Here is a 71478-nt window from a genome sequence, read left to right as displayed (position 1 = left end):
TGACGTGATTTTATGAGATTCAACACTGGATTTCGATTGGGCTGGACTCTAATAGACTTAACAGGGCTTCTATGGGCAATTTCCTCGATCCAATTGGGCTGGAATAGCCGGGAGAAGAGATCAAAGTCCAAACAGGATACCGCTTCTCTGTTTAGGGTTCAAGAATTTTTTGAGAGATTTATGGGATATTCTTACGTGAGATACACGTCAAATCAGTTTAGTCCAAGTCATAGAAGAGATTTGTGGCGAGAGAATAGCTAACAAAACAGTGGAACGCAACAAAAGGGAATTATTCTCCCAACTTCCCGTAAAGAATAATGGGAATTTTCAACGATTTCGATCGAGTTTCTAGTGGATTTAAAGCCTATAAATAGTTGGGTTTATGTCATAGAAGGGTGAGAAAAGTTTTGGAGAGAGTTTAGAGGTCAGGAGAGACGAGAGAACCGAGTTACAGAGAGATATTGTTGCTGCTGCTGCCGCCATTGAAGACCTTCAAGAACACGAAGAACAGACAAGCTAAGGCAGTCATTTTTCAACAGTCTTAAAAGAGAAACAGAGTGTCTTTGTTTTACAGCAACAAAAATATATCGTTTACAGCTATACTTATCTTTGTAACAGTGACGTTGTAACACCATTACAGCGTTGCAAACTTCTTTTTACACTATTTCATCAATAAAAACACCTATTAAGTCATGAACACATCTTTTGATTATGTTTTTGGGATGAGCGGCTAAAATACCTGGTGACTGAGGCGACGGAGGAGCTATTAACTCATGTTTGATTGGTAAATTCTTTTTATAATTTCTTAATTATTTATTTTATTTAATTCACCTGGATCAATAAAAAAAAGAGATAAAAATGGTTTTCTTAATTAGTTGTGAATCAGTTTGATGTTTTATGCTTAGAATTAATTCTTTGATAAATCATGCTTAAGGATTACAATTTAATATTTGGACACCTTATAGATTAGTAAGTGATTTAATGGAAAAAGAGCTAGATAATAATTATGAAATATTTTTGTAACCAATCAACTTGAAGTAATAGTGAATCCGGAGCCTTAGTCCATTTTAAATCTTGACATCACTCTTTGAAAATTAATTTGCTTTATTTTTATTAAATCTAGAAATTATTTCCTTCATAAGTCTGAAACGAATCTTTTTACCACTATCACTACAACAACTTTTGGAAAAACAGCAGAGCTCCAAATACTCATTAATGGAGTCTCCATGTAATCAAGATGTAATTAGAAATAATCATAGTACAATCTAACCCCGTGGATGCAGATCAAATTGATCGAACCACGTAAACCTTGTGTCTCTTTACAATTTTAGCATTCTTATCATCATTTTTATGTTTAGATCTACAAATTATTACAAGGGGTGTATTGTAGGATTTCCTGCAACTACATTTTTGGCGCTAGAAACAGGGAGGAGTAAAGGATTTATCCCTCCTGTAGCTTGTTGGTTCAAAAAATTTCCATGAAGATTAGCTATTGTTCATATATTTCTAGATCTGCAAAGTTTAGGTTCAAAAATGGAAATTTTATGGAAGAAATCACACTTTCAGGGAGTAAACATCATCAACAATTTAAAGACATGAAAAGAGTGAGAGAAAAAATTAGTTGTGGTGGTGAAATTTAAGGAAAAAAATGGAAGTTTCAGTGGAAGATTTTCATGTTCAGGAGATGAAGGCAAATGTGAAGGAAGGACGAAGAAAAGATAAGAGGCAGATGCTGCAATTTCTATCACAAAGAGATTTTCGCACAGATGGTTCAAGGATGAGTGAACAATAAATAGGTCATGGGTTCGAATTCGCAGAGACACATATTTTTCATTTTATTCTCATTTGCATGGGAGAATAAAAGAATAAGGAAGAAAGTTATGCGTTAATTTCGCAGAGAGGTTCTTGCACAATTGGTCCAGAGAGAAGTATGTGCGTTCGTGGTCACAAGTTCGAATTTTCCTGCGAACATAGTTTTCTTCTTTTTTACAGAGAGCGAAAAAATAATAATTTCGCAATATTGCTTCATTATTTCGCAAATAAGAGGCAGCATTATTGGTCATCTGCGAAGTTAATGAGTTCATGGTCGTGTGATCAAGTCCCAACACATGCGTATTTTTTCGCACATATATTTCTTTGATTATTTTGCACAGAAGAGAGTTGATGATAATTTCGCAGAGATATTTCGCAAAGAAGAAGCTTGCATAGTTGGTCAGGAGGCATGAATGCAAGAAGCAGGTCGCGGGATCAATTCTTGCTTCTCGCATGTTTATTTTTGTTAAGTGAAATTTATACAGAATTGCCTCTCACACAGTTGGAATTTGATTACTTCGCAAGACCTTTGATTATTTTGCAAGAGAGGCTTAGCACCGTTGGTATGGTGCGAGAAAATCCAAGAAGCAGGTCAAGGGTTCAAGTCTCACTTCTCACACTTCTTTTTGCTGCGCGAAATTCATACATTTCAAGACATTTATTCACTTCTTTGACAAAAACAGCGACTCACATGAAAGATAAGTATCACTTACTTGAACATTTTACTTTATACTAAGAACGAATAAAAAGATTTTAGATTTGATTTGCAAAAAGCGATTCAATCGCACGATAACAAAAATTTCAAGCTTTCAAAAATTACTAAGATCTCAAAATTACAAAAAAAAAAAAAAAATCGATTTATATATATTTCTAGAATATTTCTTTTACAAAAAATAAAAGATTTTTGATTTTATTTACAAAAGAAGAGTAGTTCAATATTTCCATATATATTTCTAGAATATTTCAATTTATATATTTCTCTTGAAAATTTGTTTTGTTTCAAATGAGAATGATATCTAACATGGAGAGTAGTAGGAGGCAAAATAAGACCTTCCATCAACAGGCTAGTAAGACCTTCCATCAACAGGATGCATAAGACCTCATTAGGACCATTTCCATGAAAGATGTTTATCGGATGAGACGAAACAAGTTATACAAAGGAAATCAAAACAAAGAAAAACTATTTGAACTTGCAATTAAATGAAAATTTTTGATAAAAGAAATGTATTACAAAGATTTCACAACTACAAAGATTTCAGAATTACAATGCATTAGAATTTCTCTTGAATATTTATTTTGCTTCAAATGATATAATATTATGAGAATGAAAGAATGAATGAAAGAGATGACATAAATGAAAAGATGAATGAGAGAATAAAGAAACGCGAACATTTCGCAGAAACGCGAATAAAATTTCCCAGATAGAGGTGAACCTTTATGGCGTACACCCTAGTTCGCGAATAAAATTTCGCAAGAGGAAAATGTAAGACCTAAAGTACGTCATAGAAGGGGGTACCTGTTGCATGACTCAGCGAAAAGGTTACACCGCCCCTGGAACCTGAGCCATGGAGATTTGGGGTCAATAAAGCCCATCCAGGAGAGGTACCTTGGATTTTCAACCTAAGCTTTTGCTTTAGGTTGGACGACTAGGGGTCTCTCCTAAGGAGTGCGATCAAGGCTCCGAGTTACACGGTTGAGTCAAGAGTGCGGGGGGCGTTGGAGCCTCTTTACCACTCTTGACAAGTCTTGGAAAATGATGCACTCGGCCCGAAGAAAACCCCACTTAGGGTGCAGTCTCGTAACCATAAGCCTTATAGGTAAAAGGGACAAGAGGCTGCGAAAACAACTGGTTGTTGTTAAGACCGGATGGGAGGAGCTAACCTTGTATGGTAGAAATACGCCTCCTTGAAGGGGCAACCAGGGGGGAGATAAGGGCGGCACCCTCCATTAGGGAGCTGATAAGTGTCTTAAGACGCAAATGTCATGAGGCTTTTTACTCGCAAGGGTATTAGGGCTTGTCATATTTGTGCGACAATCCTGAAGAGTCAATAATACTAGAGAAAAAGATAAGACGAGGTCAATGGGTCATTACATGAAAGTGTGAAGACGTCCTGCGATTTCCTCGCAAGACGGCAATGTCATGGGGCTTTATTTTCGCAAGAATATTTAGGCCTGTCATATTGTCGCAACAATCCTGAAGAGGCAATAATACACAAGAAAAAGTTAAGGAAAGATCAATGGGTTTTTGCATGAAAGTGCAAAGACGTCCTGCGATTTTGTCGCAACGACAAGAGGTGGCAAAATAAGACCTTTAACTAGGAAGGCAAAATAAGACCACATAAGAAAATGAGTAAGCAAGTAAGCTTGCGAGAATGATTATATGTAAGCAAACAAGCTTGCGAATATGTACATGGAAATGAAACTGAGGCAGTGAAAATGCCGCAGACTTGATATTATGATCATACTGTTTTGAGATACTAATAGTGTAGGAAAGAGGGAAGATGAAAAAACAAGTAAGAACTTGTGAGGAAAAATAACTACACGAAGAGGAATGCATACACTAAATAAAAAGCCAGAGAAATGGAGAATGGAGGCAATTTAAAGCTACATCAATTTTAGCGTGCAAAATGAGCTAAGTAACACAAACATTAGCTATACATTGCAATAGATAAGCATTCTCATCATACAAGCATCATACTCGCATCATAAAAGCATTGCATTAGCATTTCATAGCATAAACATCGCATACACATTTCATAACATAATCATCACATAAGCATTATATTCGCACAAGTACTTTACAAAACTGTACGGAATAATACTGCAGAATTTCGCAATAATATTGCAGAATTTAGCAGAATTATTCAGGATTATTCAGAATTTCACAGGATTATTCAGAATTTCGCAAGATTATTCAGAACTTCACAGAATGATTCAGAATTTCGCAGAATGATTCAAAATTTTGCATAATGTGTCAGAATTTTGCAGCAAGTGATTATTTCGCAGGATGTAATTATTTCGCTCAATTATTTCGCACAATTATAAGCAACTTGAAGAGATTATACTATCGCATGAGCACAAAACATGAGACAGATGCAAGATAAGAATAAAGAAACAACTCGAGCATTCAACATTTTCTCAAAGATTCTACCCTCATAGATAAAGAACAGAGGCAACTATGGATTACCAAGAAATTTTTTTATGTTCTTTATTTCCTCGGAAAGAATCATTTCCAAAATGGACGTTCGCTAATGAACAACAAGATTCCTCACCAAAAATGGAGTAATAATTTCGCATGAATAGAGGCAATACTTGTTCAAGGGTTAATACTTCTTATTTACTTCGCAAAATTCTTCTTATATATTTCAAGGATTAAGTACTTCTTATACTTCTCAAAGGATACTTCATACTTCTTATATATTTCGAGGATTGAGTGCTTATTATACTTCTTCAAGGATACTTCATACTTCGCATACTTCAAGAGATGATAATTCTTATTTACTTCGCAACGCTCCGGTACTTCACAAAAGAATAGAGGCAAGTACGTACTTTTAAAGTCCAGTATTCTTTCGCTCGTTCCTTCATCAACAAAGATCAAAGAATACTCCAACAACACGTATCTCGCTCCAACAATTACAACAACGGATTTTTTCCTGAAGATCGCTCTTCAAGCAATATTCAAGAAAAAAGAGGCAAGATGTAGGATCAGAATCTCGCACAGAAGAATATGCTTGCGAAATTATGAACAACACATCGTGAAGACATTGCAGGATGATTTCAGAAGCGACATAACAGATGACATCAACTCAAACATGAGAAAAGTGTGATGATCTTGCGAAAATTAGGAATGTTGCGAATGTTACATTTGTAAGATTGCGAAAATACCGCAAGCCAGATCCGAAATTAGGGGAAATGTTAGATGTACATTAGCTGTCATCCACTATGTAAACACCTATATAAAGAGAAAGGCAATAGAGAGAAAGGAGATAGATAATCAGAAAGAGGGACACACTTTAGGAGAGGATACATTTTGTAGAGAGAGAAAGTAGAATTGGTTGTATTATTATTATCTCCTTCTTCTTCCTCTTTCAAAAACCTAGAGCTCCAAATACTCATTAATGGAGTCTCCATGTAATCAAGATGTAATTACAAATAATCATAGTAAAATCTAACCCCGTGGATGTAGATCAAATTGATCGAACCACGTAAACCTTGTGTCTCTTTACAATTTTAGCATTCTTATCATCATTTTTATGTTTAGATCTACAAATTATTACAAGGGGTGTGTTGTAGGATTTCCTGCAACTACAAGTTTGTCAACAAACCCTCTAGCTTCGTTCCTTATTCAGAGTCATTTGACTATCCATTGTAACCCTCATATAATACATAGTGAAAAACCAACCCCGTGGACGTAGGCCTTAGTGTCGAACCACGTAAATCATTGTCTCATTTACATTTACGCACTTATTATTTTCATACGTTAATGCTTTATATCATCTATATCATCATAGGAATCCCTATGATAAGAAACGAGGATGAGCCCGAAGACTCAGAGTTTCCCTTTCTGTTACTATGCGATACATTTCATACGTTTCTATCTTTTTATTAGTTTTACTAATACTGCCAACTTTGTTTGTGAATACGATGATACCATCGTTATTCTTGTGTTCACATGTATGAAAGAATAAGTCATTATGACAAATTGATTGATTCCTGCACAAAATAAAATAAAATCATCATATTAGAGATACCCGTAGGGTTTTACATTAGTTAGGGTTTACTAGAAATTTGTGTTTATCATGACCGTTCATTAGATCTAACGGTTTGTAATTACAGATGAAGTTGTTCATGATGGGATATACCAAGACTATCCGGAGGGATTCCATTTGAGCGAACTCCAATGCGAAATTTACCTCCTCCAAGTGTGCTTCAAAAATTAATGGAAATGGAACTCTGGAAGCTTAAGAAGCCGTATTTGGTGGAACTATAAGATTGAATATTCGAGATAAATTAAGAAAAAGAAATGAAAATATTGGCAATCAAATCTATGTATATGACACACAGACATTGCACCCCGGCCACTTACGATTATGTGCGTCTTTGTACATTGAGAGTTTGTTTGTATTTCTGCACCCCCAAATTGCAGATGCTAGAGGGTCGACTTTTCGATTAAAAAAAGTCGGAACCACCAAAATGATTCTTGAAATACACTCAATTCAAATTGAGCCATTTTTCATCACAAGTAATTCAGCTGTGAAACACATTATATGGTTGTTTGCATGTTGCCTTCTACACAACAAATAAGCTTAAAAATTGCAAACAATGAACACAGTGATTATCTTTGTAAGTAAAAATCTGTCTACTTTTCATAGGTAAAAGAAAGATATACAAATTCAAGAAAGTGAAAACAGTTCGTCCAAGAAGAAAACTTGCTTCTTCTTATGCTCCCAATGCAGCTGAACCAAGGCAACAAGAACTCAAGAAGCATGAAAAGGAAAAAAATACATTGCAGATGTCATGATCCGCCATGGTAACCGTAATCATATATCACGCCATTTTCAAACAGTAGTGGATGTCATGGTACAACTAATCAGCGATGCTTCAAAAAAGAAAAAACTAATCAGCGGCATTTGAGAAGAAAAGTCCAGCAGTTGCTTAGATCTAACGGTCTGTAATTACATATCAAGTTCAAAATAACATTTACGCACAAAAATGACCCGCTCCACTAAGGGCTGGGCCTGGGACTGGGACCAGAGTTTTCGGGACGAGTACCAAACCGTATGATATGATCCAAATGAATTTTAGACCGTTGGATTATCAAAATGGTACCACCAACACGTTTGATCAAAATGCACAAATATTTGCTTCACAAAATTGGTCAATTAAACCTAAAAAAAATAATTCCTGGGTCAAATAGACAAGCAAAAAAAGATATTGTTCTAGTACCGGTGTTTTAAAAAGATACTGTTATGATAACTAACTTGGGTATTCTGCCCAGAAATAATAAAATAGTATAGTTAAAATTGACTAGTATGCCCATAAACATAGTTATATTCCATATTCTATTACAGAAAGGGAAAATGAACTTTGTCTTTCATTTTGATATACAATACTGAAACAAGATTCAATTTTTCGATCCAACCGACACTCTATTTACTATCAAACTCTTATCTAATCTTTGGTTCGAGAGTTAAGCCTGTTTGAAATTATTCTGATACGTAGTATGATTTCCAGTTTTGTTTGATCCAACTAAAAATGATTTTTCCAATTTGATTTTGTTTGATTTTAAGTTTGATACTAATTTCAATGCGGTTAATTTTTTGATTCATCTGTTATTTGAAGTTTTATTGGCTATTCATGATTTCGATTTTGGGTATTTTTGCTCTTGATTTGTGTATGAATTTGCTTTGGTTTTGGACAAGAAACCAGTTCAACGAAGAACTATCGCTGCCATGAAGATATAGATGAATTGGAAGAGAGGAAATGGACCAAGCGCTGCTTGATTCAATGTAAGATATGTTGTTGATGTGAGCTAATGGGTATTGTGGCTGATGTCGTCAATGGGAGAAGATAGAATGAAATTGATTATGACTAAATGGGTTGGTGATTGTGAATGTTTGTGTTAGAATTGAATTGAAATAATTGCAGAGAAGGTGTTGTGTTGAGCCTAAAAATCAGCAGAGAAGTTGTCTCACCATTGCTAGAGTAACACCCTGCAAGTGTTTAAGAAAACACCTGAATTAATAAGGAAACTATAGTTGAGTCCACCATATGTTGCGGCTAATTGTGTCTATGGTGTTTGAACAACTGAAAAGGTTGACAGCAAAATAAGTTGAGTATGTAAGGTTTTGGTCGAAGTCAAGAAGCAAAACAACATGAACAGTTGCAGCTTCTCGACTGCACCATAACCATGGTTCGATGGTTATGTATGAAGTGTATCCGGAAGTCGTAAGGGACTTTTTTTTGAAGTTTATGAGTACATTAATTTGTATGTCATTATTGCAACTAGTATTTATTTTGACACATTCAAAAAAGTTTATCTTAATGACTTTTGTTAGTTGCTTAAATATAGATGCCTTTCAATTTTCTGGTAAAAGCTTGAATGAATTCAGGGTATAACAAAGATTAGACTCGGATAAAACCAGTTTCATCCTATATATTTTGAAAAAATAGATTTTGGTCAGGGTGAAACTGGTTTCATCCTGCATATTCTGAAGAAAAAAAAACATATACATCCTGCACAAACTCAAAAAAACATGTTTTTTCCAGGATGAAACCAGTTTCATCATGTACATTCTGCAAAAAAAAAAATAAAAAAATAAAAAAAAACATCTTCTAGGATGTATCTGGTTTCATCCTGAATATTCTAAGACAAGATTACTGAACTTACTGACGACTCAAAGTATAGGCTAGTTTAAGTAAAAACATTTCATATTTATTTGACTTGCAATTAAGATATATGCATTCATATATCTATCTATGCAAAGAAAGTTTTATAAACAAAAAACTTAAGATTAAACTACATCAATAGGCTTTTGTAGCGACCTATTTGCTAAACAACCTAATGGCATCAACGGTTTTAGTTATCATTCAATTTCCAGCAACTGCATATATGTTATAAACTTCGTTTAGTTTCTTTTTTCTCCAACTTTTTTCATCCATTTTTCCAACCACGTTCACATCATGCATACTCCTTGTACTTGATTCACCATCAACGTTCCATCATGTCTACTCTTGGCTCTTAATTCAACACTCCTCTTGTTATTGTGTCCCGCAACAATTTATATAGAAACTAGTTACATCCTTTTATTTCAATCTATATGAAAACAAGTTACAACCTATATTAAAGCTAGATGAAAACCAGTTTTTGCATGTCATCTTTGGAGACACTATAGGAATCACACTACCGATTAAATAATGCAAAAGAAAATAAGCACATAAAATAGGTTTAAGCCCTTGCATCTACATACACTATAATATTTCGTCACATTCTAAGGCCATAGAAACTCAGTAACATTCCAAGTACAAGAAAAGTTGCTACTTCCTAGGCTTAGTGATATATGCATAACCTAATTGTAAAGATGCTATATGAATCACATTTAGCTAACTAGGTAATGCTATATGGATTACATTAAGCTGTAGAGATGTTATATATATCATATGCCATACAAACTCACTCAGGCATTCTTCTAAACATGCTATAAAAAGTTTTATTATCAATAGATTTTTGGCCAGGGTGAAACCAGTTTCATCCTGCGTATTCTGAAAAAAAACAGATTTTTTGGCCAGGGTGAAACTGGTTTCATCCTTCATGTTATGACAAAAAATAGATTTTTGTCCAGGGTGAAACTGATTTCATTCTTCATATTTATGAAAAAAAAAACATATCCAACCTGCACACTCTGACGAAAATAATTTCGGACAGGTTGAAACCAGTTTCATCTTCTACCTATTTTAACATCCTTACAAACACCTGCTGAGTATGGGTTTATAATGGAAAATTAACCTTTGCTTGTGATTTCTTAGCCCATACAATACATATAACTAGATGCAAATTAACCAGTTTCATTCAACATATATAACTATTAAGTTCATTACTTGTCCATCCCGATGCAATGAAGATGAAACCGGTTTCAGTAGCATAACCAACATTAATCAAATTCATTACAATCAATTAATTTCAACCTAGATTCAGCAAGTAAGGTTAAATTTAAATCACCAGACACCAATTTGTGCTAAAATGAAGTCAATCAATCCATTCATTTCTGAAATTAAAATAAAAAACGAAATTAGGGTTTCCAAACCTGCGTGTTTTAGTATAATCATGAGTGATTTTCTGAAATTGGTTGATTCAAACCCTAATTAGGCATCTGGTAAAGTTGATGTTGGTGTTTTGTGGATATTGATGTGGCTAATGGTGAACAAAGTTAATGTTGATATCGTTGATGGTGGAGACGGTGTAGAAACATGGTGGCGGTAGTTACTGTGTTGATGATGAAGAAAGGTGACGATGAATAACGAGAGATGGTGGTGATTTTTCTAGATCTGATTTTTGTTTAATGATTTTGGAGATGACGGAAGAAACGAGAAGATATGTTAGTATAATAGAAAAGGTATTTGAGTCACTTTTGATCTTAATTAGTTCCTATCCATTTCACCCATTGCAACAATTTACTCGTCCATCTGAACCAGATATTAAACCTTTCTAGGCAAAAAGCCCATTTTCTGTATTTGCTTCACATATTGATTAAACAAAACTTTAGTTGATGTTATACAATTGATACAGCGAAATATCAAGATCCATTTGCATTTGTCATTATCATTTCAACTAATACTTCGAAATTCCATACCCAAGTTGTTCTTATATGTACAATATATTATATGGTTGTTTGTTGCCTTCTACACACAATATAAGCTTCAAACTGCAAACAATGAAGTAAATCTGTCTTCATTTCACACCATGAAATTACCAACGACAGAGGATAAGTCATTATGACAAATTGATTGAGGATAAAATATATTTCAAGTGGCTTAGAAATCGGAAAACACCATGAAATGTAAAGTAAAAACTTAGACAAAATTTTAATGATACCAGGGTAACTCTATATATGTATGACATACACTCTTGCATCTTGCAGGGACCATCGGATTCTTACACATTCAAAAAAGTGAAAACAGTTCTTCCAAGAAGAAAACTTAAACTTGGTTCTTCTTATTACTTCCATTGCAGCTGCCAGAGCCCCATCTACCACACTTGACATTTGATAAGGTTACTGACTATCCAACCATGGTAAGACAAAAGAAAAGGCATGGTTGGGGATGCCAGCCGCAAGCATATATCACTGCGTCTTCGTCAATAGTAGAGGTCATAGAGCTGATGAACACAATTTGAGAGGAAAATCCATTATGACAGATTGATGATTCCTACTGAAAAATAAAATCATTGAATTAGAAATCAAGTTTTTAAAACTCTTTTTTTTTTAGAAGAAAAGGTTATAATTTTGTTAATAAAAAGGAAAATAGATTGCATAAGTACCTCATTCAGTTACAAAACAGTTATACTTTCCCTTCCATTATGACATTCCAGTGTGTTATGAGTTGACTGAATTGTATGAATTTGAACCAGTTTGATGTTGATGTCCATAGGTATATGGTGCTTTTGACTTCGTCAATGGACACTTTGGCTTCTCTTCCTCTTTTCCTAGCCATTACCCTTTGGTTTATTTCATTCCATATCACCCATATGATAACATATATTAATAAGGGTCATATCTTCCTTCCTCTGCTTCTCCCTCTTCTTTGTTTCCATGCCAGCATTTGATGTTCCACGTCTTTGTTCTGGACCCATGTCTGATTTAAGCCTTTAATGAAGTAGTTCCAGATATCTGAAGCATATGAGCAGTGTAAGAAGATGTGAGCAGTTGTTTCCTCCTCCATTCTACAAAATCTGCACCTTGAGTTTTGGATGTCACATCTCCTTTTAAGTAAGTTATCTGCAGTAGCAATGGCATTTTGTAGCACCATCCACATAAATTTGATCCAGATGCTTTTATAAGAAACCTGAGATACCTAAATCAAATGTGTTGAGGGGTCTTGCGAACTTAGAGCTTCATAACACTCTTTGGCACAAAATTTGTCTCCAAATTTGCATGTAACTTCATCTGGATTGGTGTTTAATACTGGAGGGGTTCCTATGTGCATTACTAAGTTCAAAATATCCTGCATTTGCTCCACAAATGCATTTCTATTTAATTTCACATTCCATCTTCCATTGTGAATCATTTGTTGAATGTATCCATCTTTATGAGTAGCTTTTTTATAAGCAGCAAGAAATAGTGTCTTCAGGTTGTTAGATCCTCTCCAGATGTCTAGCCAAAATCTGATTGATGCTCCATTATTGATTTGGAGAGTTGTATGTTGTTCCACAATTTCTCTCGACTGTTATATACCCTTCCAGAATCCTCTGACATGAGGAGTAGTCAAAGTTTTAGCCCACAAGTCATTGTCTTCACCTTGTACTTTCTCCCTTATCACTTTTCTCCACAATGCTTGTTTCTCCTTCTTGTATTTCCAGGTCCATCTTGCCAGTAGAACTTTGTTCGTTAATCTGAGATTTCTTACTCCCAATCCCCCTTTTTTCTTTGAGATGCACACCTTTCTCCAAGCTATCCAGTTTATTTTCTTTTTTTCCGCTGATGAATCCCAAAGAAAATTCCTCATGATTTTAGAGAGTTTCGTTTTCTCCAAGTTTTCAAAACTCAAAAACACTAAATGTAATTTTTTTTTTAAAGACAAAAATTGAACGAAATTAACCTGTTCTGAGAATGCTAACTGACAATCCATCACCAAATATTTCATATCCATTCATCATCTGTTAATAAGAACCCTTTGATTACAACTACAAGAAGCACAAAAACACTAGAGTAGTGAGGAGAGTTTATGAAGATTGATCAGTGGAGGCGCTTCTGGTTCCATCGTCACATTTATATAGCACTAGGGTTTACATTATTTAGGGTTCTCTACAGATCCAACTCAATCTTTGTTTTTTAAATCATGACCGTTCATCAGATCTAACGGTCTCTGGTCACAGATTGAGATCACACAAAAATGATATGTCACCGAAATTTTGCTTGTGACTTTAGATGTACCACTGTGACTTAAAATTGTGTCATGTAACTTAAATTTCTTAATTTTACTTTTGTGAGTCTTGTTCTTAATTTTCATAAGGTTATTTAGTAAGAAGAAAAAAAAATCAGGTAATGGAGAGACTTAAGAAGTGCATATGAATGAAAATATAACTCTCTACATTTTGAGACAAGAAAAACATAGAGAAGACTCCAACAACGGGCCTATGTAATTCTTGCTTTAATTCTTTAACCTCATTTTTTTCTTGTTAAAATTGATTCTTAAATCGACAATTGATCATGAGAAATCCCAAATTCCGTGGCCATATATTTTCATTTGGTACCGACATATTCCATACTGTTTTCCTGAAAAGCAAAGTCTATTACCTTCTGCAACATAAAAATATAACACAAAAATGGACAAAGTGCTGAAACAACAACTAGAGTTACTAAAAGAATGGGCAGACCCATCATATAGTACATTAAATGGGTTTCCAGTGGTTGATAGATGGAAAAGTTGGGAACATTTTAAGAAGTTAAGCAGTTTGATTGCAACAGCTGAAGAAACGGATATGATCAGATTGCTTATAACAGTTGAGGACATTGGTGCTGGAATTCCTCAAGATGCACAAAGTCGAATCATCATGCCTTTCATGCAGGCTGATAGCTCCACTTCTCGCGTTCATGGAGTTATTGGAATGTTTGTAAGTAGTAAATTTTTATTTATATCTCCTCCTGTAGATGATTGTCATTTTCATCAGTAGAGTGTTTGGATAAAAAAATCAAAAAAATATTAAATTTGAAAATTAGATTCGATTTATGTGCACAAGGTCTCAAAAATTGCGACCATATGTTGATTTAAGGAAAAGGATAAACCAAAATTTAACTGATGTTGTTCAGTTAATACTGAGAAATTTCAAGTTAGATGGTAATATTGTCTTTTCAATTTATACCGAGAATTTCCAATACACAAGTTTACAAGTAAATCTATCTTGATTTCATAGCAAAAAGTTTTTCATTATGACAGAATCATAATTCCTGCACAAAATTTTAAGAAAAAAATCATATTAGATATCAGATTTTCAAAAAAAACTATTATTGGGGCTGTTGGGGGCTGGGTTTTTGGGGGCTTAAAATGATAAATAAAACCAAAACTTGGATAGGGGAACCTAATATATGTAAAAGTTCAAAAATACCCTCAATTATTTTAATTTATTATCCTTTTACCTTTTCATTAACTAATTAATCTCGTAAAATAAAAAAATAAAAACGGAAAATTATTAAACCTTCTTCTCTATTCTTCATCTTCTTTTCTTCTTCTGTTCTTTTTCCTCTCTTTCTTTTCTTCTACTTCTCTTCTTCGTCTGAGACGATTAATCATCGGTTTAAGAAAAAATCATTGTCGATTAAATTGAATTGATTATATAAAACAATGGTGAGGACAAAGGAAAAGGCAGGATCGTCGAAACAACCTCCTCATGAACCAGATAAATCAAGTTCCGAAAGTGAAAATGAAATTGAAAATCAAGAAGAAGTGAATGAAGGAGATGAACCAGCCGTCGAGACTCCTTATATGACTGCAATAAGGTATGAATTGAAAAACTCACTCGTTATTTAAGTGTTTGAATGATTATTCAGTTAGTTTCGAAAATTTTAGGTCTGAAAAAACCGTTTCTCAAACTGCTTACGGCTAGGAGTTCTTGTTTTCCTAGCCGTAAATAAGGATTACGTTTGGGAACACTAAGAACTCCCAGGCGTAACATAGGCGATGCGGACGAGAGTCGAGAAATCCTAACCACAACAGTTTGTTTACGGCTAGGTTATTCCTAGCCGTAACTTCTTTTGTGTTTGAAATTTAATTCAGCGGAAGTGTGTACGTCTAGGTTTTTCCTATCCGTAACTTTAGTTCCTAACCGTAAATATTTTTTCCTAGCCGTTTTGTGTGTTACGGCTTGATCGATAACTCAAAGTCCCGTCTGTATATTTCACGGCTAGGTACTGTACTGAAAAGTAATCCAACGGTAGTGTTTACGTCTAGGTTGTTCCTATCCGTAATTTGAATAACTAAGCCGCAAATTATTACTTCTTGGTTGATTACGGAATATCCCATCCGTAAAAGTCGTTGACATAAAGATATTTTTATTTCTTCTCGAAACCTTGAAAACCCATACACAGATCTAAAGCATGAGATGGGTATCTATATAATCAACAGTGACTTTACAATGTGTCTCTTTACCCATAGATGATACACCATGTCTAGTGGTGACTTTCTACAACGCCTATTCACTAAGTGTCTTATGGATGAAAAAGCATGATCCATAACACACCTCTTAGGAGTTTAAATTTGAAAAAAAAATTCACTCAATCAAAAAATTTGACTCAAAATTTCCTACAACAGTATTTTGGCAAAAGCTACTATGACAAAGAAAGTTGCATAGCCTGAAAGAATTGAGGAGTGGGCCTCATTGAGGTTCATTCTTAAAACCCGTCTCATATAGCAACTTAACAAACCTATTTTGAGGCATACTCATTTTTTTAGACATACGCATCCATTATATTATCTAGAGTGGGTTTATAAGAGGTGTCTACAGGTAGTGTAATTACGTATATATCCCTAAATAATTTTAATTTGTCATAGTTTCCTTATCCTCAAAATCCTAAAATTAAAAATCAAAATAAACTTTAAACTTAAACATCTAGGACTCCAATTCAATAAAGAAATTAATCAAACAAAGAAAACACGAATCGAAGTGAGCGATGTTGGAATGCGAAATCCAAATCTCAATTGCTCTTAGATGTATTTTAGAATGTATGCGTAACAAACCCATCTTGTTTTTTATTGATTTTATTTTGTTTGATCGGTAGAATATGATTTCAAAGATGAAATTTGGGTTTTCAGAAGATCAGTTCGGCTGATCTTGCAGTATCAATTTTGAGCCGAACTTAGTGTATGATTTAGAGAAACACTATGTTCGGCTAATGCGACTTTACAATATTTCCAGCCGAACCTCAATTTTCCAGCCGAACCTCAATTTTCCAGCCGAACCTCAATTTTTCAAGCCGAACCTAGTGGATGATTCAGTTTCTGAGTGAAGTTCGGCTCAAAAGTTATCAGCCGAACTGTTCATCTGGTCAGCAGATCTGGGTTTTAAAAATTCAATTTTTTTGGCAGATTCAACTTATAAAAGGAAATTAAACCTCGATAGAAGTTTACCTCTGATTTGAATCACACATTTTGGTCACTTCTAATCATTAAAATCTCAAAAGTCAAAACCCAAGCTTTTTTTCTTCGCTTCTTCTTCTTCCTCACAAAAATCCCAACTCACTCACATAAATTTGATTTTTCAACTAATTCACCACTAATAATTTAATGTTTAAGCAATCCTTGAAATTCATAATTAATCAATTCTAATCATAATCATTTACACTAATTATATAAGAGTAGTTATGTCATTATCAAAAATGATGGATGAGGGATGATGTTGTTTTTTATTTAGTGACCCTATTTTGACATTATCTTGTATGCCTCAAAATAAGTTTCCAACTTAAAGCAGTCAAATTTGGCAAATGATGAACTTCACTGCAAAATTTACCTCCTCCCAGTGTGCTTCAAAAAAAATAAATAGAAATGCGACTCTGGAAGCTTAATAAGCCGTATTTGGCGGGACTGTAGGACTACCAAGCACGTTAGGTGATTCCATTAAATCGAGATAAGAAAATGAAATCAAAAAGTTGACAACGAAATATATACTACGATTTTCATTTTCATACACGTAACACCGTCCATAGAAGTGCACACGCAATTGAATTTGCTTATTTGGATGGGGTCTGTCGTGACAGCGACAAGTTTATGTAATTTAAGTTTTTAGAAGTCTCAAAGAGCACAAAAGGGTAACCAAAATTTAACCGATGTTATTCAATTGATACCGAGAAACTTCAAGTTCCATGGTCATGTCTTTTCAACTGATACCAAGAAATTCCATTTACAAGTTCACTGGAAATTTGGAAAACTAAAATCCATGGCAAGACGAATTCCTAACTAGGCAGAGAATCTAGATATCTGTGTAGGACTCATTCCACAAATTCAGTCCCAACTTCCATAACATCCTCACATGGTATCATGCCCCTTTTAAGTTATTAAAACATGCAACTGTCTAGAATAGTATAGACAATCTGTTAAAGGACTGCCCAATTCAGTTCTCAGTTCTGACGTTTCGAGTTGACATTTTTGAGATATAAGATGTTGGCCTTTAATGGTACGTAAGAGTTGAATTTGAGTTTCCATTTATGATTATCTCCTGATTCTACTCCCCACCGTGTACATACTTAATTGGGTTTTCCTTTTCGAGACCACATGCCATGGGTTCTCCTTCCACCGCCATACTTTCCGTGATGAGATAGATATTTAGAGCGCAACATGGCTTTGATTATCCAAATACAATTCCGGAATTTTACGGGCATCAAGGTTCCCTTAGTTTAAGACATCCCCTGATCCCTACGTCTAGGTTCCCTCCTAATACTGCAGAGACGTACGAGCATGGTAGATAGTGTTGCTCGTAGAGATCTCTCATGTATAGTAGTGAAGCAAGACTTACTAATCACTCAACTTCTAATTAACCTTTCTTGCTCAAGTTAGAAATGAACATATCACTGCTTATTTATATTTTCTATACAGTGACTACATGAACCGTCGTTATGAGCACTATATGATTCTATTATCTCCATATTTCACATTACAACCGGCCATACTAATAGAGGTTGTTGGTCAAATTATTTTTATTTTTTTCTTGCCTGGCCCTTCATCAATTCTAAAGTCCTAAACGTGCATGGCACCGAAATATGATTGATGTGGTGCTGCCCTGTTTATTAATCACAACTACTGTTCGACAGCTTATTAACAGTTGATTAAGAGGGAAACCGTGTTTGACAGTCAATGATGATAATACATTTTGTAACGATTCCGCAATCACGCTGACTTTGTAATAAACTAGTAACTACTAGCTGTCTCAAATGCTTACGTTTCATTTTGTATCAATATCATATTGATTCAGCAACTGCAATGAAGCTTCTTATTTGTACTATATTTAAGGTGGATCTTACTCAGATTGTAAAGTTAACCAAGTCTTAATACTAAATCTCTTTCTGTAACTCACGGAAAGAGATTTTTCGTAGTAGAAATATGATGAGAGGACTACAATTAATACAATTAATTCTGGTCTGTTTGAGTATATTTGTGAAAGCAGAAGATCCTTACAAATTCTTTACATGGACCGTTACTTATGGAAAACTTGCTCCCCTTGGTGTTTCTCAACAGGTTTGTTCATTAATTTCTATAAAACTAGCTTCCAATTCTGATTTAATGATTATATTTTTTGGTTTTAAGAACGTATCCGTTTTCGTGTTTATATATTAGGTGATTCTTATCAATGGACAATTTCCTGGTCCAACACTAGATGTTGTCACCAATGATAACTTGATCATCAATGTTATTAACAAGCTAGATGAGCCCTTTCTCTTAACCTGGTGAGTCTCTACTTAAATATGATTTCTATCTAGAAATTTATGTTCGGGACTTGAAATGATAATACTGATTAACACTGGGATCACAGGAATGGTATTAAGCAAAGAAAGAACTCATGGCAAGATGGAGTTTTGGGTACAAATTGCCCAATTCTTCCAAAATCAAACTACACATACAAAATGCAAACCAAAGATCAAATCGGGACTTACTCATATTTCCCATCTACTGCATTTCATAAAGCGGCCGGTGGTTTTGGAGGCATTAACGTTTATGCCAGACCAAGAATTCCTGTTCCATATGCTTTGCCTACTGCAGATTTCACTCTACTTATCGGTGACTGGTACCGCACCAACCATAAGGTGCGTGATTCCCATTTTCATTGTGTTTCATACAAAGTTGTTTGATGGATTTAACTGATTTTTTTTAATTGATGATCTCGTTGCAGGTGCTAAGAAAATGGATGGACTCGGGTAAAGCACTTGCTTCACCAGATGGTCTTCTCTTAAATGGACGACAGACCAATTCATTCTTCAGCGGTGATCGAGGTATTTTAATCTCTTCTAATACATTATGCCAATGTAATTATAGTTCTATGCAGTGAATAAGTTGGGATTGAACTGAGAGTTGACTATATCTGTTTCAGGAAAAACTTACATGTTTAGGATCACAAATATTGGGCTATCAACCTCCATCAATTTCCGAATTCAGAGTCATAAAATGAAGTTGGTTGAATGTGAAGGAGCTCATACAATTCAGAGCTTTTATGATTCCCTAGACATACATGTTGGTCAATCTGTTTCTGTTCTAGTAACCTTCGATCAACCACCCAAAGACTACCATATCGTTGCTTCCACCCGATTCGCGCCAGTCAATTTTACCACAACTTCGGTGTTGCGTTATAAAAATTCTAAACCTGGTGTTTCTGGGCCATTGCCAAGGGCTCCTGCTTTACTAACACACTGGTCCATGAAGCAAGCTAGAACATTCAGGTACTGAGAGCTACGCCACAGTACATATATATATCCGGTCGATGCGAAAATATTTATGACACCATTTACATGTTCCTTGAAGTATTAATCTCCGTAGATGATTTTTGTTTTTTGTATTTTTCGTGTTTCCTTCATGGCAGGCGGAACTTAACAGCAAATGCAGCAAGGCCAAATCCTCAAGGGTCATATCATTACGGACAGATAAAAATTTCAAGAAGAATCATTTTAAGCAACTCAGCTCCCATGATAAATAGGAAGCAGCGCTATGCAGTTAACGGGTTTTCGTACATTAACCCCCAAACCCCTTTGAAGCTTGCTGATTATTTCAACATCACTGGAGTTTTCACTACAGGCGCCATCGAAAAGGGAACCAAGCGTCCTACCTTAGCCACTTCTGTCTTGAAAGGTTCCCTCCATGAATTTGTTGAAATTGTTTTCCAAAATAATGAAAATGAAATTCAGTCTTGGCATGTCGACGGAAGTGATTACTGGGTTGTCGGGTATGTTAGATTCACCAAGAAGTGCAAACTTTTATGCTCAACAAGTTACCCAAATGATTTAGCTTGCTGCTTTAATTGATAACTAATCCTATAGTGTACTACCTGATGAATATGCAGTTTCGGTACTATGCCATGGAATGCGGGCAAACCAAAAACCTACAATCTAGTCGATGCTGTCACCAGGCACACCGTTCAGGTAAGCAGTCGATCATCACCCAATAACTTTAGCAAGGTTTTGCTCGATCAAATGATTCAAATAATTCTACATCTGAGATATGTATTTTTGTTGTAGGTATACCCAAAGTCATGGACTGCCATATTGATGTCAGTGGAGAACCAAGGCATGTGGAATATAAGATCTGCAAACTGGGCAAGGCAGTATTTAGGTCAGCAATTTTATTTCCGTGTCTGGACAGAGGTACAAAGCTTCAGAAACGAATATGACATTCCTCAAAATGCTCTGCTATGTGGTAAAGCCGCTGGACGGAAAATTAAACCTCGTCAAGCATAGTCCGGTAATCAGATAATTTCATGTAGGGAATTCTTTTGTATTTTCGGCCACGAGGGTGTGACCAATGATAATGAAGTTCAATTGTTCAAAGATAATAAGCTAAAGAGTCTTTCTCAATTCGAGAAAATGCTTTTTTTTTTTCCTTTTCTTCCGTAAACGCAATATTGATTATGAAATGGAGTTTGGGGCATAATGAATTTTGGGACAAGGATTGGAGCAAACATGGCAATATGCTCAGACCTTTCTTCGAGGATTAATACATGCCGGAGATTGTTTTCAGCACTTTAAAATTCTGAGTTCCATGACTATATTTTTTCAATTGATATGGGGAAAAACAAAATCCATACAGAAGTGATAAAACAAAGCGTTACAAAGATGGATTACATGGTTGTGATGAAAAAGTACAACCAATAAAAACAGTAATTATCTTCAAATGTTGATCTTCGTTGAGAAGATCTTGAGATTAACAGTGCATATACTAGTATGGGTCATATCTTACACCCATTGAATAGATTCATATCATTACAAAATTTCTTGTTGAGAGGATAAGTCATTACGAGGATTGATTCCGGCGAACAATCAAAAATGAATCATATTAGAGATGAGATTTTCCGAAAATAGCATGTACCATCGAAAAATACAAAGGGAATTTACTTAAAAGTGTGACTGAAATGTGCATTTCTTCCAAAAGTGTGACCAATTTGAAAATTCTTCCAAAAGTGTGACCATGACCGGTCAACGGACATGTATGCCCTAATCTTTTACGGAAATATCTGGTATTTTGTCCTCAGATGTGTACATATCCACAATAAATGGGTACACATCGGGTAAGGATGTGTACATATAGACACATTGATACCCCACCATTTTTTTTTACTGATGTGTAGATATTATATGTAGACATCCAAAATCTAGGCGTAATCATATGTTGGATAAGTGTGCACATCCATATTTCGAAATCTCGACATCGGACATTATTCATAAAATATGTGGACATCACGCTATAAATATGTGGACACACCGGACAGAAACATAAAAATTAAAACCGGCAATAACGTGACTTTTGGTGGGACAAAAGGAGCACTTGCAAGAGCAAGTCTTTTTACGACACATGAAGAAGAAGAACTTCACAAACTTTGCTGACTTCTGAACACATCACAATTTCCTGTTCTGTACATCTCCATACCTAATCTCACGTGGACCCCACATAAATATTTTCTTATCAACGGTGATTCTGGGTCCCACATTCTCTTTACAAAGCAAGCGAAAACTCTTTTCCTCCACAGAGGGAGAGAGTCTTTATTATTGTTTGAATATGTGGACATCAAGCTATCCATGTGTAGACATCGAGTTATAAAGGTACCTTGGATAGTAGGTAAAGTCAATTATCCATTTGGGGGTCCGAATAGCAAGTGTCTTCCTGGGGTGCCCCGTGCAATTTTTCGAGCCGATTTCGCCGCAAAAGCTTATTTCTCCAAAAACACCTACAAAGACACAAAAGGCCATAATAAATACAAATTCGAGCACTAACAATACATACAATTGAGATCATATTAGACACATAAATGTGTCCATCAAATACCCCCAAACTTATTATTTACTCGTCCTCGAGTAAATTAAATAAAATAAAATCCTAACTCACTGACGCAGGTATCGTCGATTGCATTTAGCGTATGCAATAAGCCTTTAAACCCCTAAGTGTCTCTAGTGGCGGAGTGTTGTCTCCGGAGGGCTTACAAGAGGTATACCCACAAAACCTTTACTCCAGACCTTAGCTATCTACACAGAACCTTGGAAGGCACTAAAGAATCTCCTTGGTTGGCATACTTATTGACTACAGGAGGAAGTACCCTGATGCGAAATTCCAATTGATGTACATGAGTTTGCACTCAAGCATACTAAAATTCATATAAAGTGACAGATCTCTACTCAGATAGTCAATATCCGGAGTCAAAAACTAATCACATGGATAGATTAAGAAGATGGATATAGAAAAACATAGATGGTTTTGATGTTTACTAAGTGAAGGGCGTTTCCCATATCTGTCTGAAGGCCTCCGCCAAAATGACACTATCCTAATGGATTGAGATACTGGTCTGACTAATATCAACACAACTGGCATATACAAGGGAACCAGTGATCGATAATCGTAATTCTAGTTCAACACAACTGGCATATACAAGGGTACCAGTGGTCGACTTTATTCACTTTTTTTTTGATCCGTTTGGTCTAATTGGTCTGGTCTCTTTTTTCTTTTTCTTTGTAACTCAATCACTCTAATTCACCCTAGCATTGGTAACAACTTGAATCGTGGGCCCCACCTATCACTTAGAGAAACATATTTTAAAAACAAAATAAAAATAAAAATAAAAGTGAAAATGACTCAACGAGATATGGTGAAACTATCATGTTATTTCTAACACCTGAGCTCTATGCTTTTATGAATAGACTCTTCTGGATGTTGCCATCTAATCAGATTGGTTCCTGAACTCCTACGATCAAAATGCTTCCATCCACTTAGATTAGTTAGTGCAATCCTCAATAGGAATAAATTTCTAAGCTCTGGAGTTTATTTATTCATATTGCAACTAAAAAGTTTCTCCCATACCCCCAAACTTAAATCTAACATTGTCATCAATGTTCTAAAGATAAAATTAAAAGCATGAACAAGTAGAAACTGTTACCATTTGAAGCAAAAGAGATAAGGAAAGATATTACCGTGTTGCATGAGATTGGGTTACCTCCCAAGAAGTGCTAAGTTTAAAGTCTTCAGCCAGACTAAGAAAGGATTAGTCACCCCATGAAATCATAAAGTAATAGCCGAAATTTCTGTGGGTCATCAAAACCAAATAGAGCTATCACAAGTAAAAGGAATCTGCAACCTGTCAAGAAAATAAACAAATAAAGCACACCCTTGTCTAGTTTCCTGTTTAAGATAACTACATCTAGATGTGGTTCAGGTTCAGGTTCTATAACTGGGTCCAAATAAAATATTTTCATGAGTTGGAATTCCTCAAAGCTAAGATCCAGTTCAGGTATTACAGTCTGAAGAAACTCAAGTAAAAACTTAAAAGCACATAATAATAACCTGAATAATTGCGAATCCTTAAAGTCAATCAGTTTTGACTCACACAATCGACCACGATGAAACTGGTGGTCAATCTTAAGCAAATGTATCGACCCTAATCTCTTAAAGTAATTAGGTTTAGTCTTAAAACTAAATAATTGACACATATGAAATTTATACGTTCCCACAATTGGTTGAAAAATATTTGGTGGGAAAACAAAGTAGATCTTGGTATCATAGCCTGGTCTAACCTCATCAACCATAGGATGGGTTTCTAATAACTGAACTTCCTTATGGACATCACTAGGTTCAGGAAAACGTGTGTGAAGATAATCTTGAAAAATGGTTGAGGCACATGGAGAATGATAATCACCCCCAAACTTAGAGTTTTGGGTATCTCTAGATAGACTAGCTACAATTTCCTTAATTTCTAGATCGTTGGGATCCTGAAAATAGTCAATTGCTTCTTATAGGTTATACTCAAGTGACGCATCCTCACCCATATTTAATAGTTGTACGAGTTCATTTTCTTCGTCTAAGACCATTGTTTCTAAATCGCTAGACTCTAAAACGGTATTCTTAGAATAAACTCGTTCCTCTAAACCATTATCGACTCCGTAATCAAAAGGAAATACTATATCATCTAAAGAAGTGGTATCTCTAATCAAATCCTCGTCCTTTTGAATAGGTGAATAATAATTAAAATTATCGGGATCTGAACCAGAAATAACACTATCATCATAAAGTTCATTTGGAGTAACAAATTCCTGATCACTATGCCTACATATTTCAAATTCTTCATCAACGCTATCCTCGTCATAATCATCATAATAACATGAAAATGGTTGAATCTCACCTAAAGTAGTGTTACCAATCCTATCCTTGTCATTTTGATTATGCAAATAACTATCCTCATTTTCAAAGGTATTATTGGAAACACTATATTGGAAATTAAGACTATCTTGAGCAGTTCTTTCCTGGGCCTCTAACAACATTTTCTGAGTCGACTCACAAGACTTCCTGATTATATCTAGGAAAGAAGGTTCACACATTGCATTGCTTTCGTCCATAAATAAGTTATTCATTTCAGGTGAACTACGTGACGACTCAAGTAACTTTTGTGTCGACTAAGCCGTGTTTCAGCAGTTGCACGCTATTCCCAATTTCATTTTTGTTGAGGTCGTCTTCTGATGATTCTTCCAAATAAGTGGTAGTGCCTCTTCCATTAACCATGAATATCTTCACCGCCCAAAGAAACACTCTCATCATGTTCTCAACATCAGCCAATCATAGCCCAAAGTTACTGTCTCCACTTGTTTTTCTAACTCTCCAGGTTCCTCCAATACATCATCCTTCTTAGCATCAATCTTAGACGACTCATTCAACAATTTCTCCTCTAAGGGATAACCTAATTCAACAATTTCGTCGAATACCTAGCGTTTATGTAAATTGAAGCAAACAACATCAGGTTGATTCACGATCTCTTAATCAGACATTCATGATTGATTCACCCTTTACCTGCTGTTACTCCTAGGGTTTCATCCAATAACCTTACCTCCTGATACGATCTCTTTCGCTTCCGGCTGGAATAAATTGAAGCAAACATTGATTCACCCCTGGCTTTAGCCAGAGGAAGTCTGTGCATACATCCGCCCCTGACCGGCACATGTGTTCGGTGGAATTTTACGACTGCATTCGTATCTAATCCAAAATCCGTTGGATCCCAAAAATTGCATTTACAGTAAAATTTCGGTAAATTAATAGCCTTGGGACTAGACAAAATTATTATTTTAACGAAATTATTAATTTAAAATTTAATCTGTACAAGCGAAGTAATTAATTTATAAAAGATTAATTTCTCGAAGTTTACTGTACATTCATCCCATTATCGGAGGATTGGATCTCAAATGGTCGCCCATGTTTGGCAGAAAGTTAGCTAAAGCAACGGGCTTTTCTTTTGATTTTCTCCTTTGGGAGCAATTTCCGTTCGATTATGAATGGGTTGACAATAATTCAAACAATATTAAAATATAAAAATTATGGGAAAGTTATAATGGCCTAAGTGAAGTGGTGTGATTGTTTGTATGCTGCTTTCCACTGCAGAACCCCGTAATGGTTAGAAATAACTCATCTAACAAGGTAAGGATGTAGTCCATGATCACTGTTCCAAACCATCAAAATAAATAAATAAATAAATAAATAAATAATGGCCCAAATGAGTATCTGCCCGATTTATGGGGTGGGGTTTTAAGTGAGGCGCCATCCCTGCTTAGGCATGTTGCTCAGCGATGGGCATGGTTATTAGACTCCTATGAGTCATGTCACAATTTTCTACATCGAGTCGTAACGTTACTGGTAAGTGGCATCACGTTAAGAAAGATGTAACAAGTGAGCAGGGATCAATCCCAGCACGCTCATAGGTTGAGTGTTAGCAGATGCTCTGGCTCTCTTTTCTTCAACTACAGTACTACAATTCTTCTATTTTTATCTATCATTCTTGGTAATCATAATGAAGGAAATCTATAGATGATATTGCCGAAAACCGTTGAGCTAAGCGAGTTCTTTTTTATATGTACATGTCCATTTGATTTTATAGCAATTTTGTAGGAGTTTACTGTAACTTTCAACATTTATCTTTTAAATTTCCTGAAACACGTATAAAAATGACCATAAAACTCCACTTTACGTTTCAATCGTTCAATTCGATTCTTCAAAATGAAAGACAAAGCATTTCACTTCTAAGGTTAAGGGAGATGCCTTCCTGTAGCAGAATCCGACGCCGACTCAGTACGAATCAAAATGGAAAAAATGATTCACGTTAGACTCGATTCGCTAGCAAACACTGCGCAGTTAAGTTCTCAAGAATCTGAATCAAGTTGACATTTATTTTTGGAATTTGCGCCAAACCACGAACTTAGACACAACACAAGTTAGCTTTTAATGGTAGAGTTGAATATGAGTTTGCATTTATGATGATCTCCTGATTCTCCTCCCCATGTGTTCTAGTACCACGAAATTTATAGCACAACATAACTTTGATTCTACCTATGTCTGGCTTGTCTTCAAAAAAGAAAAATAGAAAAATGCTCCCAATGGCAATGGTTGATCTGGTACCAAAATTTCACGTGAGGTTTTCTGAATAACGCGTTGCATATTTATGGCATAGCCATTTGGGTGTTTAAATAATCATTCAGCAACTCTAAGGAAGCTTCTTCATTTTTGTTTTCTCCCCTGTATATAAGGTTCATCTACTTAGACTGTAGAGTGGACCAAGAGTATCTCTCTTCTTTTCGTACTTTCTTTTTTTGGGTTTTGCAAACACAACAAATCAAGTATTTTTTTTTTTAAGATGAGAGGATTACAATTGGTAGAATTGAGTTTGGTGTTTTTGGGGTGTTTGAGTAGTATATTTGTGAAAGCAGAGGATCCATACAAACTCTTTACATGGACTGTTACTTACGGAAACCTTGCTCCTCTTGGTGTTTCTCAACAGGTAATTTGTTGGTTTCACCCAAACTTCCAGTTCTCATTTAAAGATTATATTTTTGTGTTAACAATATATTTTGGTTTTCGTGGTTATATATTTTAGGTGATTCTTATCAATGGACAATTTCCTGGTCCTAGGTTGGATGTTGTCACCAATGATAACATGATCATCAATGTCATTAACAAGCTAGACGAACCCTTTCTATTAACCTGGTGAGTATAGTTTTTTTTTTCTTTTCTTCTTTTGACCGATAAAGAATTTGGTTCTGACAAGTACTGAACTCAGTTAGTCAGTCAGTTATTGGTATCATCACCATACGTAGCTAGAAATTTATATTAGCTTAATCAAAATATATATCTGTGCATGATCACAGGAATGGTATTAAGCAAAGGAAGAACTCATGGCAAGATGGAGTCTTGGGTACAAATTGCCCAATTCCTCCAAACTCAAACTACACATACAAAATGCAACCCAAAGATCAAATCGGGACTTACTCATATTTCCCATCTACGGCATTTCATAAAGCTGCTGGTGGTTTTGGTGGCATTAACATTTATGCAAGACCAAGAATTCCTGTTCCATATGCTTTGCCTACTGCAGATTTCACTTTACTTATCGGTGACTGGCACCGCACCAACCATAAGTTGCTACGGAATTGGCTGGACTCGGGTAAAGCACTTCCTTCACCAGATGGTCTTCTCTTAAATGGTCGGGCACGTTCACTTTTCAGCGGTGATCGAGGTATTTTAATCTCATTGCACATTATGCCATTCAGCCAATGTAATAGTATATATATGTTTTATATAGTGATTTAAGTTGAGGTTGAACTGAGAGTTGACGATATTTGTTTCAGGAAAAACATACATGTTTAGGATCACAAATATTGGACTATCAACCTCGATCAATTTCCGCATTCAGGATCATAAGATGAAGTTGACTGAATGTGAAGGAGCTCATACCGTTCAGAGCTATTACGATTCCCTTGACATACATGTTGGTCAATCTGTTTCTGTTCTAGTAACCTTCGACCAACCTGCCAAAGATTACTACATTGTAGCTTCCACACGATTCACGAGAGCCAATCTTACCACAACTTCAGTGTTGCGTTATACTAATTCCCAAGTTGATGCTTCTGGGCCATTGCCAGCGGCTCCTACATTACTAAAACACTGGTCCATGAAACAAGCTAGAACCTTCAGGTACTGAGATCTACGCCATTTACATGATAATCCCCATTTACATTCTTCGGGTATATGAAAATATTTATGATAACCCCCCCTTTTACATGTACCTTCTTATGCTGCTAGACTTGGAGACTCCGCAGGAATTATATCTTACGATTTTAATTTTATTTTTGCTTCTTTCGTCTTCTTTCATGGCAGGTGGAACTTAACAGCAAATGCAGCAAGGCCGAATCCTCAAGGATCATATCATTACGGAAAGATAACAACTTCAAGAAGAATCATTTTAAGTAACTCAGCTCCCATTATAAATGGGAAACAGCGTTACGCTGTTAATGGGCTATCCTACGTTAACTCCGAAACCCCTTTAAAGCTTGCGGATTATTACAATATCACTGGTGTTTTCACTACAGATGCCATTGAAAGGGAAGACAATCGTCCTACCTTGGCCACTTCTGTTTTGAAAGGTTCCCTCCATGAGTTTGTTGAAATTGTTTTCCAGAACAATGAAAATGAAATTCAATCTTGGCATGTCGATGGAAATGATTTCTGGGTTGTCGGGTATGTTAGTGTACATTTTTGTGTTTGAAAATTTACCAAAATGGATCTTGTTGCTTTAGTTGATAACTAATTGTCGTCTACGTACTGATGAATATGCAGTTTTGGTACACTGCCATGGCATGGGGGCAGACCAAAATCCTATAATCTAATGGATGCTGCAACTAGACACACCGTACAGGTAAGTTGTAACTGACGGTTTCCCTCAGTTAAATGATTCTGCATCTGATGAGATACAAAAAGAAGCAGGCATGTACATTGTCTTATAGTTCGTATTTCTTGTAGGTATACCCAAATTCATGGACTGCCATATTGATGTCAGTGGAGAACCAAGGTATGTGGAACATAAGGTCTGCAAACTGGGCAAGGCAGTATTTAGGCCAGCAATTCTATTTCCGAGTTTGGACAGAGATACAAAGCTTCAGAAACGAATATGATATTCCTGAAAATGCTCTGCTCTGTGGTAAAGCCGCTGGACGGAAAATTAAACGTCGTCAAGCATAGTCCGGTCAGTCAGATTATTTCATGTATGGAATTCTTTCTTTTGTATTGTTTTTCAGTCACGAGATTGTGACCGAATGAAAACGTAGTTTAAAGATATTAAGTTAGATTGTAGAGTACCTTCTCAATTCGAGAAGATGTATTTTTTATTCCTTTGAAAAATGTAGTTAAATTTTTTTAAATAGAATTGTTTTTTTTTAATGATACTGAGGTAACTGAGCCATAATGCTAACACCATGGATTTACATTAGTTAGGGTTTACAAGAAGAACCCACTTAGGTTTGACTAAATCGCGTTCATTAGATTCAACAGTCTATAACTACAAGTTAAGACAAAAATAATATTGTGATTCAAAAATGACATGACCCAAAATGATACGTAACTTTAGATATAATACCACCTCCGTCCCCAATTAGATGATCTATTTGGTTTTAAGTTTTGTCCAATAAATAGATGACCTATTTTTGTTACTACAAGGAATATGTATAATTTGATAGTTATGTTTATACTCTTTACGTAAGTGTTTTAAAATGTTTTTCAACGGCATAAAGTTTACGAAAAACCGTGGTATAGTTTAAGAAATAAATCATTTCTAAATTTTACTGACATCTTTGTCTTAAAAATTGTGTAAACTACAACTAGGTCATCTAATTAGGGACGGAGGGAGTACCATTTTAACAGGGGTTACCAAATTTCACATCAATAATAGTACTATATAGGATAGTAATATGAACGATCGCAGACTATCGGAGCTGCGAGATAAAGAAATCCATTATACAATAAGTCAACTTGAACAACCCTAGTCACATCATATGCATTCTGCGAAAGATTCTTACAGTTATATAATTTTGAATAAACCAAGGCAAGGCTGCTACGGAGACTACAACTAGTTTGTTTTAGTGGTACACTAGGTATGACCCGTGCCATAACGGCACGGGATTTAGTTTGTTTTCTATATTGCCGATTGTTAATTTCTTAACTTATTCAATTTCATACCCATATATAGAGTTCAAAGTAGAGAAATGTTGATTTGTCTAATTTTATTAGGTTTATAAACCGAATAAGTAATTTTTGGGTTACCAATTTACCATAGTTAGGAAATACCAATGAGCCACCCATGACCTTTGCAATAACCTTATTAATACATACACATATTATAAGTTTGCAATGTTTTTTTCAGTACTTTTTTTATCCATGGTAGTGCATTAAGCAACTTTTGTTTTCAATGGACAAATTGATTAACTGATTCAAATGCAAGTGATTGTTGTTCTTGATAGGACTCCAGAGAATAAACAACCTCATCAACTGATCCAAATGTAGCTAAACATCAAAACCACCATTGTCATTATCTCATGATATCATCTCATCTCATATTTTACTACAATTTATTCTTTACAACAACTAACTGCAGAATTTCTGAGTGAACCAAGAATAACATCTAAGCAAATAAAATAATTGAAGTCTGCAAAATTTTTGAAGAACCTTAAGAATATCTCCAAATCTTAAAAAATTCGTTAACCTCTCATCGCTGTCAGTTCAAATCTTCACCTACAAAAGAATCTTCCCAGAACTTTACCTCTTCAAAACTCAAACACATAGTAAACTGATACAATCAATATTTTCTTAATCAATCATATGACCAAATAAAATTATATGTCAAAAAATAATACATAAACATTCAGTTCATATTATAGTTTTGCTTCTATGGTTAATCAAAAATACACATCGATTTACCCATAAACAACAAAAGTTTTGCGAACACAAACTCAGTTCAAATTTGATAGCCTAATTAACAATGATTAGAATTTTCAAAATATTATTGAAAAATATAACATTTTTAAGGCTGTTGAACAATACCAAAATTTTAAAGAGAGAACACCATTATAAGAACTATGAAAGAGAGTGTTGTGGTATATTGGTTTGTGACCACCACTTCTCCGCACTCATTTATGTACTTGGTTGGCCTGTGCAATCCTATTCATGCTTCCTGTTGACCTCCATCTTTGCTTGTAGGCGCTGTTACGTTCTTTGTTGTTCATGTTATGGACGGAGTTGTGTCCAATAAATAACTCAGTTGAACTCTACCTAATTTGTAATATAGTCGACACCCCTTACAGGAAAAACGATCTAGGTTAGATTTGGGTTTTAATCACCATAGTCGCTGACATATATAGATAACAACTTGCTGCGACAGTGATTCTTAAGAACTGGGAAATGCCTACTCCTGATTATTGATAGTGACATAACACGTTCAGAGTCCAATTGAAACTATTGAATGTATTTATTTTTGTATCAATTAAAGCTAACAAACATAACCACATATTTGGTAAACAGATAGTAATAAGAATTACGGCTAGAAATGTGTTAGGCCCCAAACCCAAACACTAAAAATGTATTACCCGATTCTGAATGGCTATCCATATTTTACAGGTAAATTACGTCAGGCATCTGCAGACCTATGTATAATCATAAACACAATAGAGAAAAAACAAATAGGTCAGTTATGCAGATAGGAATTCCTTTTGGAAGGTGTAACAACAAATTAGTCATAAAAGTCTAAGCAGTAACTAATGCATTTTTAAAGTGTAAGACGTGTAAAACAACAATTTTGAATTTATACAAAATCAGACTTTGTAGGCTGGATCAAAATATTCTTGGATGTTAAATCAAAAAGGATAGCAACGAAAATTTACTTTGGTGATGCACAATCGAAAACTGCAGTTTGGGTCTCTGTAATCCAATCTATACGAAACAAAAAATAATACTTTTTTTACTACTCCCTATGATGCAACTATAAAAGAAGAATAAAAATAAAAATAGGACAAATTCAAAGTTATTCTAGGTTGAGTGAAGAAACTGGTTCTTTAAGTTATGGCTAAATATAGCTATTGGGACTTATCCGAAACACAATGAGTAATAATTAAGATTGCATCAATTTCCACTATAGTTTTAGAAACAACTGGATATGTACTTTCCCTTCAAGATGAGTACTAAAATCTTTAGTATACAGGTCTTACATTGCTGACAATGTGAACTTCATCTTGCAGTACTTAGCTTTCAAAAGTTGTATGTTTTATACTCTTACCATTTTATACAACTCTACCAAGTCTAGGTTTAGCATATCAAAGCAAAGAATGTATAATGACAAACTCTGCAGCCCGAAATTAAAGCGGACTAAAAGCTAGTACAAATTACTTTTTCCCAGCGAATTATAAAACGGATAAAACCCATATAGACCTGGAAAGTTTTATTTAAAAAAAAATGGAGGCAAAGCAAGTGCAACCATGTTCGTAACACAGTTAAATTTGTCTTCCAGTAATATAATATGTAATCTATTTGAAGTATTTAGTCCTCTGTTAAAACCATGTATAATTAAAGTGCTACATAGAGGATACTACGGCAGAATAGATGATGGTTACCAAAAAATGGCATATCATGGATTCAGAAAGATAAAATGAACCAATAAAAACCTCCAAAAACATTCACCACATTGTAAACATACTATCATGGGAACTATAATAACTTAAATCAATCAGAATCACCATACGATTGTATACCTCAGCTGCCATAGCTATAACAACTTGGTTACGATTTATGATATCCATAACATGTGCCGACGAACGTTGCTACCCCTTTGCATTGACCATGGTATAAATGACATGGAAATGGAGATACAGAGGCGTACCACCAACTCCTCTGCCGCTGCTAATGATCACAATAAAATAAGAAACAATTATTATAGATAGAACACAACACATAAACAAAAGTATATTGTTTTTCAAAAATAAAATGTAAAATAACCAATTTGTTCGGAAAAAAAGATTGTCTCTAAGAAGAGAACAATACAATAGAAAATGCAGAAGATAATATTTAATTTATGTTCACCATTTTTGATTTTCCTTTATCATGTACATTCATATGTCAACATTTCTGGCACTTATATTCCAATGACGATGTTGAGCACAAAAGACCAAGAGGTTGGAACCATTTCCAATAGTTTTTCATCCAACTCAAAAACTCCTCGTCCAAGACCACAAAAATTATTCTCTAAAAAAACATATCACTTAAAAATTTGATCAAACGGTTTGTATGCATTTGAAGGAGTGACATCCACAAACTACCAACACATTTTATTAAAGAAAGAAACACAAATTGACCAATTTGATTGAAATTAATAGAAAGAAATCAAAAGGTATAAGGAGACACAATACCCGAAACTCATTGTACCACGTCCTTTCTCAGATCCAATCTTGCTATCTTGTCAATTGACACCTTGGTTTATAGTTATATGAAATTTGGGAGCTAGAAACAAACCGAGGTTAATGGCTTAAAAGGGATTATCCTTATCCGGTTAGTATTTGATGTTAATTAAATATTCACCTTATAAACTATCTTGTAGGGCTATCAAAAGAATTCACATGATAATTACATTTTTTTATATAGACATAACATGCATGTTTATGATCAATTAGTTCCTGTGAACAACACTACACACCAAACTTATGAAGATTTAATTGGAATGAAGAAACTTTATACCTTTTAAAGTCTAAGAAATAAAAAATGAACTGATTTCCGACCAGAAACAAAATAAAATGAATTGATTAACATTGGAATATCCGCAAATTTTTCTGTACATACCTTCTCCAAAGTTATGAGCCCAAAATTCAATCTTAAAATACAAAACAAATACCGCAGTCGAAGATTGCTCATTTTACTCATTTTTTAAGGGGTATAAAATTGGTGATTTCTCCTAAAAAAATATCTACAGCAATAAAGATCCCATTATTACTCAAAACATATTCTAAACTTGCTTTACAAAAAAAAAAAGGACATATTATCACTCATTGTACCACGTCCTTTCTCGGATCCAATCTTGCTATCTTGTCAACTGACACCTTGGTTTATAGTAATATGAAATTTGGGAGCTAGAAACAAACCGAGGTTAATGGCTTAACAGGGATTATTCTTATCCAGTTAGTATTTGATGTTAACTAAATAATCACCTTATAAACTATCTTGTAGGGCTATCAGAAGAATTCACATGATAATTACTTTTTTTTTATATAGACATAACATGCATGTTTATGATCAATTAGTTTCTGTGAACAACACTACACACCAAACTTAAGAAGCTTTAATAAGAATGAAGAAACTTTATAGGTAAAGTCTAAGAAATAAAAAATGAATTGATTTCCGACCAAAAACAAAATAAAATGAATTGATTAACATTGGAATGTCTGCAAATTTTTCTGTACATACCTTCTCCAAAGTTATGAGCCCAAAATTCCATCTTAAAATACAAAACAAATAGCCGCAGTCGAAGATTTCTCATTTACTCATTTTTAAGGGGTATAAAATTAGTGATTTCTCCTAAAAAAATATCTACAGAAATAAAGATCCCATTATTACTGAAAACATATTCTAAACTTGCTTTACAAAAAAAAGAACATATTATCACTCATTGTACCACGTTCTTTCTCAGATCCAATCTTGTTATCTTGTCAACTGACACCTTGGTTTATAGTAATATGAAATTTGGGAACTAGAAACAAACCGAGGTTAATGGCTTAACAAGGATTATCTTTATCCAGTTAGTATTTGATGTTAACTAAATAATCACCTAATAAACTATCTTGTAGGGCTATCAGAAGAATTCACATGATAATTACTTTTTTTTTATATAGACATAACATGCATGTTTATGATAAATTAGTTCCTGTGAACAACACTACACACCAAACTTAAGAAGCTTTAATAGGAATGAAGAAACTTTATACCTTGTAAAGTCTAAGAAATAAAAAATGAATTGATTTCCGACCAAAAACGAAATAAAATGAATTGATTAACATTGGAATATCTGCAAATTTTTCTGTACATACCTTCTCCAAAGTTATGAGCCCAAAATTCAATCCTTAAAATATAAAACAAATAGTCGCAGTCGAAGATTGCTCATTTTACTCATTTTTTAAGGGGTATAAAATTGGTGATGTCTCCTAAAAAATATCTGCAACAATAAAGATCCCATTATTACTCAAAACATATTCTAAACTTGCTTTATAAAAAAAAAAGAACATATTATCACTGAAAGCATACAAACTCTATAATCTACAGAAATTTGAAACATAAAAAATCGAACTAAGAAGCAACACGAATCTCTAACAAAAACTTATATGCCATAACCAACGGGAAGGCGATGTTACGACTTATGAGAGGTTTGTTCATCGTCCGGGGAAAAGGAGAGAGGAACAGGAGAACGAATCGAGTGTATTCATTTCAATAAAAAAAAATTCCAATAAATGAGAAATAATTGACCCCATTGGAAACAGAAGGGTTAGCGCTGGATGGGTAGTTGTGTCCCTAACTAAATCTGGACCGTCTTTTATGTATTCAAAATATAAATCTCTTAAAATGTGTCCCAAGCTAAATCTGGACCGTCCTTTATGTGTATGAACTGTAGATAATCGTCCATATGGGAAAACACCACTGTCCCTTATAATATAGATTGGATGAATATCCTCCTAAAAGCAACTGCAGTGGTGCGGGTATAACCAAAGATCAAAGACAAAAAAAAAAACGACCAAATTTGAGTTTAGTCTGGTGTGTCACGTTATAGGTAGAATACTAAATTTGGTCGAGCGTGCACTATATGTTCGCCTGGTGTGTGGCGTAAACTATACGTTCGCCCCGATAAGATTCCAAAAAACAAAAAAAAATAAAAAAAAAAAAATAATAATAATAATAATAATAATGGGGCGGAGGTATAAAGTCCGCCCCATATAAAGTGAACAAAAATAAAGAGTGGGGCGGAGGTATAAACCCCGCCCCACCCAAAACAAAAACTAAAAAAGATGGGCGGAGGTATAAAGCACGCCTGGTGTGGGGCGGGGACTTTATGCACGCCTAATGTGGGGCGTTAACTATACACCCGACTGGTGATGGGGCGTTAACTATACGTTCGCTCGACTATATTTGGTTTTGATCTTGGTCTTGGACCAAATATAGTCTGAGATTTGGTTTTTGGTCCGGATTTTAATCGATAGTCTGTCCGTTGTGTCTCGTTTTCTGACCAAATATTTGGTTATACTCTCCCACTGTGGTTGCTCTAATGATCATCTTTTAGACCACAATAATACCATATTTTCACTCTCATCATGTGCTTATTACGTCTTATTTTACTGTTTCATGCATATTGGATGTTTTAGCTATATTACCTCTACTGGCCACCACCTAGATACACAAGCAGTATATTTCAAGTGGCAAGTGTGCATTGATTATCATATATGGTCCTTCCTTTCTTCCACTTTGTATTGAGTTAACTTGGAACCCACGTTCCAAAACTTGAGGAGCCTTCAATTTAAGTTACTAGATATGTGCCCGTGCTATGCACTGGGCATCTTTTTTCATTTTATTTGGTGTGGACGGGGTAGGGCTGGACATGGATCGGTTTGGGTCGGGTTTGGCATCACCACCACCCAACCCACTGATGGTGGGTAGCAGAAGTTGTCACCACAACCAACCCAACATAACAATGAGTCGGTTTTCACCCGACCTACATTACAATGGGTTGGGTCGGGTGGGTGGTGGGTTACCCACCATAAAATACACATTACAATTACATTGCATCAAAAAAAAGTTACAGACTTACTTAAGACTCTTACAGATGACAATTAAAGAACTGACCCCAAGTCAAGTGTAAACAAATGATAATTATAATCCAGAGAAGTAAGAAGTTTGTGCAAAGTTGCAAAGTGCATACAAATTACAAGAAAATAGTTCAATTGTTCGAAGCTCAAAAGATAAAAGATTATTCAAGGAAGTGATTGAAGAAGTAAAGACTGAAGTGAAGTTAGCGATTTAGGTTTAGGCATTATATATCACTACTTCAACGACTGTGATTCATCTAGGATAGGTAATCTAAGGGTTAATATTAACTAAGAAATATTTAGGTTGGTGGGTGGGTTGGGTCGGGTGAGGGAAGTTTTGACCCATAGTCGACCCACAACACTATGGGTTTTGATGTTGTGACCCATAGTCGACCCTCTCCTAGGTGGGTTGGGTCGGGTGTGGGTAATTTCAGGCGGGTGTGGGTTGGGTCGGTGGGTTGAGTCGGGTTTGTGCAGTCCTAGGCGGGGGGCTTCGCCCCGTCCCGTAACAATGCATTTTTAATTTGGTGTGGCGCGGCGAGTACATTAAACAAGTGGGAAAAAAAAGAAATATGTGCGAATATAATTAATTTTTTATTTTATTTTCGTAGAAAATATGTGTGAAATATGTGGTTTTTTTTGTTCTTTCTTTTATGTATTAAATTTGGAAAAAAAGTACTAATATAATAGATCGTGGAATACCAAATTGAATTTGTCTTCCATAAAATTCCTAATTGAGTCCAAATACGATAGGTCATGGATTTCCAAATTGAATTCTATTTTGTAGGAAATTCTAAATTTAGTTGTTTGACTCCTAATATACTTTTCATTCCAAATACGCTTAGTTGTTTAATTTCTAGGATTTACTGAAGTAAATTTAGTAATATTTAATGGCAGTATTGTCCACCTTAGACGTACAGTTAAGTATTTGGTGTAAACACGGTGTAACAAAATTAATTAGGTTAAAATTCTGACGGAAGTATTTTCCATCTACTTCTTTGTCAACTCCGTTACTAACGAACGTTAAATACTTAATGTAAACAAAGTGTAACCAATTTTTAATATTCCGACCAATAGAGTTATGCCAAGTGTCCTCACCATAACTTCTACATTAGAAAAGGCCTATTTCGACCAATAGGAAGTGAGGGTTTCATCTCCGTTCAACGTGAGAGATTATTTTGTCAAGGATTTTATGGAGGAAGATATATGTCCGGCCCAGTCCTAGACACGAATCTTATTCATGGTTTAAAGTTAATACTTAATATCAAATGAAGCACTCATTGAATAAACTTAGTACGACTTCTCTAAAATATCAAGTATTTTTGTTTGTCTTTTGAGATCCGATTTTACGCGAATTAGATAATTTTGATCTTTTCCTTAATATAGGTAGGTTATCTGAACTAAAAAGGCTACAAGTTAGGGTGGAAATAAAAATAATTAATAATAAATTAATCTAGGATAAAAATGAAAAGACAAATAATTAAAATAAAATAATAAATAATGTGTTATTATCATTAGTTGCATTAAATGCATATGATCTTCTCATTGATACAAGGCTTCCCAGGAGAGTAACAATCACCTAAAAAAGATATTTCAATCCCACAGCTCTTCGCAGGACAAATAGTCAATCACAAATAGTCAATCAGCAAAATCAACAATCATTCACCATCTGAGGATGCTACCACATAACATAGACACTCTACACCAATTCTTAGACATGGAAACCACATCAATTCCACATATATATTTAGGAGTTTTATTGAAACACGGGAGAACCTCTCGTCATATCTTCGAACCTCTACTTCAAAAACTGGCTAATAAATCTCAAGGATTGATGGAAAAATGCTTTACACATATATGAAGGCTAGTTCTGATTAAAACCTCTTTAACACCTACATCCAATCACCATATGAAGACGCAACTTTTAACCACCCACTTGCGCAAACAGATTGATCGGATCTCCGGAAATGTTTTCTAGGGACATGATTCCTCCGTTTAAAAAATTCACCCACACTACCGGAAATTATGCATTTGCCGACGAGATCCCCAGCGACGCATATTGTCTAGTCTCTATATATAATAAACATTGACTATTATAATTATGGTCGCCTACTAACATTGAAGCTTTATTAATGAAAAGAATCCGGGACATTCACGACCATCCAAATTCCATCTGCACCAGCCTCTACAACGAGAAATACCTTCAACATCAACCAATATTCCAAGGTATAATCCCAATACCTTCTACACTATCCCGCAATGGAAACAAATGGAGTCTCTTATACCTTCCTTAAAACAACACATATTTCATCGCATAGGAAATGGTTTAGGAACACCTATCCAATCTAATTGCATACCCCACTTTCAAAACCTTGATCATATCCAGTGCTAACCTATCCAAATTGTAGCTGATATAATTGCCTTTCTTTCCCATTTATAATTGTAGACATGATCATCTAAACAACCTTCCACCTAATGCAATCATAACACATTATAAATATATACCTTCCACTTGTAAACCCCCCCAGATTAAATAATTTGGTCGTATTCAAAATCAGGAAAATACGCCACGGTATCAGGGTACAATCGTCTAATCCAACAAGATAAAAAATCACACTTGAACACCCTCCCAACAACCAAACTTCTGTGGACCCTACAATGTCCACCCAAAATTCAACTTTTCTTGTGGAAAGCTATCAGTAAAGGATTTTCAAACTTTTTTATGTGACATCACATCAACCTCACCAATTCCAATCTATGCTCTAGATGCAACTCCGAGCCAGACATAGCTGAACACATGCTTATTTGTTGTCCGATGGCAATGGCTGCTTGGGCCAGATTTTCCAACCGTAGATTAATAATCCAACCCCAAGGTAACATCTAACCAGTTATGTTAAATCCTCAAACAATCATATCCCAACTACTGCAAGCACCTGGCCATATCTCTTTTATCACATCTTTCTGTTTTCTACTTTGGTCACTCTGGATGACCAGAAATGAATTTGTGTTTCAACAAAAGAAATTTACTCATGAAGATACTCTGGCGAGATTCGCTAGCACAACAATAATTTGAATGGAAAAAAAATCCCCACCAGTACTCACTGGGGAACCACTCTCAAGATTGCAACAAATATCACCAGGATAATAACAACCATTCAAGTAGGTTGGTCCACTCTAGCACCAGATTAGATTAAAATAAACTGATGGAACAACTAAGGCCCACCCACGTATAGCTGGAGCAGGGATTCAAATGTTCAAACTGTGATGGCTATTGCACAAACTCGAGGATTAACTATTGCACTAACGGCAAAGACATGGGAAATTGTGATAGCAACCAAGACACTGAAGGATAGATAATTGACTAAAGTTTTATTTGAAGCGGACTCGAAGAATTTCATGCGCTTTTTAAAATCCCAACGGAAGCTCCTTTATATATTTCAAAAATGATAGCGAAAATTAAACAAAAAATGAGACTAATTCCTTTTTGTGTTATACATTCAACACAATTATAGAGAAGGAAACCAAGCAACAGACAGTCCAGCAAACTATGCAGCAGATGCAAGCGGGAAACTACTCAACTACAATATGTGACCAGGAAAACCCGTCTTTTCTTAACCAGATTCTCTTAAGTGACTCTATGAGAGTCACATTCCCATGTATAACAATAATTTAGTTCCTTTTATATTATATACATGCTTAAAAAAAATAGTAGCATTAATCTAGATCTCACAATAAAAATGGGAGGAAATGTTTTAGAGAAGCTAGAAAACCAAGAGTGAGAAGAAGGAGACGAAGCTAAAGTTCTTGATAGAAAAACTTATTGTCTAAAATCATACGAGGGATCAATGAAATTGAGGTAAAATGCTAGACCCTTTATGTATCGTGTTTATTTTAGGTGTTTATTCCATATGATTTTGTATATTTATGTTTCAGTAATTATTCGTATAATTACATATCTTTGATTCATGATCAGGCTTATCCTACTAATAAATAAATAATATGATGGAGTACCACTGGTTTAAATTTTAGAATAATGAATTGTAAATTCACCATTGAATTTTTGTGTTAATATAGATGATGATTTATGAAATTGCTGGACAGTTTCTTTTTATTACGTTTTTAATTGATTTAGATAACATTGATAGTATTAGCCTGACCTGTGATCTTAAGAAAAATTAGAGATATGAATGATATCCTTCATTGTGCTTTGAATTTACTCAATTTAAGATTCATAAGAATTTACTAATAATATTTTGACTTTCTAAAAATAATATATTTTGTTTAAACCTTTAGTTGGCCGTAAAATTTGGATATGTCATATATAATGATGTCAGGAATCACTAAAATTTGAGGTAGACCTGACAAAGTTATCACCTTTAATCAATTAATGTAAAATGTTCGTAGTTTGTAAAACTTATTCTTGTTTGCATATATGTTTAAGTGAAATATATCATCACTTTTTTATCATGTGATTTGATAGTACATTGTTGTAAAAATGATTTACAAAAGCAAACGAGTTCATGTTTTTCTTTTCGAGGGAACTTAGTTCCATGCAAACGACGGGTAATGATTCCTGAGAGTTTAATGGGTAATGATCCATATGTTCCTGATCATTAATGGTGGTTGTTTGTGCCAGACAACGAGAGGTGGGAGTACAAACCAAGGTTATCGTTCCGTAAAGTTACGTGTTGAAATTAAAATGGATGAATCATTGAAAAGACTAATTTTAAGTATTATTGGTGTCGTGAACTCATATATTGAAATCTGAAATACATGATTTGTTGAAAACATTATTGGTATTATGTTTGCTAATAAAATTTTTTTCGAAAATGATTCTTTGAATACCAAATGGGTGGATTCATTTTTTATTTGGTTTATTTATTTTGATTGATAAAAAATTTGGTGTTGACGAATTTCAAACCCTGGTTATTGGAATCAACACCCCGTAACTTTTCTATTGTACTTCAGTGTCATCCACAACTGAAAAAATTGTATGGTTACTTATTACGTGTTTTAGGGCCTTGGGCCCATGTATGTGAGGCCCATATAAATATAACCAGGGTTTACCTCATTGCCTATAGATAAAGGTTTAAGTCTATATAACATGTGAGTTATGTCTATTGAATAAGAGTTAACCTTCTTATGTTCTTCCATATTCTATTTCTAATTCAACACGTTATCAGCACGACTTTATCAACTTTGTAATTTTCTTTCATCATTCTACATCGGCATTTGATTACTTCTTGAAGATTAGCATGTTTTTTTTTATCCATGCGTTACCAGGTATTCATTTTTAACAAAAGAATTTTTTTTTTCATAGTAATTACTAGGGTTCCACGAATGTATGATTGTCAAACATGGAGATTTCACCATTAGACTTCCATAAAATTTTAATATGTTTGCCTATTTTTTTGAACTTTTCGAATATAGGCGTATTTTGACTTGGTCCCACTATTTTTTTGAAAAAAAAAAACAGATTTCATCCAGTTAAGTGCAAGGTGGCAGTAGTCTCACCTATTAAAAAGTCTTATTTACCCATGAACCCCATCTCGTTTGTGCGAGGTTGATTTCCCACCAACTAAAAACCATGAACCCTAAAACTTGGGTACCCTGAACCCTGAAATTGAGAATGATGAACCCTGAATGAAAAAACCTAAATCCTGAACCATACACCCTGAACTTCTGGATGCTGAATCCTTTTGAGGAATGATGTAACAAACTTATAAATGATGAAACGAATCTGAACCTAGATCAACGAACCTTAAAAATGATGAAGAAGGTCAGTGGAAATGAATAAAGGGTATATAAGTAAAAATATAATGGGACTTAACCAAGATGGATATAAAAGTGTAGATAGCCATATATTTGAAAAGTTGAAAAAAACATGCATATATTTGTAAACTGGGTTTCGAATACTTTTTCAAAAATTCAATCAAATGAAACTGTTTAAGTTCAGAAAAAACCTAATTTATAATAGCGTCAAAAAACCTAAAATTTAAGAATTTTAATCGTTGGGTTATTGTTTTATTTTTGGTATGTTTTTTATATTGTCCTTATTGGCATAATGTAAAAATTTCATAAAGATCCAACCATGGGAAGTACTCCAAAATACGTGATATTTCCAGTTGTGTCCACAGAAACGACTTCATGAATATTTTTTATCTAGCCTTTGGATTACCTTGAAATTTTATTATGTTTGACGCAACCTATTGATGAATCCTCTGTGATATTTTTATCATCATCGGATTTGGGAACAAATTTCGTTGATCACTACAATTGGGTGATGAAATTTCCAATTTTAGGATTAACAATGTATTTGGTTTATATGTTAATAGTTTCAAGTTTACTATCAATGGGCCTGAGTACTTCATATATGTGCTATCAACCCAATGGAATGGGCCTTGACCAAATAGTTAACAAAGTTTTGACTAACCAACTCGATTTGAACTTGGCCCTATATTGTACGGACATATACACGCCAAGAAATATTCCGTAACCGTGTCGGACACACGAACGGACATGACACTTCCCCACACGTGATAGACACGCCACATCACGTGTCATGTTAAAATCTAACATTGGACACTTTGCGTACACCAATTGGACACTCTCGGACACGTCAAAAATGATTCATTGTTGTTTGAAAAATCAAAATAAACTAATGTGACGTTAATTTATTTTCATTTTAGTTAAATCCAAGCATTATTTATGAAATTTGTTATCATTAATTATTACATTATTATTAATTTTATTTAATTAGTAATCAATTATTTTTATTTTAAAAATAATTATTTGTTGATTAGATTGTTGTAAAATTTCATTTTAATGGTGTGAGTAATACATATAACGTGTCCCCGTAACCAATTTTCCTGAGATTTGACGTGTCCCTGTAACCGTGTTCCGTGTTCGTGCAACATAGATTTGAACTTTTGCATTCACAAGTACTTGAGCGTCATTATAGAATTTCTGATACAAAAGTCATATGTGTCTACAAAAGATATACTTAAATCATAGAAACCTTCAGCCAATGACGATGCATTGTTCAAAATATGAAGGCATGGTTTCTACATTTCTAAGGCCGCATATTAACTTTTCAGATTACGTATGCTCTGTATGAAATTATTTGAAACATTCATGATATTTTTCCCCAAGTTTGAATGTTCAGGGGAAAGGATTCAACTTATCAGATTATAAAAGAGTCAATAACTTCACCAAAGAAATGTTGCAAATTAGCATCTTAGCTTTTGTAGAAAGAAATTTACAAAAGGTGACATGAGTCAGAAAAATCTTTCCATTTTTGATCTTTTCAACTTCATCCATTTAGACTAAAGTACCAGTAAATGATGAAGTATGATAACAAGAGATTCACGGTTTTTAGTAAGATATTCAAAAAAATGTTAATGGTTGGGAGGCATGTGAGATTCTCTTAAGCAACAATATGTATACCTGTTGGGATATAGAAATTTCTCAACTTAATTAAGGTAACCATGGCAAAGCTAAATAAGAAAAGAACCTTGAAGAACAAAGGGTTAGACGTGCTAAATCATACCTATGTTATTATCCTAAAACATGTGTAAAAATACACATAAATTATGGTAGAAAATATAAATCATTTCTAGAATAAGGCTAGAGATGTAATTTTGGATCAAGTAGTAACGGTTGAAAGTAAATGTATCCACTGAGCATGAGACGAAGACGTAATTTTTGACTCATTTAAATGAGAGTTGGAAACTTGGTTTAAATATTTACTGAATATGTTACAAGCAATGAAATGCATGTTTCATATAGTAGCAGCCAACTACATGCAAAATATATAGAGCGTTTAAAGACAACAAACTTACTATATGTTAAAAGAAGGCCATACCACCTCTTTTCAACTTCAGCGGCAATAAGAAATTTTCCTAGTTAATACATCTACCCAATTTGAAAGTTTTATTATCTTTATTCAACTGAATTTTGTATGATTTGATCATGGACTATTAATTGTATGATAATTTCATACACATTTTTTTAAAAACTAAAGTAAAGATTTTTATTTATTTATTTTTGCGGAGAATTAAGTTCATTGTTTGTACCTATGGAATAAAAAGTATATCATTTCATGAGATTGACATACTCTAAAGCACTTGAAATATACTTGAGTTATAAGAATCATTCTTACATTATGATGAAAAATATATATCATCTTCATGAACTGTAACACTCTTAAGTAAATAAGATAAATTTTCTTTTGTTACACAATAAGGTCACACCATATTTTACACGAACATCTTAAGGAAATTTATGAAACTGCTTGTTGAATTATTTCCTTATATAATACCATGTAATGATTGGATCATTACAGCTAATAGTTGAGTGAAGGAATGCTCAATATTTGTGGCCTAATTTGTATAAAGATTAAAGTTACACGAGCTATGTATGAACCAAGATGTAATCAGACTTTGTTAAGTTCCTACGAAATTTGTGTAAACGATTATTGTATTAAAATTTACTGTGAGGATGGGAATGCATCTAGAAATTACCTCAAATGAATGTGAAATGAATCACATTTTATAGAAAATAATGAGCCAATTAGTCTAATAAACTGTAAATCACTAGTAATACTTGGATAATTGAGTTCATATTGTCACCAACCATGTATTGTTGGGTACTGGCTTATTCAGATTTTGGAGTAACTATAAAGACACTTTGGTTACTAGATAATGTTCTGTTTTGAAAGAACTCACACTGATATCCTTTTATTTGAGTGAACAAGAAAATGAGAATTTTAAAGCAGGCTGATAGAATGCAATATGACGGCGTCTTTCACAATCAATGCTTTCTAAAGTACTAGAAACGCCATATCCCGTTCCATTATGCTTTTAAAGTAATACAGCTTGTCACTCATTTACGAAGTCTTTCTTTAGTAAACCGGATTGATACCATCCTAATATGCAAATGGTAAATAACTCATTCTTTCAAAAGAAATAAGGTGACATTTGCGGAAATATTAATGTAGATTTCGGATCATATAAGTGATTATGGCTCTGGTGGATAATTCGAAGTGTTGAATTAAATATTATTCACAGGAAATCATGCGTTTTTAAACCAATCCTAACACATATAATACAATTTGAGGGCTCACCAACCTTGTCAAAAGAAATTGATGAATATTGTATGTTTAATAGGATCGGTGTAGAAAATCCTATACCCCATGTTCTGGCAGAGGCTACCATCAAAGGTTACATATGGTGTCTAAGGATATGTTATGTGTAACAACCTTCCTATGAATGCTTGGGGGAAATGCAATATTACACGCATATTCACTTATTAGTTTTATAAATTTCAGTTAATCAACCATTTTTGTATATCAGTTGTTAATTGGTTACAAGCCTAACATTTGTGTTTGTACGCATTTTTGGTTATGCTATATATGTGCCACTATGACTCCACATCGCTATAATTGCGAGTTGTCACTTGATGAGGCATGAATTATCGTGGTGTGTTCTCTATTTGTCTTAAATTGATTTGTGTGCTTATTAAATGTACTTGTGAAGTGAAATTTTTTTATCGATTTTCAGAATGTGCACTGATATTGATTGCTAAAGTGACAAGATCAAACGTACCAGCTGCCAATATGCTTGTGACCATAGACTAAGGCGTTTCAATTACAATTGGTGGAAGTGTAGTTGAGGCCGGGGCTCCATAAAGGAAGATAGAGATACCACCAGATTCGATCAAAGTTCATCCAGAAAAGAAGTAGGTGAAAAAGGCACAACATAATTTATATTATTAATTAGAAATCATCTCATTATATTGTCTCTTATTATTTCCATAGATCAAACTGGAGGACGCTATGAAGTTTAATAATTCCAGAGAACAATGAAGTTCTAAAGGATTATGAGAACACACACGAGTCAATGGAAAGATCATGCGAGTCTATTAATGATTATTATTTTTATATACAGTTGCTCAAGGAAATAGATAACAATGAGATCGAACCATGTTTTCCATTGTTTAATGTCAATAAAGAGCATATTTGGCCTACGCAATCCAGGTAGAAATTGATTCTTAACAAATATACAAGTATTTGGTGTGGTAGTGCTAACAATCAAGTATAAACCCTATTGGACATACATGATTATTTGTCACAAAACGCAGTGAGAATGAAGTCTTAAAGTATAAATATTCGCCTTGTGGAGCGATGTATCTCACAAATCCTTGGAATTGTTTACTATCTTGTAAAAAATGTTATAACGTTCTGCTACTTAGTAATATTGGTAGTTTCAAAAGGACTTGAAATGAATTATTTTTATGTGCTTATTACCTATCTATGTAAGGATTAAGAGATAAACATATTTGCAAAAGTGTTTGATAGCCTTTTTCCTCCGAAATTAAATGACTCTAAACCACGAAGTGTATATGCAATTAGGTTAGAACGCTCACTTATGAATTGAAAAAATAAGGAGGATTTGGTATACCCGTCTAAGTAACTATTTGATTGGCAAGGGATAAACGAGTAAGGTATTTTTCTCTACGTACTCATAAAGAAAGTTCTTGATTTGGAATTGTTGATATCTATGTCGATGGTATGGACATGGAACGTACTCTTAAGGACATAAGAGATTTTACAAGCTTCTTGAAATTAGAATTTGAGATAAAAATTTGGGGAAATCTCGACCGGATACCGAGCTTGTGGTATATTATTCCACTAGTTTGCATATGTCCAAATTTTTCAGGCAATTTAACAAGAACATGCATCCTGCTAGAACTCCCATGATAAGTTAAGGTTCAAATGTATGTAAATAGCCATTTCGTCTAAAGGGAGATGACAGAAATATGTTAGGAGATGATATTCCTATGTCTAAGAAAATAAACGCATTGTTGTACGTACTTAGCATTTGACCAAATTTTTTGATCCTCAGTGAACTTATTAGGTAGATATATCTTAGTGCCGACGCAGTGTCTTTGGAACGGTATAATAAATGTAATCATCTATCTAAAGGAATAATTGACATGATTTTGTTTTATCCCTGCACATACATAAAGAGGACTGCAAAACAAAATGCAATCTAAAATTTGTTGATTATGAAGGTACGATAATCTTTTCTCCCACAAAAATAATCAGTAGGGGGGATGACTGGCTTATTTATTAAGTCATTGACTATATTCACTTTCGGAAAATACATGAGTAAAGGAACTGTCTGGAAACTTCTATGAATGGAATCAGGGGAGGATCCAAGGATATGATGTCGGCATAATTTACTTTGAAATGTAAGCTTTGTTGTACTCTTTTTTTTCCTTCGATCGAGATTAATTTTTTCCCACGTGTTTTTTTTACTCGACAAGGTATTTAATGAGACAATAACATATACACTAGGTACATGCCGGAAGTTGAAGACCTGCAGATCACATTGATATTACTGAACAATATCGGACTCAAAGAAATGAAACATGATAGGTTGTCAAGCGAAACCACTTCCAGAATTAGCACAACAAATCAAGGAGTAGCAATACAGTTTTCATCACAAGTCAATTAGTAGTAGTGATATTATTGTTACACATCACTATTGGGTTTTCACCAATCACCTTGAGACATGGAAAAGACACTTTGGTTATGTATTCGGGAAAGGCATACTTCTGGATTATTGCGTTATACTCTTTTCCTTTCGTCAAGGTTATATTCCACTGGGTTTTCCCTTGTCGAGGTTTTAACGAGACAACATATGCGAGTCCAACTCTATTCTATGTTATCTTAATATTGTACTATTTTTCCTTAGTTCAGGTTTTATCCCTTTGGGTTTTCCTGGCGAGGTTTAACAAGGCAATAAACTTAGATACGGTGGTCACCGAGGAGAGAACTACGTCTGAAGCAAGCACTATATGTGAAGCACTACATATGAAGCACTAATATTAGATCGCACAAGAGGGAGTGTTGTATGGCCTTGGGCCCATGTATATGCGACCCATATAGATGTAACCAGAGTTTACCTCATAGGATATATATAGAGAGGCCTAAACCTATATAACATGTGACTTGTCTCTTAAGCGTGAAATTGATTGGAGGTGTCAAGATCTTTTAGATGAATGTCGGATTTCTTTTTCTAGTTATGTGAACTCTAGGATAGTTTATTTTAAGCGTGCTAAGAATAAGATTGCCGATCGACTTGCACGTCAAGCTAAGCGATTTAGTTTAGAAGACATTTGGTTTTCCTCTCCTCATTTCTTACAAGATGTTTTGATCTTTTCTTTTATTGAAATTTATGTGTTTCTCAGAAAAAAAAAATGTGACTTGTCTCTATTGAATAAGAGTTATCCCCCTTCTGTTCTTCCATGTTCTATTTCTACTTCAACATTAGACAATTTATTTTGATTTTTGACAAAAAAAATAAAAATAGAAGAAGCAAAATTTATTATATCTGTAATGATTGTTTTATTAATAATCCAAAAGATCAGCTCTAAGGCCAATATTACTGCATTAGAGTGGTAAAAGTCATCAAGTGATATACCATTGTTTCAATCCGAAACTCGTCGGTACCATATTCTTACCAAGAAAGAAAAAAATAAAAAAAGCTCAACTCTAAGAGCGTAATCCAAATCCAAGAGTCCAAGACGAGCGTAAATCTTATACCGATCCAACTCCTTGCTTCCGAGAAGAGGTTGCCATATAATGTACATATTCCATTTTTTGAAGTTAACTCGGCAATCACATGATTGTGAGAAGTCTTTGTTCAACACCGGCATATCGGACAAGACCTTGGTGAATAAAAAATTCATCATTAAATAAGCCAACTTGAACAATCCTTGTCATATGATATGCATCCTATGAATAAAGATTCTTATGCATCCATCATTATAATAAACTAAGACATCGTGATCCCATTGGAGCCTCAACAACTAGTAGTAGGTTTTTTTTTGTTTTTTTTTTCTGGTAAACTTCTTTTCTGGTTACATTCAATGAATATTCTCCTAATGACGACCATGTTCTTGGTGTTTCCTTAACCACAACAACATTACAAAATTAAACAATGATGATCTGATCTCACTTGCCAACAGCTGAATACACAAGTAGTATACTTATAATCAAGTGTGCAATCACAATCATAAATGGCCTTCCACTCCGGATTACTTTATGTTAATTTCCAAAACTTAAGGAGCTTCCAATTAAGGTTGTTTGGCCGGCAATCATAGTCCAGAAAGTGAACCATGTTATTGGTTGGAATATCCCAATGAAAACATTCCTAGAATTACTTTATGTTTCCACATACGTCAACATTATCAATACTCAATTGCTGCATATAGAAGCTTGAAGTAGTGCTCAGCTGAATATTCATAAAGGACTGTTTTCCGAAGATGGAAACAATTGATATTAAAACCTTACTAGCAATGGAGTTTGATCGCGTTAATGACAACGACAACTTGAGCTACCCGGATGGTATGTTTGAAGTTGATTCTCTTTTGAACTTCGATCATATTCATGCTCATGACCAAGATACTGCGACGGGCCATTTGAATCTAGAGAAAGTTGATGTTGATATTAAATTCTGTTCAGAGGTGAATCCTGGTGTAAGTGAGTGCATGGATACAGTTATAGTGGAGGAGACTTGTCATTTGAAGGAAAACATTCAAGAAGAAAGCAGCTTAACAGATCTTTTATTGACAGCAGCTGAAGCTATTGAAGCCGAAGACTGGCTGTTGGCCTTCACAGTGATCGAGAGTCTGAATAGTCGCCTTACTGATCGACAAAATGGAGAGAACTCCTTCATGAAACTAGTATTTTTTTTCACTCAAGGTCTGCAGTACAAGAGCTTTAATAATGCCCCAGAATTATTACATGTACCACAAATTCAGAAACAAACAGATTCAATGTCTGCCTTTCAGATGCTGCAAGAGCTCACACCTTACCTAAAGTTTGCACATTTTGCAGCAAACCAAGCAATCCTCGAGACAACACAAGAAGACCAGGAAGTTCATGTGATTGACTTCGACGTTATGGAAGGGATTCAATGGCCACCGCTAATGATTGATTTAGCATCAAGGAAGGGAGCTTCTTTGAGAATAACTGCTGTTGTTGGTGACCCAAAAAAGATGTGTTACATTCAACAAACCGGCAGAAGGTTGAAAGAGTTCGCTGATTCAATCTACTTGCCATTCAGGTTCGAACAAAATCTTGCTGGAAAAAGAAGAAGATTATGAAGGAATCCATGCGGGTAACAAGTTAATTGGCAACTGTATGATTCATCAGTTACATAAACCTTGCAGGAACTTTGCATCAGTTGAGTGTTTCTTAAACGGCTTACGTAAACTCTCCCCAAAGATGATTATTCTAACAGAAGAACTTTTGAACTTTTCTAGGACCCCAGCAATGTCTTTTGTAGATTTCTTTTGCGAGGCTTTTCATCATTATACTGCACTCTATGAATCATTAGTTACTAGCTTTAGGAGTTACAAAGCGGGATTGAAGATGATCGAGGAAGTCATAGAACTTCGAATTCTGGATAGTTTGAAGCAATTTCCTTGTGGGAGCAGTGAAAAGAAGAGCTGGGAAGATGGAATTTCAGCACTGAAGGGTTATAAGGCTATACCAATGAGTGATCATAATGTTTCTCAGGCAAAATACTTGGTGGGACTCTTTAGGGGAGGTTATTGGGTGCAACATGAAAGATGTAAATTGGGCTTGTGTTGGAAATCAAGACATTTGATATCAACTACTGTTTGGGTGCCTTTGTAATAAATTTATGTTTTCCTTCTCTCCTTTCATGTGTTCGATGAAGTTCCTCGATCTGTTACATTGAGTGACTCTGATCCCTGCAAGGTCTCATCACAAGCACAAATAGATTGTTGCCAGCCAACAGCAAATACCTAGCAAGTGGCAAGAACCACCCATTTCCATGAATTACATTAGAGATGCCAGCAACTTTTAATAAATGGGAACAGATAGACCCAAAGAACCAGTTCATAGCAACTTTAGAAAAGGTGAACGAAGAGACCTATTTTAGAAACAGATGTGGTTATTACCAAGAGCATTAACAGAAGCAACCGAGTAAATATAACAAAGAAATTATAGGATTCACAGTAATAATAATTTATGCTCATCGACCTCCCTGAGACATCCCCTTCATGAATCCCTGGACTGTGTTTCCAATGCCAGCGCCAACGGCTTCTGCCAAATACTTGGCCTGCAAAACAGGGGTATTCAAGTTGGTCACTCAAATCGACCACAAACCACAAAGTCTAGACAACGACTGCAATGATGGTGCGGAAGAACAGATTAAACCAAACAGTCGGCAAGGTTTAGGGTAGCATACCTCTTGAACAGTCTTCTCTAGATCAAATGCATCTTTCACTCGGCGCCTTACAAATGCCCATGTGTCGCGGAAATCTGTCATGGCCAAAGTTAAAATTACACATCAATACTGAAAATTCACGACTGTTTTAACTCTTAAGCCTTCTATCCACCATTTCAAAACTTTCAAGTGTTCTTAAGGAATGTTAAGTTATGCATCCTCTAATGGTTACTAGAATGCAAACTGAATTAATCTAGTATCGACTGACATGCATATGTTATTCAACATGTTTCGGTTTGAGTAGCTAAGATGGTCTCCTAAAAAGGCAAGATTTTCTTGTTGAGAAGATATTGATGTCAATCAAATGAGCAATCTAGCTTATTCAGAGATTTTTCGTTAGAGGGAGAGCAAAATAAGATCGGAGGAGCGCAAAATATCGTTGTCGACTCACTAATTCTTAATATTTGTGTGAGTCGGGATAAAATAATCTTTATAACACAACTTTTTGCACGCTAACAAAGAAGGCATTTTAACCTACTTAAAGAATATATTGTTTCACCATGATAACCTACTTCATGGTCGAAACCACCACCACCAATAACAGAAAACTTAAACAAGTTCTTACAATTTCCAGTAATTCATCAACATTACATTTTTTCAACAACAACCCCACCAGATCAAATCTTTCTTTCCAATTCATAAATCTACACAGAAACACTGCTTCATTTAAAAAATCAAAGACCTTACCAAAAAATGGTAAATTATAAGGATCCACTCTACTAAAAAACGATGGAGAATCAATTAAACACCAGTTACATCAATTACTCTACTAAATGCATGTTTCTGAGGTTTTAATTGTTAAGAGGATTAGGCAAGTGTGGCTTTGGTGGTCGAGGAGCACGACAGGCAACCTGTTTAACAGAGTTTTTATGTGTTTTTCTAGTGAACTAGGGGCTCTTGTAAGGTGAGAGAAGGAGCGATAGCTTATTAATGCTAGACTAGGCCTGGCTCTCGTAAGGTAGGGAGCTTTATCGTAGCCCTATTAATGCTAGACTAGGCCTAGCTCTTGTAAGATGGAAAGAGGGAGCTTTATAGCCGATGGAGAGAGGGAGACAAGCGTGTCCGGACTCCTTTGAGAAAGTATCCAGCCTCGAGAAGCCACATCCGTTCTTGCCACCCATCTTCCTTTAATCATGTGACCAATCCTTGGATATATTCTGCGAAATATAATACCGGTGGGCCCAACAGAGGATAAACAGCACCCCTTATATCTCTAGGGTGGGTCCGTCTCACGGGTTAGCCCCGGTCAATGTATTTCGTTTTGTATATATTGGGTCAGTTACATTAGTTGCATGTGTGCTTTTGTGACTAACCACTCTCACGGTGGTGAACAGTTTTGATTCTTGTAAACTGATGGTGTTTGCGAAAATGCTAAAAATCTACCGGATCCATCCACCAAAAAAATATCCCGCCTATGTGCCCTCCCCCTTTTGGTCCATGAGAAGCTTCCAGATCCACCATTTCCTATCTACGGCTGCCATCTATGAAACATAGGGTTGTTTTTTTTTGGTGTAAAGTGGTGTTTGGATATCTGCGCTTATGTTCTGTTTTCTATGAACAGTTTTTTGCAATATAGTTTACCTGGATTGGTCACATGAATAAAGGAAGATGGGTGGCAAGAACGGATGTGGCTTCTCGAGGCCGGATACTTTCTCAAAGGAGTTCGGACACGCTTGTCTTCCTCTCTCTATCAGCTATAAAGCTCCCTCTTTCTATCTTACAAGAGCTAGGCCTAGTCTAGCATTAATAGGGCTACGATGAAGCTACCTTACGAGAGCCAGGCCTAGTCTAGCATTAATAGGCTATCGCTCCCTCTCTCACCTTACAAGAGCCCCTAGTTTAAGGCTGGCAATGAAAAAAGAAAGATTTTTCTTTAGCACAAAGAAGGAACACATTCTAACCTGAGCATCTGTGAAGAATACCACACTAATAGAGTTGAGTTTTTTTTTTTTTCTTTTCTTGGTTGCAGCGGTAATGGTAATGGTGGCGTTGTAGGAGGTGGCGACCATAGTGGTGGCAGTAATGGCGGTGAAACAATAATATCCAAGTTATCTTAAAATAGTTATCTTAAAATGTCTATTGATTATGCGTACGTCAGAAGTTTGTGGGTAAGGCTATTTTAGTCCGACTCACACAAATATTTAGAACTGATGATTCGGCTACGATTTTTGTACCCCTCAAATCTCATTTTGCTCTCCCTCTAACAAATCTATTCAGATAACACTTAAGTGCTTCATGCGAACCAAAGGGCAAACAAATGCTGAGCACTACAAAATGAAGAAGTAACTAACCTGGTGAATTATCAGTCAGCATGTAAACCTCAGCCGCTGAATAGATTCCTCCAAGAACTGTACGCTTCACATACCAGTCAATATCAGTGGTTTGATCACCAGAAGCATGCAAGATTTCATCAATTAGCATTGCCCGCTGATTGAAACTTGTTGGGATATTCAGTGGTTGAGCCTGCAAACAAACACACAACACAGTAAATTGACAGAACAACAATTAAGATAATACTTACAAACTTAACAAAAAGGTCAGCCAGTCCTTCAAATCTCAACTAGATAGGAACAAGTTTAGAATACGCCACCTGAATGCTAAGTGCTTGAGACCACTTGGATATGTACGGTGCCTGCATTTCTAGACGTATCTGGATGAGTTTCGCAACTCGATCACTATGTATCATGGTATCCAAGGCCTCTCCTGACTCGATTCTATCGATCAATTTATGCAGGCAATCATCCATGAAAAACTACATATAAGACAACGAAATGGCAAGTATTATAAACAATTTCAAAAGTAAACATATAAAAGCGCTAATGCAAACATAATTTTAAGAATTAACTACACAGCAAGGGCAAGTCCTCATTGAGGACTCCTCAACACCCATGTTTAACTGAATATCATCTACATTGTCTAACAGTGACTTCCCAAATACTTCGCACACCATTATAAACAAGATCCAATCAATTCCCTGATTCAAATTTATCCATCCCCAGATTATTACTTGACAAATCGCAAGTCCAAATATCAAAAATACCTCGACAAGTGCTGCTTCTTTCCTTGGAAAAGATCCAAGAATAGAAGGAGACACCCCAGCTTCCTTAGCCCCTGTAATAAGAGCAGCTTCACTCCATCCCAACCTAAGCTGTCCAAATTCCAAATCAAAATTCATCAAATCACCATCTGATGAAAACTCTTAGCAGAGAATGAGAATCATTGTAAGTCATAAAGTGTTTGAGAAAACGCTTAAACCAAAAACTATGCAAAACACTATCAAAATTAACAAAATCCATCATGAAAATCAACAAAATAAACAAAACCCAGATCAAAAGGAATGAAAACGAACCACATGAGGAAGAGCAGCTTGAAGAACACGAGCTTGTTCATCTTTATATTCAACTCTTGGCCTTCCTTCTCTTTCTCTGCCCCTGTTCTCATTTTGACTTCTATCACCAGCCCCTTCCTCAGCTACTTTCTTCAACGTCTCTGCAGCTTCAGAAGCTAGTTTTTCTGCTACATTTGTTACATCTTGCCCCAATCTTTCCGATGTTGATCGATTCTCAGCAGATGAAGCAGGGGGAGAATTAGGGATTATTTTCTGATTAGTGATTGGTTTTTGGGGGAAATTAGGATCAGGAGCATTAGTAGTAATGGAACGAAGAAGATGAAGAAGATTTCTTCTCTGATTATTGTTATTATTAGGATTTGTGATTAGGGTTTTACTCTGAACCAGAATTCTCTTCGCTGCAAAACGATACATTTTTTATTGTTTTCGTTTCGGGTGGAATTATTTGATTTGAGAAAATAAAAGGTTCCCTGTAATAAAACGTCTTTCGGTTTGAGTTAGAGGATAATTTAGCTTCCACGTATATTAAGTATGTGTCTCCACGTGGTGCGAGTTTTCTGTTTACGTGGTGTGAATGTGACACTTGGTTTATTTGCCTATTGTTTCTCAGAGGGGGATTGACTAGAGAACGGCCCACAATTTGGGGCGGACCTATGTTAAGGGCTTGGGAGGGCCATCGTCCTCGAAGCTAGTGTCGGCACGACACGGCCTGGCACACGAAATCACGTGTTTCACGTGCCATGTGTTATGTCGTGGCGATGATTTAAATGTGTTGTACGGTATTGTGTTTTACTAGTCAAAAGCTAGGCACAGCACAGCCTACGAGCATAGCACACGAATAAACGTGTTGTGTCGTGCTGCCACACATGCTATAAATGATTTGAAATCACTTAATGGTATAGTAGAAACTCTATAAATTAATGTTGTCGGGACCATCAAAATTCATCAATTAAGCGAGATATTAATTAACCGAAAAATTAATACTTATTAATTTATAGATAAATTTCATATCAAAATAATTAGTTTTCTATACAAACAAAATACCATATCATATCTTTTATATTTCATATATAAATATACAATATCAATATCATATCATATTTTTATAAATATAATATCCAAACATATTTTTAGTTTCTTATTTAAACACAATATCAATATCAAATCATATGTTTTTGTAAACACAATATCAAATCATATTTTCTAAATAATTTTTTATTTATTATCAAAAAAAAAATACTATTAAAATATAAAAAATATTCTATATAAATACGATATGAAATCATACAACTAACACAAACATATCATACACACAAATATGGCTTCTCATTTTAAAGGTGTTGAAAAATCAACAATGACAGATGAAATTCGTAGAACATTATTAAGCACAACAAGGATAATCCAACAACACCAAAAATTCTTACAATCATAAGAAAAATTAAAGAGAAAATTCAATGCGATATTGACTTTAGCAAAAAACTGAAGACAATTAAATCATTTTTCAAAAACTCTTCGTAAATCATCAATGTATTGAATATATATATAATGTAGTATTAATTTATATTTCATATGGGGACTACATAGGTAATCAAAAAAGTATCATCTTATAATTTTAGCGAATTATTAATTTGGAACGTTGTCCCTGACTCGCGACCAGCCAAAAATATTATTTAAGAGAGTTTATTAAATAATCGAGTATTAATTTAAAGAGTTTTTAATGTATATATTAAGTCGGATAATATCACGAGAAGCGACAACATACCATTTCAAAATATTTCAAGTAAAATCAAAAATTTTATTCAATAAAAAGAAGTATCATATCACATCAAATATAAAATTGAATCATTGCCATGTCAAGTAAAATGTTCTAGTCAAATATAGGTAACGACATTATAACAACGGTATTGAAATATATTTTCTAAATATTTAGGTATTATATGTGTTGTTATAAAAATAAGCTAGGAGAACAATGATAAAATTGTCAGCAACTAGCTAGATTAAAGACTCTTTTGTGAAATATACACAAAATGTGATGTAATGTGCCTTGTTATATTATTTTCTTGTGCATGTTATGACGTGCTTTCTAAACGTGTTGGGATGAGCTGGGCCACGTGCTTATCCGTGCCGCGTGTTGTGTTATTGTGCCGATTAGCCTAACCCAGCACAGCCCACGAAACTAACGTGTTGGGCAAATTAACTACATGTTGGGTTGGAATAGGCTCATATTTTAGCGTGTTGTGCTGAGCTCTGCTCGTGCTAGCACATCCCAATTTACACCTCTACTCGAAGCCATCAGTATACGTGGTAAACAATTTTTGGTAAATAAATTGAATGTTGATATTTGTTCCCTGGTACCAGTTTTTAATGATGGTTACCAAACTCCGTTTTTGGATAGGTTTTAGTGTTTTGAGAAGTTTGGTAATCATTGTAATAGTTGTGTACTTTTTAGCAGATAATACATCCGTGACAAAGATAAATGATAATTTCACCGCTATCAAGATGAGTCATCGTTCTGACCCGATAACTGTCTTGAAATTAAGAAAACTGATATGAGAGAGTACTGGGCGTGAAAAGGATGCTTGGAGACAAGTTCGATCGTTATTGCTAAAAGACAATCTTAGACCCACTACACAAAACCTAAATCCCGTGGAGAAAGTCTAAGCTATGTCCTGTAAGTATGACTTTTCCCTATTTGAGACCAAGGACTGAGTCCTACTACATCAGTGCAAGATACACTAGTCATGTATACTATAGTCTATAGGCATCGACTTGACTTACGGAGGTTTTTTGAATACTTCCTAGTACATCCCCGCAAGATACACTAATTAATTATTCCGTCTCTTAGATATTTCGACATATTTATAGTACACCCTTGCCAGGTATGCAGATCATATCGGCCCCAATCCGTATCACCGAAATTGCTGGTTATCTACTGTTGTTTTACACCAAAACTTTACACCACATGTGGCAATGACGTGATACGTCAAACGGAAACAGAATACTGAAGTGCTAAGGATTAAATCGGCTGAGAATAAAAAGGCGAGAATAAATCGTTTGAAAGTAAAGACAGATTGACCCCACGTTGAATTTTAACTTTAAAATTTCGATCTTAGAGATTCTCCAATGGTTGTTGTATGCGATTCCTAGGTGGCAACACATTTAGACATTCTCAATCCAATTTTTTCTTAAGTTTAGGGGGAAAAAATAATTCATCTCCAATGGTCTTACTTGTGATCTTTCTTTGATTAAATGTAAATTTTATTTTTAGTAATTTAAATATTTTATTAAAACTAAAAATGGTTATTTTGTATATGAGAATTAATTTTAGTGAAGCAAAAGCTTACTAGGATAGCTTGACAATGTCAAGGTGAATGTCAAGTTTTATACATTCACCTTGACAATGTCTAACAAAAACTATGCCATGTCATCTTCACATGGATTTAAGAAGTTGGGGTTGGAGAAGGATTTTAGGAAAAATGGATGTCTATCCTATGAGGATTTAGATATTTATCTTCACACACATCCATTGGAGAAGCTCTTAGTTGTTAGGGCAAATCAGGTGGGACTAGTCTAATTTGATGGTTCGCTTGTCCACTTACACGGGAAAACCTGACTTTTGGGTGGTGGGAAAATGGTAAAGCGGATAGGAAATAAACGGTTTTCCCTATTTCCTATCCCCACTTTTCCTATTTCGAATCCCCTGTAATTCCTATCCCCAATAATCCTAAGTATCACCCACATAAAATTTAACATTTCCTAAATACCATCTCTTGACTTTTTATTTTTACACCCAACTAAACAAAATAGAAAAACCTAAGAAACAAATCACGTCTTCTCCATCTCCACAATCTCTTCTACTCCGTCTCCATGATTCATCACCAAAGAAGGATAAAACTTTGATGTAAGCTAAACATTAAAAATGGTGGACGGGAGAGATTAGGGTATCATGTTACTTAAAATAGGTGGAACACATATTGAGTCAGCGATTTGATGTACTGATTGGATAGGACACTAGTTTTGAAGCATCTGTTACTAATGGGAGAAAATGCAAGCATAATGTCACGTTAATTTGGATTAGTATGTTTATGTATATACGCAACTGCGGTTGGAATTATTGCTGCACTTAGATGACCATACATTTATGACTACCCTGCTCATGATCACCTCCAAACTTTGTTCACAAAATATATTTTGAATGATTAAATTAGGGTTTAAATATTCTCCAAGTTTTTTTAAATTAGATTTTCCACCATAGCGGTTTACTGATTAATTGCGGATCAATTCATCTTTATCTTGACAAATTAACTGATAAAAAATAAAAGATAGATGTATTATATCAATCTAATTTAGAGTTTTTTGCTTGATAATTTATGGGTTTTCTTATTGGAAAAGAGGAAGTAAGGAAGAAGAAGACAAATAAAAGTGATAAAGGTTATGGTTATAGTCAATTTGACTTTTAGGGATTGTACACAGGAAAAACTAGAGTTGAAAAGTAAATTGTTTTTAGAAAATGTGAAGGGGATGGGAAATAGGGAAAATGGGGATAGAAATAGGGAAAACCAAATAAACCGTCTCTTTTTAATATTTACTAGATTTTGTACCCGTGCTACGCATCGGGCGGACCCGAAAACCGCTTTGCCTCGCCCCGTCATGACACGCATGTTTGGGATTTTGATTTGGTGTAGCTCGGCTCCGCCTCGCACCGTCACTTGAGATATTTTATTATGGCCGTGCAACATATCTGACATCTTTTTCTTTTAGTCATATTTTTGGTTTGCTATGATGTGGCTTTGCCTTGCCCGATCGTGTATTTTTTATTTGGTGTCGCGGGGCTTCGTCTCGCCCCGTCATTATACGTTTTTAATTTGGTATGGTATGGCTCGGCTTCGCCTCGCTTAAACAGCAAGTCCAATCAAAACCTTTAAAATCCTAAGTCAATGGAGCCCCCACGTTGAATGATGAGCGTCACCGTTCGCTTAGAGAGGAAAAAACTCATAAACGCTCAGAAAAGAGTATTTAGAATTTAGAATAAACCTGGAGAGGACACTTGGGGAGACTCTATTGGTATGAGCCCGGGTTCAACCTAAGACCCTAATCATCTTTCTCTTTCTATTCCGTGAACATAAAAAAAAAAAGGAAAATTTTTTATTTCCGGATGAACCTAAAAATTTAACCGCAAAAAAAATATCTTTCTCCGTTTCTTCCTCTCCATGTTATACAGAGAAAACTTCCTTCTTAACCATAATCTTCGCACGGCGTCAAAAAAATCAAGTGGTGCAAGAGAAAAGAGAAAAAGAAAAAACTATTCTTATCAAACTATTCGTACTCTGCCTCCTTTCATAGTAATTAGTAAGGTTTTTTGTTTGTTTTTGCGTGTTCTGCTCTGTATTGCTTCTCCTGTAGGCGTAAGACTTCTTTTGCAGTTGTTGTTTGGAGTAAAAGAAGAACGAAAGAATGAGCAGTAGGTTTTGTTTACTTATTTATTTGTTACATAAAATATCTCAAAGAATCAGAAGATGGGTTTTTTCATGACGAAAAAAAGTTGTTGCTATAAATCTTTCTCTCTTTCTTTGATTCACTGTTTCTTTTCTGCATCTTTTCTTCTTCCTATTCACTTTCCTAAATAATTATCGATTTGTTTTATTTAATTTAGAGGCAAACGAAAGTTGAATAGGAAACTTGGGTTCCTCAGAAAAACTTATACATCATTTATCAAAAACTCTTGCACTTCGATTTCTGGCAGTTGTGTCATAGTCGTCGATAGGGCTACTGGAAGAACTTGCATGCTGATCTCTTACACAATTTCCAAGTTTCTAATGGTTTGTTCGATATCTTATTAGGTACAGTTCTAATGTTTGTGTTATAAAGTTGGAAACTTGCAAACAGAAGTACATGTTGATTAGTTTCAATAAACAACTAATGTACGTATCTAGAATTCATGGCTCAGCTCTTCTGAACTGACACTACAAAATGATAATGCTTTAAAATTTCACTATAGATAGTCTTTCCATGTGATTTAAGTTTGGTTCTGAATGCGAATTGGAATTGTTATATATAGGCAATTGTTATACCCAATTGTTATACTGGATTGAACAAATTATTTTTTGTACAGTTTGTTTAGACTTAAGTGATTAATCTTTGAGAATTAGAAGTTAACTTTAGTTTGAATTTGGATCACTGCAGGTACTTATAGCTTTACGAATTGAAAGAAGCTTAAGATATGATATTCTAGCCAGTTCCTCCAAGTATTTGGGTCGATAAAGAAAGAAAGAAACTGATGCGACAGCCAGTTATTGAAATTTAAAGGCTGCATAAGCAGGTTACTCTTCTAAATAAGGATATTAGAGGGTTTGGTACTAGAAGTGTATGGTGTAGCGGCCTCTCAAGTAAGTTCTTAACTTATCTAGCTATGCTTTGATAAATCAGTTTCTTCTCGCCATTGTACAAGTTCAAAACACTTTTTGGTGATGACAAAACTTGGCTACCAACTAGTTAGATTAATATTTTTTCGAATTTAGGATTTTGTAAGTCCATGTATTGTTTCAAAATGTAATCATATTCTGTTAATCTTTCTTGAATACCAACCACTCAATGAGTTCATGATTGTGCATTTGAGAAAACTGGCCTGTTAATATATTTATGTTTAGACTAAACTATAGCTTATTAAATATTAGCAATATAGTAAAGGGAGTGTTATACCAGAATTCACTTATCGTTTCATTGGAAATGTTAGCCTGAAAAATGCTTGGTGCCATCCCTAATCCAATTCGAGGCAAGATATTTTTCAGTGGAGAATTAGCCTTTATTCTGTTATATTACAATGTTAGGCTTGAGCGCCGGTTGAGTTGCACACCGATACCTCCAGCTAGCTCAGCTCCTGATAGGGTGCACATGTTTACATGGACATTTTTTAACTCTCTCTTCTTAGGAAGAAATTTAACTGGATGACCACATGTAAGATGTAACTACATAAATAAGTGGTAAAAAATGCATCAGCAACCACGAAACTCTTAACATGTGGCGTGCTTTTGTATTGCATCAAACAAAATACATCAGATTTTCCCATCATGAAAATATGGCTATATATCAGAATTACAGATTTATATACAATATAATTAGAACACTGTCAATTCATACCCTTGTCCAATAAAAACTAAAAAGAAAAAAAAAAAAATTATGGAAAAAGTGTCACTGGTGTTGGGTTTGGGCTTTGTACTAGTTACATAACCACTAGATCTTCAGTGTGATGTAAAAGCCTGCATTATGTAAATGAAACCATTAGAAGAGGTAGTAAGTCGCATTGTTAGAGTTTAGTAAATTAATTACTGGTAAGTTATTTACCGAGAAAATGTTGCAGTGACCAGGATCAGCAAGATGAGCCATCAAGTTCTCAATAGGACCTTCACCTGTATACACAGCTTGAAACAAGAACCCAACAAAAGCCAACATAGCAAGCCTACCATTCTTGATCTCTTTGGTTCTCAAGACCATAACTGGCTCTGGTGAACCTCTTCCCCACATAAATGGATCAAACCATAATCCACCAGGGTATCCGACATCAGGTGTCGGTGTTTTTCTATTTGGCATTTTCGGTTCCATGTCAACTGAACCGGGGTTTAAAATGTCAGCCCATCGACGGCCTTCAACCCATCCCATTAATGCCATTTGTGAGACAAATAATGTAGTGGAATCCGCAAAGTACTGTTGAGAACCGGCTTCATACCATGAGAATTTGTCAATGAATCCTAAGCTTTCGAGAAATTCTGGGAATAAAATACCAGCAACGGCTAGCATTGCCCATCTACCGTGGATTAGTTCGGCCTGCGCATTCCATTTGAGTGTCTCTGCATCAGAACCTAGTCCAAATGGATCGAACCCAAAATCCCCTGGTAGACTATACAATATTACGCCAAAAAGAGCGTCATGCCGATGTATAATCTTATAGATATCATCATAATACAATTATGCCATATCTAGACTGAGAGCCAGTGGCAACGACTAAGAGGAATTCAAAAGATCATATCCTAAACATAACTTGGTCGGCCCCTCTAAGATTTTTTATTTTTACATTGAAAAAAAGATAAAGCGATTGTGGAAAAAAAAGTACCTGCCATCAAGCCACTGAGGTGGTGAAGTACCAGGAAACCATACGGGTCTATCAGGAGGAAGTGGTTCACAAACACTTGAAGCAGCTTTTCCTGCACCCACTCTATGGCTATCCGTTCTTAGCTTTGTAGTACATGTTTGCAAACCTATCACATTCAAGCTCTTCTGTGGTAATTCCCTATTCACAACCCCAAGAAAATGCGCTTAATTCCATTTGCAAATCTTATATACAAAAAATATTGCTATACTATCATTTTGTAGAAGGCAATTTCTGTACTTGTAAGTGACATTATTGGTTCTTGCTTGTAACAACGGGTCATAAGAAAGAAAAATATCAGAATGCTAATAGGAAATTCAATTCACAAGTGTGTCAGTACTAACCTTGAAGAAAGGCTTGACAATGCAGTTGAAGCAATGGAGAGAGCCATTAAAACTTGGATGAATGGATTTTTCAGAAGAAGGTCCCTCTAAAAATCCCTTACCTTGAAATTGGAAACTAAAAAAAAAAAAGAAGAACCCAACACAAATGGCTTATCCAAACATAGACCATGTAAAAGGATATGGGTCGTGATGAGCTTACTTGGCAACCTAGAAGCCAGCATGGGATGATAAGGGAAATTAAAATAGCAACCACACATCACTGGTGCAGTAAAAAGGATAAATACAAGGAGATGGTACGATACATGGATGCTTGAGTTATTGTACCATCAGACAAACAACCACTGTGAAGAGCTGTAAAGGGAAAACACCACTGTTGTTGTAGAGACCCACCTGGAATTAAGCCACCGCCAGCTCTATATAGGCCATGCACGCACTGTGTTGGCAGCAGAGAAATTATGCAAAGTTGTCTGCCAGCACAAGTTAACAACACCCAAGTATAAGATAAGAATCTTGCAAGTGTAGTGATAAAAGCAAGCAGAGAAGGAGATCAATGTACCAGAGAGACTATTCAAAAGGACTAAAACATCAATTCAATGAATGATGAGGATGAAGACAAGTCGCAAAATTTGGTGAAAGCATACGGGGGTGAAATTTTGAGTAAATGCAGATGCAAGGTCTAATAATTAAGAGTAACCAGCCAACTCGGAGAGTACTTCCTTTGTTTCAAGTTCTTAGATCGATCGTTACTCTTTTTCCAGCGAACTGGAAGAGAGAAAACACTTGCGGAGATCGACCCTGTGCAATCTGATAAACAAGAAGGTAACCGCTCCGGAGAAACCTTTATACTTAATTTTTTATCTTCTTCTTTTGACGAAATTGTTCTTTTAGTAGCAAAGTGATAGATTTGTTTCATTTTGAACTAACTAACTTACTTGTCATTTGTCTTTTATTATTTATTTGCAATATACAGGTTCTCTTCTCATTTATCTTTCATTCATCCCCCCCCCCCCCCCCCCCCCGGGTCTGCTTCATCAATATTTTGCTGGGAAAATATGGCGGAAACGGTGGCAACAACCGTGGTCGGAATGGCTGCTGAAAAGGGGATTCAAGCAATCGTGCATCAAATCGGTTACTGCATTCATTACAAGAGAAATGTGAAGAGTCTTGATGAAAAAGTGAAAGCTCTGCAAGATATGAGAAAAAAAATAGATCAGAGAGTCATTGAAGATAAGAAGAATCTTTACTCGATCAAGAATGATGTAGAGATCTGGCTAGAAAAAGTGAAGAAAGAAGTGGAGGTGGATGAGATTAAGGAGGGGTTATTGAATTTCACCAACGGCGAGGAAGCAAGAATGTTCAATCATGACCAATGCTGCAAAGGTTGGTGTTGTCTCCTCAGTCGCCACAAAATTGGTAGAAAAGCACAGAAGAAGATTGCCGTTATTGAAGTTCTTTTTAATGAGGGGAAGAGCTTTGATGGTGTTGTTTCATATTCTTGTGGAAATCGGGTTAACGCTATAATTAACAATTTCGTTAGTATAGATGGTTATATAGATTTTGAATCAAGAAAATCCATTATGAAGGAGATCATGTCAGCACTGAAGGATAAAGAAATTTATTCAGTTGGTATATATGGGATGGGAGGTGTTGGCAAGACCATGCTGAAGAATCGGGTTCACAAACAAGTGGTTCAAGAGAATCTTTTTAATATTGTCGCAACAACAACAGTTTCTCAAAATCTCAGTGTCAAAAAGATTCAGGATGACATTGCACAAATTTTGGAATTTAAAAAACTCAATGAATTTGATGATACAACCATTAGAGCGGCTTTGTTATTGGAGCGACTAAAACAAGAGCAAAACATACTTGTGATCTTGGATGATTTATGGGAGGAAGATCTAAATCTGATTACTCATGTGGGTATCCCTTGCCGTTCTAAAGGTTGTAAAGTATTGATTACAACAAGAAATCTTGAAGTGTGTAATTCATTGATGATTCAAAAACATGTAAAACTTGAAAGATTATCCGAAGAAGAATCATGGAATTTATTCAAGCAGAATGTTGGGGATGCGGTTGATTCTTCAGCTCTACGAAAACTAGCTAGAAAGGTAGTCAAAGAATGTGGTAACCTGCCTTTAGCACTTGTTACTGTTGGTAGTGCCTTAAAGAAAAAAAGGGACACGTCTGATTGGAATTTTACTGTTAAGCAACTAAAAAGGTCTGATTACAAAGATATTACACGAATGACATCCAAAGTCTATACTCCAATCAAGCTGAGTTATGATTTTTTGAAGAGCGACTACATACACAAGAGATGCTTTTTGTTATGTTGTTTATTCCCCGAAGACTACAACATTAATGTTGTTGATTTACTGATTTATGCAATTGGTGATGAGGTAATACGTAGTGGTTTGGAGTTATTGGGCGAGGTGAGGGTTAGATTACAGAATGCGTTTACCAGACTTGCAGCATTGGGTTTGTTAATAGGGGACAAGGAATTTACTGATAAACCATTTTCAACAAAAATGCATGACATAGTTCGTCATGTGGCCATATCAATTGCATCCAAAGATGACGAACGGTTCTATGTAAAAGTAGGCTTGGATTTTCAGAAATGGCCGGAGGAGTTATCGTCGATCAGTAATATCTCACGATTATCACTGATTGATAATAATATTACTGTGCTCCCAGAACAGCCAGAACTTCCACATCTCTTAAGCTTATCTTTGAGAAATAATAGATCCTTAGAGAAGATCCCAGAAAAGTTTTTTACAAATATGAAGGCACTCCAATCTCTTGATATAAGCAGAACTTGCATTTCAGCATTTCCTTCATCAATTATATCTCTTGTCAATCTTCGGGCACTTGATATGTGTTTCTGTCGGTTTTGTGGGCAACTAGATATTTTGGGAGAATTGAAGAAGCTCGAAATTCTTAATTTAAGAGGTTTGGCATTTTATATCGGCCCCTTACCCAGAGAAATAGGGGGGTTGTCCCGTTTGAAGTGGTTAGATCTATCAAGTAACAGTGGACTTACTGTTCCTCCAGGTATCATATCAAGACTGACTTGTTTGGAATACTTGAACATGAAAGACAGCTTTCAACGGTGGGAGGTTGGAGAAAGTAGAGGTAAAAGTTGCAGGTTCGCTAATCTAGATGAAATAGCATCTTTACCGTGCTTAAATCATCTGGAGTTGGAGGCAGTATGGGACGATGGAAGTCTTAACATGTCTAATAGAGGGACACACATGTGGTCTGATTCTCTACGTTGTTCTCTAAGGGGGACATTTCCATTCTGCAACTGGATCCATGAGATTGTGGCAAAAGCTGAAGTCGTCACCTTGGTTGGCTGTTCTAATCTCAAGTATTTGAGATCACCTGTTACAAGCAGTAGAGATTCTGGGTTTAATAACATCAAGCGTCTTGAGGTTTCGGATTGCCCGGAGATGGTATGTGTTTTAAATTCAAGTACTCTGGTAAATGAGGAGATCCCTGATGCATTATTCACTGCATTGGAGGTATATCACTAAACTTCTTTAACTTTTAACTTGTTTAATCCCTATATTTTCACTGTTGCACAAGTTTTAATCCTTATATATTTTTTCACTTCTTTACAGGTACTAAGCTTAAGATCTTTGGGAAACCTGAAAGAGATATTTCATGGCCCAATGCCAGCAGGGTTGTTGTCACTGGAGAATCTAAAGCTTGTGGCACTATCCAACTGCCCCAATTTGGTCTGCCTATTTTCACTTAAGGTGATGGTTAAGTTGAAGAATATGGAAACGCTTGACGTGAAAGATTGTGAAGGATTGAAGAAGGTATTTGATGGCCCAATGCCAGCAGAGTTCTCATTAGAGAATCTAAAACGTGTACAAATATCCAATTGCCCAAATTTAGTCTGCGTATCTTCTCTTGAGGTGTTGGTTAAGTTGAAGAATCTGGAAATACTCCAGGTGAGTGATTGTCTCAGGTTGAAGGAGATATTTTCTTTGGAAGACCGAATCAGGGTAGTTGTTGGCTCAAATGATGGTGTTACCTGCTTGTTGCCTCAGTTACGAGAATTGCTGTTAAAAAATCTTCCTATGATCACAAGAATATGGAGTCAGGAAATCTTCAGCCTTGGAAACTTGAAATCAGTAAAAGTTATTGACTGCCATAAATTGAAGTATTTGTTTACTCCAGGTATTGTGACTTCTCTTCAACATTTAGAGATACTTAGCACTATAAATTGTAGCAGCTTGGTGACAATAGTAGCCACAGAGGATGAATTCACAGAGGAAGGAAATCAAATTATGAATAATCATTTCCAAACAATAATGATACTCCCTAATCTTCGGATCTTCGAAAGCAAATTCTGTAACAGTTTAAAGGTTTTGCGTTCAGATTTCCCGCCGGAAGAAAAAGATTATGCAGACTGTGATGAGAAACGAGTTTTGGTTCTTCGAGGTGTACTGTTTATGGAAGAAATTTGGGGTGGATTCATCCCAGTTAAAATCTTTCTTGTCAATATAACTGATGCCAGAATCGATGACTGTGGATGGCTGAAGCACCTGATCCCAGCACAAGTTTTGCTCAGCGGTTGTCTATCTCAACTAAGAAAACTTCAAGTAAGTAACTGCGAGCGTTTAGAGGCGATTATTTATACTGATGATGATATAGTAGTCGCTGTTCCGCAATACAAGTTCATTCTTGAGAATCTAGAGATGCTTACCATATGGAGATGTGAAAGCTTAAAGCAGGTCTTACCTTTGAAGTTACTGGTACAAGGTGGTATACCCAAACTAGAGATGATAGAGGTTGCTGATTGTGCAGAAATAAAGATGATATGTTACCAAGACCCAAGTAGTGATGATGACGACCATGATGATGATGACGACGAAATTGAAGAAACGGTGGAAGTGTTTCCAAAATTAAGTTATCTAGCTCTATATCATCTACCAAAGCTTACTAGTCTGCACCAACAGAGAAACACATTGATTAATTTTGGTTCATTGGTATCTCTGCACATCTCTCAGTGTAAAAATCTTAAGAGGCTGCCTTTGAGTCGCACGAATGTCCCACCCAAGTTGAAAGTGATTTGGGTAGATGGTGAACAAGTGTTTGAGAAGTGGTTGGAGTCGGAAGATGAGATTATGAAATCAAGCCCACGTCGACTCTTGTTTACGGTATGGCTATGAAACATGTTTCTTTATAATCTTTTATGTCTAGTTCCCCATTCTTTTAACCAATTGCTTAACTTAACTCCACCTACACTTTTTTCTTTTTCTTTCTTTTACATTTGCACAGGATCCTTTTCCGAATTTCTGGGATATGAGTTCTATATGATATGAGTTTTAGAAAGAGGTAACACAACCAATGATTTGGTCTCTACTCCGATGCAAGCCCCACGAATGTGGTATATCTAAGCAAGCATTTGGGTGATGGATATGCAGACTCTGCATTTCAAAGGTTTGATATTTATAGGTCGTAATCCGAGATGGTGACAATCTGTAGGTCGCCCCGAGACATGTTCATGGTAGTTAAACTCTGAAATATTTGTTTCTCAGTTGATCATAGATAGGTCTTTCACAGGTGATTTTCCATTTTTATTTTGTTTGTTTGCTTATTTGTCACCTTTCTTTTTTAATTGATGAGAAATTTTTGGCGTAAGAATTGATTAAGTTGTACTCGTATCATTGTGGTGGTCTTAAATCTTAGTACCCTTTTCAATGTACGTCAGATCCAATAAGATGAAGTGTTGCCATTTCATGACAAGTAGTTTCCGTATCTTCCACCACTACTTTCCGTCAGTCCATCACAATAATATCATTGATGGGTTTTGATCAACAACTTTCGTTTGCTCCACTATCCATCACTCCACCTTGTTATTTGTGGCAGGTACATATGTCCACGTAGTAGCCCTAACTCCAAAAACTCTGAGCGATCATTATTAACAGACCGCTCAATCTAACGATATCCAGAAGGGCCAAACTGTATAAGCTGATCCAGAAAATAAGAGGGGGAACGATAAACTTTCCGAGGGATTATCATGAAGGTAATCCAAGTGACAGAAGCACGGGGGCCACTTCGCCCAGCACACATCAAATACTTGGAGGACTGCCCTACTGCCCATTAAATCTCGACCCAGAATTTTCTTTAGGATATCCATCGTTAAGTCTTGCAGGACCTTTGAAGATCGTTGTACTTGGGATAGGTCACTAGTTGTTTGTCTTTTATGGTCATACAACAGTAGATACTTTGACGCGAGTACTATGTAGCCGGTTACCACTCGGATTAAATGTGTATAAACACCCATATATTATTATAGGGTAATGTGGAGACTAATCCCAATACACAATACAATTATCTAGAGAACTCTATCTTTTTCTGGGAGGAATTCCTCCTTTTATAGACAAGCCCTGACATGTAAGTATCGTACACGTGTACCTTAATACCTTCCATTATTAGCCGTATACATGTACTAGTATAGTTGATGGTACTTAAGCACCCGCTGGTTATCTCCTTCGGGGCTCCCCATCACTGGGGCAGCCCATCTGCATAGCATTATTGCTCATAGCGATCTCAGTTCTGCTGATGGCGACCTCGGCTCTGCTGACAGTGACCCCGATTCTATTAATAGTTACCTCAGCTCTATTAATGGTGGTTTCAGTCATAACCCTCATTCGTGTACCCGACTCATGGTCAGATTCCCCTGTTCACATTAGCCTCCTGACTGTTTTGTCGAGGCTTACAGACTTGGCAAGCAGTCATAGCTTGTGTCGGGAACGTGCTCTTTCGTAGTCACCTTCCTCTTTGGAGCCCCCTGTTAGTCATGACTTCGGGTCTGTCCTCTTTCCTTCCTCGAAGCCACCTGTTGATCATAGCCCTATTTTCATTAAAGATTCATCATTGCAATGCTTTCCTCTGTTCGCCATGTCTCTTC

General features: G+C 35.4%; 7 protein-coding genes across 8 annotated transcripts; 5 read left to right on the top strand and 2 right to left on the bottom strand.

The window, feature by feature from the left end:
* The first annotated feature begins 18486 nt into the window (after window positions 1–18486).
* On the top strand, window positions 18487–21128 carry LOC113335503 (L-ascorbate oxidase homolog). Its single transcript, XM_026581540.1, has 8 exons — window positions 18487–18750; window positions 18850–18959; window positions 19046–19316; window positions 19403–19502; window positions 19601–19946; window positions 20087–20446; window positions 20564–20642; window positions 20739–21128. The coding sequence occupies exons 1-8, from the start codon at window positions 18616–18618 to the stop codon at window positions 20955–20957; spliced, it is 1620 nt and encodes a 539-aa protein (XP_026437325.1). The 5' UTR covers window positions 18487–18615; the 3' UTR covers window positions 20958–21128.
* A 6180-nt stretch (window positions 21129–27308) lies between these two features.
* LOC113335779 (L-ascorbate oxidase homolog) lies at window positions 27309–29953 on the top strand. The gene is made up of 7 exons (XM_026581820.1): window positions 27309–27517; window positions 27614–27723; window positions 27885–28252; window positions 28365–28710; window positions 28894–29253; window positions 29353–29431; window positions 29536–29953. The coding sequence occupies exons 1-7, from the start codon at window positions 27374–27376 to the stop codon at window positions 29752–29754; spliced, it is 1626 nt and encodes a 541-aa protein (XP_026437605.1). The 5' UTR covers window positions 27309–27373; the 3' UTR covers window positions 29755–29953.
* A 20806-nt stretch (window positions 29954–50759) lies between these two features.
* LOC113335730 (nodulation-signaling pathway 2 protein-like) lies at window positions 50760–52239 on the top strand. Its single transcript, XM_026581744.1, has 3 exons — window positions 50760–51529; window positions 51636–52039; window positions 52148–52239. The coding sequence occupies exons 1-3, from the start codon at window positions 50760–50762 to the stop codon at window positions 52237–52239; spliced, it is 1266 nt and encodes a 421-aa protein (XP_026437529.1).
* Window positions 52240–52243: 4 nt separating this feature from the next.
* On the bottom strand, window positions 52244–56528 carry LOC113335776 (ubiquinone biosynthesis protein COQ9-B, mitochondrial). Its single transcript, XM_026581815.1, has 6 exons — window positions 56070–56528; window positions 55761–55868; window positions 55311–55472; window positions 55012–55183; window positions 52682–52755; window positions 52244–52552 (listed from the first exon to the last, which is right to left on the bottom strand). Exons 1-6 carry the CDS (start codon window positions 56481–56483, stop codon window positions 52466–52468), a joined length of 1017 nt encoding a protein of 338 aa, XP_026437600.1. The 5' UTR covers window positions 56484–56528; the 3' UTR covers window positions 52244–52465.
* A 4751-nt stretch (window positions 56529–61279) lies between these two features.
* On the top strand, window positions 61280–62638 carry LOC113335729. Its single transcript, XM_026581743.1, has 3 exons — window positions 61280–61530; window positions 61910–61990; window positions 62253–62638. The coding sequence occupies exons 1-3, from the start codon at window positions 61280–61282 to the stop codon at window positions 62260–62262; spliced, it is 342 nt and encodes a 113-aa protein (XP_026437528.1). The 3' UTR covers window positions 62263–62638.
* Window positions 62639–63043: 405 nt separating this feature from the next.
* LOC113335682 (photosystem I chlorophyll a/b-binding protein 6, chloroplastic-like) lies at window positions 63044–64717 on the bottom strand. The gene is made up of 4 exons (XM_026581701.1): window positions 64557–64717; window positions 64177–64353; window positions 63411–63963; window positions 63044–63325 (listed from the first exon to the last, which is right to left on the bottom strand). The coding sequence occupies exons 1-4, from the start codon at window positions 64601–64603 to the stop codon at window positions 63308–63310; spliced, it is 795 nt and encodes a 264-aa protein (XP_026437486.1). The 5' UTR covers window positions 64604–64717; the 3' UTR covers window positions 63044–63307.
* A 130-nt stretch (window positions 64718–64847) lies between these two features.
* LOC113335681 (probable disease resistance protein At4g27220) lies at window positions 64848–70202 on the top strand. Of its 2 annotated transcripts, XM_026581700.1 has the most exons (5): window positions 64848–65375; window positions 65527–68074; window positions 68174–68738; window positions 68940–69721; window positions 69843–70202. In XM_026581700.1, exons 2-5 carry the CDS (start codon window positions 65609–65611, stop codon window positions 69879–69881), a joined length of 3852 nt encoding a protein of 1283 aa, XP_026437485.1. In that variant the 5' UTR covers window positions 64848–65375; window positions 65527–65608; the 3' UTR covers window positions 69882–70202. The 2 variants fall into 2 exon arrangements, with proteins under 2 accessions (XP_026437485.1, XP_026437484.1); XM_026581699.1 differs by having other exon boundaries at window positions 68174–69721.
* Window positions 70203–71478: the final 1276 nt, after the last annotated feature.

Source organism: Papaver somniferum, unplaced genomic scaffold, assembly GCF_003573695.1.
Source record: "Papaver somniferum cultivar HN1 unplaced genomic scaffold, ASM357369v1 unplaced-scaffold_15, whole genome shotgun sequence".
NCBI classification, from domain to species: Eukaryota; Viridiplantae; Streptophyta; class Magnoliopsida; order Ranunculales; family Papaveraceae; genus Papaver; species Papaver somniferum.
The sequence above is the reverse complement of the archived record's forward strand: the minus strand, read 5'-3'. Positions and strand labels throughout refer to the sequence as shown.

Excerpts from the sequence above, each read along its gene's own strand:
- LOC113335503 (XM_026581540.1), top strand. The coding sequence starts at position 18,616 with ATGATGAGAGGACTACAATTAATACAATTAATTCTGGTCTGTTTGAGT. Across the intron at positions 18,751-18,849 it reads CCCTTGGTGTTTCTCAACAG|GTGATTCTTATCAATGGACA; the intron begins GTTTGTTCATTA and ends TTTATATATTAG. Across the intron at positions 19,947-20,086 it reads AAGCAAGCTAGAACATTCAG|GCGGAACTTAACAGCAAATG; the intron begins GTACTGAGAGCT and ends CCTTCATGGCAG.
- LOC113335779 (XM_026581820.1), top strand. The coding sequence starts at position 27,374 with ATGAGAGGATTACAATTGGTAGAATTGAGTTTGGTGTTTTTGGGGTGT. Across the intron at positions 27,518-27,613 it reads CTCTTGGTGTTTCTCAACAG|GTGATTCTTATCAATGGACA; the intron begins GTAATTTGTTGG and ends TATATATTTTAG. Across the intron at positions 28,253-28,364 it reads ACTTTTCAGCGGTGATCGAG|GAAAAACATACATGTTTAGG; the intron begins GTATTTTAATCT and ends TATTTGTTTCAG.
- LOC113335730 (XM_026581744.1), top strand. The coding sequence starts at position 50,760 with ATGGAGTTTGATCGCGTTAATGACAACGACAACTTGAGCTACCCGGAT. Across the intron at positions 51,530-51,635 it reads TCAATCTACTTGCCATTCAG|GAACTTTGCATCAGTTGAGT; the intron begins GTTCGAACAAAA and ends TAAACCTTGCAG. Across the intron at positions 52,040-52,147 it reads TTGGGTGCAACATGAAAGAT|TTCCTCGATCTGTTACATTG; the intron begins GTAAATTGGGCT and ends TGTTCGATGAAG.
- LOC113335776 (XM_026581815.1), bottom strand. The coding sequence starts at position 56,483 with ATGTATCGTTTTGCAGCGAAGAGAATTCTGGTTCAGAGTAAAACCCTA. Across the intron at positions 55,184-55,310 it reads CTCAAGCACTTAGCATTCAG|GCTCAACCACTGAATATCCC; the intron begins GTGGCGTATTCT and ends GTTTGTTTGCAG. Across the intron at positions 52,553-52,681 it reads TAGAGAAGACTGTTCAAGAG|GCCAAGTATTTGGCAGAAGC; the intron begins GTATGCTACCCT and ends CCTGTTTTGCAG.
- LOC113335729 (XM_026581743.1), top strand. The coding sequence starts at position 61,280 with ATGTTATACAGAGAAAACTTCCTTCTTAACCATAATCTTCGCACGGCG. Across the intron at positions 61,531-61,909 it reads GAAGAACGAAAGAATGAGCA|GTACAGTTCTAATGTTTGTG; the intron begins GTAGGTTTTGTT and ends ATATCTTATTAG.
- LOC113335682 (XM_026581701.1), bottom strand. The coding sequence starts at position 64,603 with ATGGCTCTCTCCATTGCTTCAACTGCATTGTCAAGCCTTTCTTCAAG. Across the intron at positions 64,354-64,556 it reads TTGTCAAGCCTTTCTTCAAG|GGAATTACCACAGAAGAGCT; the intron begins GTTAGTACTGAC and ends GGTTGTGAATAG. Across the intron at positions 63,964-64,176 it reads CCTCAGTGGCTTGATGGCAG|TCTACCAGGGGATTTTGGGT; the intron begins GTACTTTTTTTT and ends AATATTGTATAG.
- LOC113335681 (XM_026581699.1), top strand. The coding sequence starts at position 65,609 with ATGGCGGAAACGGTGGCAACAACCGTGGTCGGAATGGCTGCTGAAAAG. Across the intron at positions 68,075-68,173 it reads CATTATTCACTGCATTGGAG|GTACTAAGCTTAAGATCTTT; the intron begins GTATATCACTAA and ends ACTTCTTTACAG. Across the intron at positions 69,722-69,842 it reads CACGTCGACTCTTGTTTACG|GATCCTTTTCCGAATTTCTG; the intron begins GTATGGCTATGA and ends ACATTTGCACAG.